A 72089-nucleotide genomic window follows, 5' to 3' on the forward strand; every position below is an offset into this window, starting at 1 on the left:
TAAGTCGTTTTTTTTCTCTCTTAGGATTAATTGAGAGTGGCTAACATTTAAATTGTTTTTTTATTGACCTACTAACTCCACACTGTAACATATATATATGTTTTCACCTTGAACATGAGTTTTTATATATACATAACCATTTTTGTTTAAAATTATGTTGATTGTAGTTTGTATGATAATGATGTAATTGAAATGGATCTAGTTTTAAAAGAAATATTAATAAAAGTGGTGTGTATAGATAGAGCACAATATTTGGCTAGTTGAAAATAGATTGTAATATTATAATTAAGATGTAAAAAGTATATTCAACTTGTTCTTTAAATAATAAAGTGGTTGCTTCGGGGATGATGATGAACAATTATTTAATTAATTTAATAATATAAAAAGGACGACCGTTGTGGACGTGGTGAGCCGTCTAAGTAATTAAGAAAAACTTATTAATAATTATTTATATAATAAAAGAAATATGATTTTTATAACCTAGAATCTTCTTTGTAGTTTAACGATTAATACTCAAAACTACAAAAATATTATATATATTTTTAAAATAGCAGATATGATGTCACATGACGTCTTAAGCATGCAAGCAAGACCACTGCATGTTCACCACGTGGCATACATCTTTCTCTATGAGATTGCCATTGTTTTCATCTTCACTTATTTTAGGATTTTTACAAAATTATGTAAAATTTAATTATTATTTTTTTAATTAAGTAAGTAATTTTATTTATAAAATAAATTTAATCTAATAAAAATATTTTATAAATATAAATAACCTAAAAACCCAAAATCTTTGAACTCAAGCCTTATTTGAGGAAGGGAAATCCTTGTTTAATAAAATGTAGGAAAAAACTGGTTTTTAAAATTTGAAGACACTTTAGAGGATATGGTGTAGGTGAGAAAATTATGGTTTAAAGAGAGGATAAAATTAGAGGGTAATTTTGATATTTAAATGATAAAATTATTTAATTTGATAGTTGATAAGATGTTTGGGTTTTGGGATAAAAACTGGGTTTTATCCCAAAAACCCTTTCATCAAACGAGGCCTAAAGAAAAAAATTATGATATAAAATAAATTAATTTACATTTACATTTACAAAATTCAAAAAAAATATCACTTGTTCTAAATAAACATAGGATTGTGATTAATAAAAAAAACATTGTTTTGGGTTTTCTAATATGTGAGGGTGTGTAGTTTTTTTTAATCATTCAGATTTAGTTTTTGTTCTTTATTGTAATCCAAATAATTTTTTCTTTTTATTTTACTAGTATTGAAATTGATATTTTATTGACAAACATTTTCATTTAGACGAAAACTCATGATTGATTTGTTCTCGTTAAGTTTTTTTATTATAATTTTAATTTTAGAGATATTATTTAAAATTTAAAATTTTATATATAATTTTGATTTAAATTAATAAGAAATAAATATTTATAAAAAAATGTAACAATTTTAGTTGTTGATGTTAGGACTAACTTTCTATTTACTTTAAATTTAAATTATTTTTTTGACACTAATTCCCTTTGATTTTAAATTATTTTTTTAACACCAAATTTCTGTCTCTATCATTAGTCATGTCAATATACCATTTGCAACCCAATTAAGTATTTTTCTCATTATATAATATTCTTACATTAATGCTTATAATACACTATCAACATGATCTTCTATAGACACATATTATTGATGTTTATGAATCTAGTTTAAACACACAATGATGTGAAAAAGTAGTTAATTGTTTAATAATATCATTGAACTTAAATTAAGTTTAAAAATATATATGTTTAGAAGTTGTTTTCTTCAATTTTACATGACATAATGACTTTACTTAAAATTTCAATCTTAGAAGAAATTATTTTATTTGTATCAAAGGGAACTAAATCCAATAATATTTGTATGGAAGAAGGAAATCCAATATACTCAATTGAATCCCCAATAATAAAAAGGGCTAGATATGGATCTAACTTGAAGACTTTTGTTATGTAAATCCAGATGTCATCACATTTGAAAACATGGGTTTCGAAGTTTCTCAGTCAGTTCTGGATTCAAACTTGGAAACAAAATTGTTTCCAAACGGAACCGTTCGAAGAAGAAGGTTTCGACATGTTAGGGAAAAAGCTTTTAAACCTACAATTACCAAAAAAAAAAAACAACAAAGATGCTACAATGGAAAGAATGGATGCTATAAAGGTGTGAAAAACACACCTTATAATGGAAAAAAAAAAATAAAGAGTTTTAAAGCCAAAAACACAATTGATGCAAAGAACTTGAGCAGTAAAGAAATTAACCAGATCAAATCGAAATTCAAATTATCACCTTAAGAAGAGCAGCAACCGGCTTTTTGGTTCATGGGTTGCCCTCGGATCTGTACTGTTGGAGGCCTAGCATTGTTCATAGGTTGGCTTGCCATCCTATAGTAAAATCGATCATAATAAATTAAAGCCTTTAACATTTTAAAATAGATTTACAACGATTCATTATTTAAAATCTTTTTTTCTTTTGAAACGTGTCAAGTAATGGTATAACTAGCGACCTTCTGCTTAGGAAACATACAGCTCCAACCTTTTGGGGGAAACAAAACTTGTTTTTGATGAAAAAGTGGATTATTTGAGTAATTTTTTTAGTAATGATTTGGATGATGGAATAATCAAATAATGATTCATCAAACAAGAAGGCCTCAGTTTGACACAAATTTAGGAATTTATTAACAAATTCGGATCTAGGTTGAGAAACAAAAGTGTTACCTATTCTTAATATCTCCGGTCATAGCCATGAAAGCCTGTTCTACATTGGTAGCGTTTTTGGCGCTAGCTTCCATGAAAGGGATTCCAATTTCATCTGCAAACTCCTTTATATATAAAAATGTAAAACTTAGTTCGACGGTTTTCAGCAAAATATTATTTCTTAGCATACAAATGAAGACTATGAGCATTACCTTTGCGGTTTCTGTGGACACAACCTTCTGAGATGTAAGATCACACTTATTTCCCACGAGAAGCTTGTTGACGTTACCACTTGCATACTTATCTATTTCATTTAGCCATTGTTTCACATTATTGAAGCTCTCTAGGTCTGTTACATCATAAACCACCTGTGGATACAAAAATTATACACAAAATGATGATTGTGATTTGATTCTCACTTGTCACTAGTGTTTTTTCTTCAGAACTCTCACAATGAAAAATAATGAGAATAGCTTATTACTCACAATGATGCCATGAGCTCCCCGATAGTAGCTGCTAGTAATCGTCCTAAAACGCTCTTGTCCAGCAGTGTCCCACTACAAGTTAAGTGGCATAATTATCGTATGAAACAGCTGATATTTAGTAACCACAAAAAGATTAAAACTGAAATATATACAACTTACAATCTGCAATTTAACAGTTTTGCCATCCTGCTCAACTGTGCGAATTTTCTGGAAGGCCAGAAAAAAATAAAACATTAGAGATGCTACAGTCTGAAGCTAATTGCTTGATCAAAGATATTATAATCATTATTGCAAAGACACTTACAAAATCAACTCCGATGGTACTAATGTAGCTCTCCAAATATGAATCATCCTGGTAAAGAAAGATAAGAACGTATAAGTTCATAGTATTTATTGATGGACTTGTGAACATTACGAATACAGGAAGAAAAAAAAGGTCATATGGTGCCTAAATATATGCATTATCAAGCGGATGCAAGCTTTAAGAAATGCTGTTTACAGTTGAATCTAGTGGGATATCTTGAAACTTAAGGGTGTTTTGATCAAACAGAAAATTAAGTGTTAGAATGTTCATGTGGATCTAATGACATCTAAGTAAAACTATTTTACCCTTATAATGACATGAGTTCATTAATTTTGAGGGTTAAAGTTGTAATTTGGACGGTGTTACAAGATTACCAAATCAAATCATTCATAGCCTACTGAATTAAGCCACATTTTATACTTTATATTTTTTAGCTTAATTCGTAATGAATCTAAATAATTAAGTAAAAATAAGTAACAATTATCAAATTAACTTAATTCAATTGTGTTATCAAACACCGCCTTAATCACAAAGTCTATAAATCTCCAGCTGTCTTTGAGTAAGACTGGTCCCTTGATTTGGAATCATGAAGCTGAGTTCTCAAGACATCATTATCAAACAAGCTACTGAACCAAACTTTTAATGCATATGTAAAACCAAAACGAGATTGTAGGAGAAGACTAGCTGGAAGCCAGTAGCTTGAGGCGTAAATATTCCATTCCAAAAATAGAAGAATAAGCAACATTTAAACATCAATAACTGTATGACTATTATAAAACAAAGTACACAAACTACTATGGAAAATATTTTCTACTCCTATTAAAAAGGTAAAAAAAGAGAGAAGAATCCATGTACAGAAATGTAACTTGTAAAATAAAGCAAAAGCTTCACCTTAAAAAGAAAAATTAGGTTGGATAACTTACAGCAAACCTCAGAAGCAGGCAGGATTTTCCAACTCCAGAATCTCCAATTAGCAAAAGCTTAAAAAGATAATCACTACAAGGAAAATAAAATAAACCATTCATGTCAAACGTATGACTTCAAAATAATATATTTTTACTACAGATAGACATAATTCTTTTTGCCTAGGATACCCAATTTAGAATACAGCATAATCAATTATCCACATCTAAAATAACTATGAAGATACTAAGAATTCCATTTCCAATTGAAAAGTCGTTGAGTGTAAAATTTCCAGCACTAACAATTGGGCACCTTCATAAAACTATAAGAACATAAAACTGAAAGGAGCAAAGGTCAGGACCCTTCATATTGATCTCAGGCATTTCGAAAATCTCAATTTGGAAACTCTTGAATTTTCTTAACCTCGCACCTTTTATTTTTTTTAATGTCTCATCCCCTGTTAGGACTCTAGAAGTGACTCATATGGTACATTATTCTCGCAGAATTCAAGAAACGAAATCATTGTGTCGGTTCTAATACCATTTGTTGATCCCCAGAGCCATGAATCCAAATCGCGTGTGAGAATATAGGAATGTAGCTATAGTCCATTAATCTCACAGTAGAGATTTTGACATGAATGTTCTGTATAGTCAGTCTCCTAATCCAATTGAACAGACAAGTATCTTAGTCAGGCCTCTGTTAATCTTAATCCAGATTGACTAAATGATAATCGAGGAATTTCAACTATCAATAATAGAAGTCTACCTCGACTCTTTTATTATGGGAATCCGACCTATTTTGCTAAGTAATAAGACATGATCTTAGTCTTACTTAAAAGCAAGAAATCCATGGCTATACTAACAACAAAGCGAGAATAGTAGGCAATCAATCGCCTTTGAGAAATGAAGATTTACAATTCAAACAATGTAGACGTTTAGACTACAGATTTGATCAATTCATGTAGACTTTCTATATCAACAACAGATCTACGTCAGAATCACATATAGGAACGCTAAAGAAACTACAGGATCTACGTCAGAATATTTTGGATCAAAATTGATGAGACAATAGTTATAATGAATTAAAATTCTCAAACAAGAGGATCAACTGATACCGATGAAGGAGTACTTACTACTCAGGATTCATGATTCAAAATCCAACGATACTGCAGAAACGAAGACTTTCTCGTTAGATTTCGCCGGCGTGTTCGTGCATGCGTGACCTAGAGAGAGAGAGAGGAGAGAGAAAGGCCTTGGAGCTCTTGAAGGAGAAGGACCTAAGACGCAGGGGAGATCAAGGAAAGAATGACGTCGCAAAATTCCTCGGTTTAATGACACGTGTAATTACAGTTGTGGCTTTTTCTTTAAGATAATATATAACCTCAAATTAGTATGTAGTAACTACTCTTAAATTTATTTTTTATTCAAACCATTTTAAATACAACTTAAGTTATAAACTAGTCTTAAATTTAGGAAAATTTGATCAAATAACCTTAAAGATAAGGTTATTTGATCTGATGGTAATTTGTTAATTTTATTGGCTCGGGGTGATTTTATTTTTTTTTAGACGATTTTGCCCTTGTCGCGAAACGCTAAGTGACGATATGTGAAATGTCCAGATTACCCTTACTATTTAATATAACCTCCGTACTTTTTTTTCATTTTTTTTCTTCTCCTTCTCTCTCTTCCCGCTCTTCTTCTCCTTCTCTCTAAACTCCGGCGGCGGCGAACTCGTCAGAGATCTCGGCGGCGACGGTTCGTTCGAAATCCACTATGAGCTCCACGACGAGCACGAGCACTGTTCCAATAGGTACGTGTATTATAAGCATGTTTTATTGATGTTCGGTTTCTGAGATTGATTAGGGTTTTCTTCCCGTTTCGCTAAGTGCCTAGTGATTCGCGAAGGCCTTCCCGTTTCGCTAAGTGCCTAACGATTCGCGAAGGCCTTTCCGTTTCGCGAATGCCTTTCCGTTTCGCTAAGTTCCTAGCGATTCGCGAAGTATTAATTATCCGTCTCTAAATCAAATCATGTTTTTTTATTGCAGCTGAAGTTTCGTTTTCTATAATGGAGAGTGGAAACTTGATGCTGATGGAATACTGTATTTTGATGCATCTTCAATCAAAACATTTGATCTACCCCAAAGTACTCGTTATGCTGAATTACTTGATATACTCTACGATAGATTTAATGTGCAGATATCAACATATGATTTAGTGCTCCAAGTGAAGTATGATATTCCGAATATCCGAAATCCCAAACCGGTTTTTATTAATAATGATGGTGATTTGAACACATATTTATCACGCTTGATTTTGGGTCGAACAGTGTCACCATTGTGTGTATCTGTAGTGGAGAAGTCAACATTTACTAAAGAAAAGATACCACTACTTACATACCCAACTCAAGAAAGTATACTACCACCACAACTTACTCAAAAAATTGTACCACCTGTTGTACCCTCGGAATTCTTTGTTGAAAGTCAAAATGAAGCCGGAGAAATCTCTTTGCCTCACATCCCACTTACTCAGGACTTGCATGTTAATAGTGGTGAAAAGGCATCAATACCTATACAACCAAGTACAAGAAGATCATCATTGGGTACACCAACTAGTGCAAGAAAGGCATCAATGGGTACACCAACTAGTGCAAGAAGATCATCAATGGGTACACCATCTAGTACAAGACGATCTTCAATGGGTACACCATCGACAGACCCGACAGACACATCACCGCCAGATCCCACATTTGCGATGGCATTAACTAGTGAAACCGTATTGGAAGTCGGTTCGTTGTTTGAAAATAAAAAAGAACTTCAACTTGCTCTATATAAATATGCGATGACCAATCATTTTGAATTCAAAGTGGAGAAGTCAAGAAAAAATCTTTGAGAACTCAAATGTTTGGATGAGACATGCAAGTGGAGCTTGCGGGTTGTGAAAGGTAAGTTTTCTAAGATGTTTGAGATCCGGAAATTTGAGCAACAACACTCATGCTCAGTTTTGTCGAGGCCCAAGAAAAAAATGCAAACACCAGAATGGGTTATTGGGCAGTGCGTGAAGAGCAAGTACATGGACCATCATCATAACCACTTGCCTAAGAAAATAATTGAAAACATGCAGACAACTTATGGGATATTTTTGAATTATAATAAGGCATGGAGGGCAAGGGAAAATGCTTTAATAGCTGTGCGAGGAACGATAGAGGATTCCTATGGAATACTGCCATCATACCTTTACATGTTGGAGAAGTGTAATCCTGGTACCATAACCGACATACAGACAGACGAGCTCGGCCACTTCAAGTATATGTTCATGTCCCTAGGCCTCTCAATTAGGGGTTTCAAATCCTTTTGTCGTCCTGTATTATGTGTTGATGCTAGTTTTCTTAAGCACAAGGTGGGTGGTCAATTATTGGTGGCTATTGCATTAGATGCGAATGAGCAACTATATCCTGTCGCATTCGGCGTTGTTGATTCAGAGAATAATAACTCCTGGACTTATTTCATGCAAAAACTGAGAGATGCAATTGGATTAGTTGATGATCTCGTCTTCGTATCCGACAGACACCCAAGCATCGCTAATGCCTTGTGTGCTGTTTTCCCAGAAGCAGACCACGGTGCGTGCACATATCACATAAAAATGAATATTGTGGCCAAATTCAAAAGTGATAAGTGTCATGCGGAGTTTGATTCGGCTTCAAGAGCGTACACTATCCACGAATTTAATCGGTGGTTTGACAAGATCAAGGTTAAAGATCACATGATTACTGCCTATTTGAAAGAAATTGGGTTCCAAAGATGGAGTAGAACATTTTTTCCCGGTAAGCGATACAATCAACTCACAAGCAATTATGCTGAGAGTTTCAATAGTCAGAGCAGGGAAGCCAGAAAGTATCCCATTTCAGAAATGGCTGAGTATTTAAGATTCACAATACAACATTGGTTTAACGATAAAAGAGAAAGAGCGTCAAATCACGAAGAAGTTTTATCTCCAAATTATGAGAAGGTGTTACGTGAGGGATTCGAGAAGGCCAGATTCTATACAGTTTAATCGCTTAACCGATTCGAGTTTTATGTGCATGACAATCAGTCCCATTTCAAAGTCAATTTGAAAGACATAAACTGCACTTGTAGAGTATTTGAAGTTTCGGGTCTTCCTTGTACGCATGCAATGGTTGCTGCCCATAGTCGGAATTTGGTTTCTTATGACTTCTGTTCAAGGTATTAATATTTAGTTCACGTGTTCATTCTATTTAACCAATTAATAATTCGTTATATTTTCCCTGCACACAGGTATTACACAACTGAGTGTTGGATAAATTCATATGCCGAGACATGTTATCCTCCTGGTGATGAAGAAAATTGGGATGTTCCTGAACATATCAAGCAACGTTCGTGTCTTAAACCAAATGTAAATGTTAAGAAAGGCAGACCACAAACAAAGCGTAGGTCATCCCAGGGTGAGGTCCGTAAGGTCCCGAGACGATGCAGCTCATGTGCTGGGCTAGGACATAATAGGGCAACATGCAAAGCAGTGATGCCTGCACCATCTACTGTAAGAGCTTCATCATCTAAGCAGCATGAGTCATCATCTCAACAAAATGAACCTTTAGCTTGATATATACTATGTTGTAATATATGTTGTTAATTGAACTATGGTACTGGTAAGATACTATGCGTAAGATACTATGTTGTTAATTCAGGTGTAAAGTTTATGTTGTATGTTGTAGTAGTAGTATATGAGTAGGTAAACGATGAGTAATAACTTAGCGAAACGATGAGTACTAACTTAGCGAAACGGGAGGTACTTAGCGAATCGCGAGGTACTTAGCGAAACGAAGAGTACTAACATAGCGAAACGATGACCCTAACTTAGCGAAACAAAGAGTCAATTCGATGTTATCTTTTTTGTACGTTGAAGGGTCAATTCAAGGGTTACACTTGTTTTTTACGTTGAAGGTTTTCTGCAATTCAAGTTCAAAATTTAATATACATTAGCGTACTCAAGGTTTACAATACATACATCAAAATAATTTATCATCCAACTGTATAAGCAAGTTTCTTCTTCAAGTTGACTGCTTCTTTAAGAATAGCTTCAGCCTTTCTCTTCCTGGTGGCCGGTTTGGGGGGATTGGGAGTACATTCTTCATGTTCACTTTCTTCATCTTCATCAAAATCATCTTTTATTACCTTCCCATCAGTAAATTCCTCAAAAAAATCATCAGTTGTCTCGTCGATTTGATCAAATTCCTCACCACTGTATAACCTCTTCTCCATGGAGGACTCTTCCATCTCAGTCACATCCGTGGTCTCATGGGCAGTCTTTACCTCGATCGAGGTGTTTTTCCTGCTGGAATGATAGAGTAACAACCTTGGGCGTAGAGGGTCATTAATCTGATTCCTTCTGGCGAATTTAGGGATAAAGTTTTCGATGACCTCATACGTCCACACTTGAAGTGTCAATGCGAACCCATATATGTTATATGCAAAAGGAGCATAAGGATCTTCAGCCTTCTCCTTCTTGTCAAAATATGAGGTACTGAGATGTTTCATGTTCTTGTTTAAACCCTTGAGGGTGGCTCTAAAGGTGACCTTCCCCCATGGATATTGGAGGAAAGTGTCATTGTCTTTCACCATGTTGAGTATTTTTGGAAATATAACTCTTTTTGGGTCAAATGTGAATAGGTACTGGCAAATCAGGCATACCAGCCCCATCTTGAATGGATCTTCCTTGTCTTTGCATTTGAAAAAAGCTTTCTCCAAGTCACACATTTTCACACTCATGCTCCCTTTAAAATATTTCACCGAGAGAGGTGGACAACAACGCAATTTTTCTTGGTTCAACTCAGGAAAAATGCCGAAACCTAGGCCGGTAACCAACGCATACTCCTTCATACCAAATACAAGTTTTTACCCATTCACCATGAAAGTTATCTCCTTGGAGTTTGAGCTTAACCTCCTCATCAACATATGATGTACAATAGTTCCTTAGAACTGCAAGAGGGGGGCTGTGAATAATGATCTGAACTGGGTATTGTACACGCTCTCCAAAAGATCCATTTCCTCGAACTTATTAACAATCTTCTTCAGGGTGAGGGCACTTTTCCACGAAATTCGACCAGGAAACTCAGTAATTGTTGTTTCTGCCATCTACAAAAGGAACAACATCATCAAAAATGTAAGAACAAACACATACACCATAAGTACTTAGCGAATCGGGAGGTACTTAGCGAATCAGGAGGTACTTAGCGATTCGCTAGGTACTTAGCGATTCGCTAGGTACTTAGCGAATCCCTGGGTACTTAGCGAATCAGGAGTTACTTAGCGAATCGAGAGGTACCTAGCGAAACCGTTAACTGAACATAAGACAACATTAACCATACATAACTAATCAGAAACAAACAATAAAACTTAACATGCAAAAACCCTAAACAAAAAAATCTGAAACAAAGACCTAAACTTAACATGCAAAGACCAAAATCCATAAACAAAAAACCAGAAAATGATCGGCCACCACTAGGTATTTAGCAAATGGCTAGGTACTTAGCGAATCGGGAGGTATTTAGCGAATCGGAAGGTACCTAGCGAAACCCTAATGGCGAAAAAATATACTGAACAGAAGAAACAAAAATGGACCACACGTTTCATAAACTAATAAAAATAACGAAAAAAACAAAGAAACACTTAACATGCATTTACACTTAACATGCAAAAACCGAAACTCATGAACAAAAAAGCAGAAAATGATCGGCATGGAGAAGAATGAACAAACCTTAATGACAAACGAGAAGAAAGCAGAAATGATCGGCCTTGACAAGATTCAGTGAAGAGACAATGGGTTAGAGAGAGAGAGTCGGGCGGTTGAAATGAAATGTTCTGAAATTTTTGAATATATAAGGTATAGCGCATGTGCGTACGCGCGTCTCTTCAACTTCCGTAGCGAGTCGGGAGGTACTTAGCGAATCGGGAGGTACTTAGCGAATCGGGAGGCACTTAGCGAATCGGGAGGTACTTAGCGAATCGCGAGATACTTAGCGAATCGCGAGGTACTTAGCGAATCGAGAGGTGCTTAGCGAATCGGGAGGTACTTAGCGAATCGCGAGGTACTTAGCGAATCGCGAGGTCAACGAGCTCCAGCTAAGAGAGGATGGTTTGAATACGTTTTCGCTACTATATTTGTTTAATAACGAAATCGAATTCAAACCATTCTCCTAGTTGGAGCTCGTAGTACTTAGCGAATCGTCAAGTACAAAAAAATTTATTGGTTTCATAGGTAATCTATCTCGTTTGACAAGGTATCAACAACAAAGTCATGGTTTTGAAGAGAACCTGTGTTAGTAAAATAAACCTTATAATTTTACATGGAAACATTTAGATTCTTCAGAAAAAGACTTTGAAGAAGCTATCATTGAACTCCAGATAAGAGAAAATTGTTTGAAATTTATTTCTTTAGCTTAATGACTAACGAAATCAAAGTCAGCCAATCTTTGCTTATCTGGAGGTCAATGATAGATTCTTCAAAGACATTTTCTGAAGAATCTAAATGTTTCCATTAATGTAAAATTATAAGGTTTATTTTACTAACACAGGTTCTCTTCATAACCATGAAGTGATGTAGATACCTTGTCAAATGAAGTTCATGATTAACTATAAATAACAAAAAATCTTGACACTTAGCGAATCGCGAGGTACTACTTAGCGAAACGGTAAGTCCGTAGCGAAATGGTAAGTCCGTAGCGAAACGGTAAGTCCGTAGCGAAACGGTAAGTCCGTAGCGAAATGGTAAGTCCGTAGCGAAACGGTAAGCAGATCTGAAATGGAAACACATACGCTTTTATCAGAGATTTTCTGCAAATATGAACAAATAACAAATAATAACCTAACGAAATGCTCAAACATGAACCAATATGAACCATATAACAAATAAGAATCAACAAATACGACCAAATATGAACCAGAACGAAATATGAAAAGGTTTTTGAAATGAAGAAAATGTAACATGAACATAACTGTTTATCAGATCTGAAATGAACATCTACCTCGACTACCTGCATACCCTAAACCCTAGAATCGGAAACATGCATGCAAAATAGATTTAGGGTTAGATCTTGTAAATCCGCAATAGATAAAAACATAAATGAATTAGTTAGGTTAGAAGATTTTGTAAATCTGCATGCAAAACATAAATGAAACTCCGTCGCCGCCGGTCGCTGTCGTCGTCGCCGGCCGCCGTGAAGTGAAGGAGAGAACTGGAGAAGAGAGAGAAAGAAAAATAAGGAAATGAAAATATTTGAGTATTTATACAAACCCCTAATCCACTTCGCGAAACGCTAAGTGACTTAGCGTTTCGCGACAAGGGCAAAATCGTATAAAAAAATAGAGCACCACGAGCGCAAAAAAATAACAAATTACCATCAGATCAAATAACCTCATCTTTGAGGTTATTTGATCAAATTTCCCTAAATTTAATTCTTATTAAAAATAATTTATTTTTATTTTTTGGGTTAAGTTATGAACTAGTTTTAAATTTGATTTTTACTTCAAAATATTTTAAATTATAGGTAATAGTGAATAGAATTGAATCGATTTTATAAATAAATTTAAATATGGTCCTATTAAACCGGACATACCCATATATCATATATTATATATATATATATATATAAAATGATGCTTAATTTTGAAAGTGACCAGATTGCCGGGTCGAGAGCTGTGGTTAATTTGGATATATATGTGAGAGTAAATAGATATTTGGGTTGGATTCTGGGTTGACCTGCCCATGAACTTAAAACCGTAACCTAACAAAACAAGTATAACTTTTTAACCAACTAGACTAATAACACTTTATATTTTAAATTGAACACCAAATATGATGAACGCGAGACATTTTTAACTAACTAATATATATATAATGATGCTTAATTTTGAAAGTATCCGGATTGTCGGGTCGAGAGTTATGGTTAATTTGGATATATATGTGAGAGTAAATGGATATTTGAGTTGGAGTTTGGGTTGACTCGCCCATAAACTTAAAACGATTAAAAATAAAAATGTTAATAGGTATGTTTCAAACTCGCAACCTAACAAAGCAAGTACAACTCTTTAACCAACTAAGCTAATAACATTTTATATTTTAAATTGAACACGAAATTTGATGAACGCGGGACGTTGTAACAATATATTTTTATCCGTGTGCATCGCACAAGATCTTTCTAGTATATACAATTTTAGTTAATCACAACATATTAAGATAAATTTAAAAAGACTTTATATTCCATCGTTACTTTTTCTATTATACTTTTTCAGACAGATCAAATATTTTTTGTTTTGAATAGAATTGGTATAAATATTAGACTGGTTGAATGCTCACCCCTAACTTACTCTGTATAAAAATATATATATATATATAATATAAAAAAATGGTACAATATAAAAAAGTTCTTAAAACTTACTCACTTACTCAACATTACATGTTTTTACTAGGTTGAGACTTTTAAACCACATTCATCCTAAAATTCAAATAAATATAGTGTCTTATTACCCATTTTTGAGAAAGATGGGGTAGTGTAATCAAATGATAATTTGACATGAATTATCCATTTTTATCACTTGTTAAAAATAAACATTACCTTAAACCTTTGAATCCACAAGATTTGGTAGTAGAGGCTCACATTGATAATTTGTATGCTCCAACATAGGCCCCAACCTTACCAATTTCGGGATAATAATATTATCCCTAACCGAACAAACAATCGAATTATCCCATTGCAAAAGCGACCCCACGAAGTTCGACTTTACAGACAAAGGAAAAATACGTGGCCACCTCTCACTTCCATAGGATTGCAGAGCCTCTTCAATGGCTGAGGGCGAGGATCCATATTTGAGAGCATAAGCAAGTTTTTTCGACAAAACAACCGCATCTTCCAATGCACAACATGCACCTTGCCCGAGATTTGGGGTCATAGGATGCCATGCATCTCCAACCAAGACGGTTCTTCCCAAAGAAGCTGGAGGGCTAACAGTTGGCCACAACCACCGGTCCACTAAGGGCGTTTTGGTCAAGGTTTCATCTGAGGTGAGATCGACGATGTTGAGTATATCCGATGGCCAGTTTTTCAAGAGTTCTCGAGCTTGTTGCTTTAGTATTGAGGGATCGGTGATCTTAGGACCTGTGTAATAATGAGTTTTTGGTAATATGTGAGTAACTATGATCTGTATACCAACTATCTCACCCTTGTTATTTTGATCATCTTCATTTAGCTAGGGGTAAAATCAAGTCTTTCAAAAGTTCGTGAGACGATAAATCGTGCGTGAAGAACAAGATTAAAATTAAACTAAAGTTGGTTTTAGAGGGGGAAAATAGTAATAGGCCTTCAATTTTCATTTCAAATAGAAAAGATGATGAAGTCTAATCATTTGACATATATAATCCTTAGAAGCAACTCTTACCTAGTGTTGGGCTGTTGAAGCAGATAAACCAATAAACCGCGGTTGGAGACACTGGAACGATTCCAACACGCATTCCTTGTCCATAGAAGTTATTTACCTTAGGCTCAAATTCATGTCCTTTGGGGTAGAATCCAAGTCCACGAAAAGCACATTGCCCAACATACCTCGGCTCTGAAAATCCCATCCACTTAGCTACTCGAGAGCGTATCCCATCACAACCTATTACAACCTGTTGAATAATAGTTACCAAAATGAAGATCTCATAAAAAAAAAATACTTCCTTAGCATAAAAAACAATAATAAAAAAGAACCTGTGCTAACAATTTTGTCCCATCCGAGAGTTCCAACAATGTCTCGCCCGAAGATCCATCTCTTTCGATGTTCTTTAGACCCGATGAAAAACGGATTGTATTTGGTGGCAATTGATTTGCAAGAGTTTCTAAGAGTATCCTTCTTTCGACTGCACGAACCTCTTGGCTGCAGAAATTATCTTTTGCAGTTCATGAAACAGATCTAAGAGATTAATTATACATTTTTCACGTCCATCATGAATCGGAAAACTCTACACTCGTTATGTTTGTCAAAATTCACAATGATCTATAAAATAATCTAAAGAGCAAGAATCATCATTGATTTCAGCTCTTATAATTTGTTTGAGACAACTCTTGTTATGACTTGAAATGTATTGGTTTTTTGGATTTTTCCATTGGTAACTATAATCTTCGGAGAATGAATCGTGGAACAATGAAAAAGAGTTTACTTTTTCAAACAAAAAAAATAATAGTAGTCTAATCACCATCAACTAAAAAATCTCTATACCAAATGAAACCAAAACTTATACTATAATTTGGATCATATAATCTAAATATTTAATGTATATGTGTGGTTTTTTAGGACTATTTGGGTTAAAATACTAAAATATTTTTTATTAAAAGTAAATTAAGGGTATTTTGATATTTTCTTTGATAAATTGAGTAATTGAGATTTGAGAGGATATTTAATGTGATAGAAGAGTTTTTTTGGAAAAATCCAATAACCCAAGTTCCAAATAAAGCTACAAAAATCATAGTTTCTGGATCATGATCTAGAAAGTCTCTTAACAAATCAAACAAACAAAAAGTCTACCAATTTTAACTTTTACAATTTTCTAATGGAATCATGATTGTGATGTGACAAAATATCAAATTCTAGATAGGCTGAATGATTAAGTTACCTTGGATCTTCATCTTTGAACTTGAATGACCTGAGCTCCTTTCCATCTTTTGAATTTACCACCATTCTGTAAAACAACTGATATCATTGGAAAGCTCAGATACCATTGATGATGATGATTAATTGTAAGGTGTACATATAAACAAAAACGTTGAATGTGAATCCATTACCAGCTAAAAAAAAGTTCAATCATTAAATTTCCATTGATTTGAGCTAAAAAGGAAAAACATACCCTTGAAGTTCTAAATATTGATTTCTAAGTTCACTCCCAACGCCAATCGCATCCAAAACCCCCCACCCATTCTTGAACAGTGTAAGTGAAGTTCCACTCGTTCGAAGTGAATCAGTCTGTTCTAGCACCACCGTCCGGATTCCAAGCCTTTCAATTAACAACCACCACAAAAAAATAAACAAATCGGTTGATAATTTTGAAATTAACTATGACGGAGTTTTGGATTTTGTTTACAGACCTGTGAAGTGAAACCGCAGTGGCCAGGCCGGCGATTCCGGCACCTACTATGACGATATCTTCCTTTTGAGCATTATTTGATTGATTTACAGCGGCGATTGATGATTTGTTAGCTCCAGTTTTCTTGATTCTGGTTCGGTTTCGGTAGGATGAAAGTGATTGAGATTGAGGAGTGAAAGAAAGAGGCGTATAACTCAGAATTAGGGTTGAGGTAACCGCCATCGCCATGAACGTCTGCAATTGGGAGGGGTTAGAGATTCAGAAGTAGTCTTGCGTCTGCAATTTGGACGATTGAAATCCCTCTTCGCCATCGCCATGGAAACAAGTGGTGGAACTCGAGACAAATGATCCCGCTAAATTACAAGAGAATTATAAATTAAATTATTACAATTAGGGTGTTAAAAAGTTTTAATCTATACATTTTTTATTTTGAATTTATAATGTTAACATTTCAATTTTTATATATATATATATATATATATATATATATATATATTAATTTAAAAAGTTAAATAATTGTTACTTTTGTTTTTGAATTTAAGAATTTAAAATATATTTTTTAATATATTAAGTTAACCCGTTGAATTGTTGAATCGAGAAATTTAACGAAATGACCTTAAAAAATATCTTAAATGCGTTGGTAATTTAATTGCGCAAATGACCACATTAAAATATTTTGATGAAATTACACTATCGCGTGACGATCGTGCTCCTTCGTGTTACGCGACGGGGTAATTTCACAGGTTTTTCCTTCGCGTGACAATCATGTCCTTCGCATTACACGACGGGAGTAATTTCGTCAGAATATTTTGAAGTGGTCATTTCGCAATTAAATTTATGCACCGATAACCTTTCATTTTTTTAATTAAAATCAGAAATTAAAAAATCTTTTGACACTTAACTTAAGTATCTTAATTTCACTTATCTATTTTAATTAGTTGTGAAACAAATATTTTAATAAAATAAATAATATATATTAAAATTATTATTTATATATATATATTTATAAATATATAAATTAGAATTTAATTACAATTCTGTCATCTTTTCAAATATATAAATTCAATGTGAATTCTTATACAATTTGATATTTATTTCAAATATATAAATTCAATGTCAATTCTTATACAATTTGATATTTATAGATTCAATGTCAATTCTTTTATTTATCCAAACATACCCTTATTGAATTGCGTAAACATAAAAAAATATTACAAATTTTATAAATTTATTTATATTAATAATTAATAATTTTAAAATATTAATAAACAAAAATACTATATCAAATATTTTAAATATTTATTAAAAAAATAATTACAAATAAAATAATGATTCTATTATTCCTTATAAATAAATAGTTTAATACAAAGTAATAAAACAAAATTTAAATGATTCAATTTAAAAACTTAAATCAATAGACTTAGAAAGTGAGTTTATGTGCTCTATAATTAATTGTTTTTAAACATTATACTTAGATATAAAAAAAAAAAAGATCAATCAAAGTACTTTTTTTAAAGTATCAATTCATATTTAAATTTAAAAAATATATTTAACTAAAAATGTTTAGTTATAAATGTGAAAATCACATGCTAAATCAAACTCATATAGCTTATGAAACAATGTTCGAATTTATGTAAAATTCAAAGATAAAAAGTATCAATTATCCCATTAGAATATGTCTGAGAATCTAAAATAAAGAGAGATTTAGATACATATTATTGCAATTTCAAAACAATTGATATCACAACAATGAAAGAGTTGGTTCATTTGAAAATAACCATACAATGACACAAATAATTGAAAATTCACTGTTAAAAGATTCAATAGTAACACTTTACAAACCACACACAAAACAATAACATATATTTAAACATGATAACATTACAAAAAATAAACCATTATTTGAAAATTGAGAATTTGTACAACTTAATCACTTACATTAGGAAGCCACCATCCCCTCTTGAAGTGAACTCACTAAGAACAAACTCTTTGAAGATATAAACTAAACCAACATGATCACCTTCCTCCGCTCAGAAGGGGATCCGTCGTGGTGGAGTCTGCAACAAATAAATTTACCATGTAATCTCAAACAAGCAGACTCCTACGCAAACCCCCGACAATAAACCAACTAATAAACGCAATACCAGTTTCCAAAAAGAATCGGAAATAAAAGGAAGCCTATAGTGGTATTTAGCTAATCAAATACCAGTTCAATAAGAACCGCGAGTATCGCAAAATCCCATCAGAAAAACAAAAACAAAAACAAAAAACACTACTTACCCAGATCAATGTTCCCATCAAACTAATGAATTTTGTACTTATTAGCACGTTTTATGAAAGGATTATCATTGGAAAAAATTTACATTAGTTACAATATTACCCATAATCCAGAATTATCTAGAAAATCATTAGGATCATGATCCAATGAATTAAAATTCATACCAAATGAAGTACAAAAATAAATTCCACCAAATAAATTTTACACCAAAATAAATTATATTTGGATCATGATCTAGAAAATTTTAACTTAGGCTAACAGTTTCCAAATAGGCATATCCTACCTAAATAGAAAACAAATAATTATTATTTTGAAAACATGGAAAGAAGTTGATGGAAAACAATAAAAAACGCACAAAATTACCTCCAAGAACATGATGACCATTACACGACGATGCCTCCCGAAACTTCTCACTAAGTTCAACAATCACCAAACGTGATAAAAGGAGGCCAGCAACAAGGGCACACAGCATAAGCATGACAAAAACAGTGTCCCATCCTTTGGTAGAAAGATATCCAGTAAGAAGAGGTCCTAAAGCAGCGCCAACAGAACCAGTGCCATCGATAATTGCAGTAACAGTAGCCAAAGCTCTAGTATTCCCTTTAATTGAGCTATGTGTGCCAAGATCTGCAGAGACTGCTGTTGTAATAAGTGCATAAGGACCATTCACAAATAAGCCAGAAACCATCATGAGAATAATGTTAACAGTTTTAGATACGCTTCCAAATGTGCGATATAAAAGCATTGCTGGGATTGCAGCATACATGAAACTGGCTGCTGTTGTAGCTCGAGCTTTCAGTTTATCAGATATGTATCCAGCTAAAATCCCGCCAACAATACCCCCAACGTCAAACAGAGTTGAAAGATTTCCAGCAGATTTAACTGATATATATTCTCCACCAATATCTGTCGTCATAAAAAAAAGAAGAAAAAAAACCCATAAGTGGTAAGAGTCTTGAACTTAATTCTAGCTGAAAACACTTGTGATGACCTCCCCTGGAAAACACATGGTCTAAAATATAAAAAGTAAAGATATTCTTCTTCTTCTTTTACACTAGGAATGCCCACTATTTGGTTGATTTGATTTTTCTTTTCAATGTTAGAGAAACTTGTATAAACTATTTGGTTACCATCATTAATTTGCTTTCAATTCAAGAAGACCATTCAAGGCTATCTAATATACCATGCTTATGAGTAATGACACCAACAAGTTTCCAAGGCTTAGCCGAAAACTCAACAATACAATTTGTTATAATTGTTAAGTTTCTTCCTATGAAGTCATCTGGAACACATAGGGTTGAGATCAAGGGTTACCCAATGAGAAGATGGAAATGTAATGACATGGACCATCCATATTCATTTTCTAAAAAGATTAGTTGTTGGAAGAAATACTAGATAAGTCCCTAATGTTTACTATGTATCTTCTTTTCCCCCCAAGTTGTTAGGTGGTAACATGATGTAACATCTAGAAAAATCTATATTTGCTAGGTTAGCAAAAATTCACAATGATTTTGATCGAGAAAAGAAATCTCTATACAAAATGAAACAAAATAATTACACTATAATTTGGATGATGATCTAGAAAATAATATGTACATCAAATAAGCAACAAAAATCATATTCTAGTTTGGATGATGATATCATGATTGTGACAAAGATGATGACAAAATACAGCATTTTCTATGATATCATGATTGTGACAAAGATGATGACAAAATACTAGTTTACAAATAGGCTTATCAATCAATCAATGAATATATAAATGGAGTTGAAACTCTTCTAAGCTATGAAGTTCTCTATGGCTTTCTCATCTAAGGTCTTAGGCCACTCTCATGTTGTTTCTCTTCTCCATCTCTTTATTTGAGTGTACCATACAAACCCTACCCCAAACCATCTATCATCCCGAGCTTACTCATTTTCCAATGATTTTTTTGCATAAGCATAATAATAACTTCACATATTGAAAGACATCAAATGAATCACAACATTTACCTGTCTGGCTTAGATAAAACGGCAACCAATACAAGAAAGTGTAAGCCACGAGCTTTGAGAAGAAGAGGCATAATGCAAAAGGTATCACTCCCGGTATGAGACAAGCTTCAACAAGCCCTATGCTTTTCTTATTCCCAGAACCAAGCCCCGTCGGTTCACCATCATGAGTACTAGTGTTTTGTTTCCCCGGCCTAGCTTCTTCATCTATAGGAAATGTTTCTGCACTTGCAGTTGAAGGAAAACCATGTGGGCTAGGAAATCCAACATCCTCTGGATAAGCAGCCAATAATAAGTACACCAATATACCTCCTACAACAATCAAAGCTCCAGGAAGTATAAAAGACCATCCCCATCCATATTCCAAAACACTAGCAGCAAGAAGAGATCCTGTGATATTCCCAACAGAGGTATGTGCATTCCAAATCCCCATTATCAATCCTCGTTTCCTCTTCCCAAACCAATTACCTATAACAGCAACAACAGATGGCCAACCAGTTGCCTGAAATAAACCAGCAAACATCTGCATAACTAAGTAAAACCAGAATTCGTGGATATTCCAGATATAACCCATACCGAAAAGTCCAACAAATATACCACTTCCAATCATTCCAGTAGTCAAGAACAAACGAAGATCCAAAGAATCACCTAGATGACCTGCTACAAACATCCCCATAGAATAGCAAGCAAGGAAAGCAACATCAATCTCTCCTAGTTTATAAGTCCCATCTTTCCCATTAAATGGCTCCCAACCCTGATCTCTCTTTCCTTCTAATTCCTCGTTTACAAAAAATTCCCCCATTGGCCATGGATTTAATCCATGAATCTTCTTATGGTCTGGAGCCAGAACACTCTTAACAATACTGTTAGGCTTTCTCGAAGCATGATAACATGCATATGCAATAAAAGTAACCAACAGAATAACGTACCTATATGTTTTCAAACTCCAATCTTTACCTCTGATTCTTCTTATGAGTACAATTCCGGGTGGAGTTTTTCTAGTCATCGCAATTCGTAACTACTGTTGAATCAATGCATGCATAGATTAAAGTCGTAATCAGTAAGTCAGTTGTAACACGCAGTTTCCATGTCTGTGACTGGAATTGAGTGATCAATTTGTGGGTATCTGTAAATCAATTGACCCGGGTAAGATAGTTCAGGAATCAGATAATGCGCTTATCGAGAAAGAGAAAAGATGGAGTCTTGTGAGGAAGAAGACGACCGACTACGGTAGAGCGAGAGAGCAGACGGGGTTTAAGAGAGAGAGAGAGAGAGAGAGAAGACAGACGTGGCGTAGTGTAAGGGTTTTAAACAACCGTTTACCTTTATTATTCGCCGCCACGAAAGGGAATAAACTCATAATATACCATTTGAACTTTTTCAAATAAAATAGACCCCTTAACTTCAATAAGCTCTTCAACTTAGAATACACTTTTTTTTTTCTTTTTTTTTTACGCTGGGTTTCGCTTCTCTTTTACTGTGCCATTAATCCCCACGAATTAAACACATAGCTGACAAACACACTTAACCATTTAATCAGGCGTAGAACATGTCGCCTGATAGACTCAAACTCAAGATCTCATGGAGACTAGGGATATCAACATCTTGTTGTTGTCGTTAGGTTAGAAGAGGGGATAACTTAGAATATACTTATTTGAAGGTTCGTTTTATTCTTTTTGAATATCCTATTAATGTCACTAGAGAAGGAAGACGATGCATTCAGACATTTTGAACCCTAAATTTTCGGATCAAAATTTATGGCAAATTGTCTGGTCGGATTGGATTTTGATCGTTTCGAAATAATGTATTCAAGTCAGAATCCAGAACCGACCGCATATTTGAAATCATTATAAAATATTATGTTATTAATATGAGAAATATCTAACAAATTTATTATATAGTCATGAGTATTACTATTAACAATTTAAATATTATGGATTGTTTTAGTTGACATGAAAGGTGTGGACATTGATATATAAATGTAAGTTTTGTAATTTTTTTTAAAAGTATATATAAAATAGTGTATTAAATTACAAAATTTAAGAAATTATAAAATAATGTTATGTTTATAAAAAAAAAATAATAATAATAAAACATTTTTTTTAAATTTATTGAAACTCACACGAGCCCCTACATAGATCCACCTGCATTCGCACATCTCAAATTAGAAAATTTCGATCATATTTTTGTTTAAACCGTCTAACCAAATTTTAACTGATTCAAAAGTACCCTATTGAAGTTGAATTCAGAACGACCATATTTTAAAACATTAGAAAATATTATGTTATTAATTTGAGAATTATACAAGTTTATTATATATATTATAATATTTAATAAAATATTACAAGTATTACTATCAACCATTTAAATTTATACACGGAATGTAAATTGTGGTTCAATACTACTGGTCGAAAACTTAATTAAAAAATTATTAATTAATATTTAAAATAAATAAATAGTTGTGATTGAAATTTAAGTCTCAACAATAACTTATTGTTAATTATAAGATGTAGGTTGTATTAAAATAATAATCCTAGATTGACAATTTAAGGATGATTAATATATAATTTATTTATTTATAAAAATTTAAGACAGACCCAATAATCTCGACATATTAAATTAGATAATGAATAAAATACTTATTATTTAGCTTGAATAAATTATTAATTTAATTATGGATGACCCTAAAAAAACATAAAAAAAGTGGAGGAACATCAATTACTCTACTGAAAATAAAAAATAAAACACTAATAATGATATATATTATAAACTTTTGTAGAAAAATTTAATAAAATAATTTCATAAGTTGATTAAAAATTTAATAATAGATAAAAGTTTAAGTTTTAAAATTTAAATTTTATTTCACTACTTAAATAATACATCATTCCTTAAATTAAATAATAATAAAAAATCTTCTAAAATTTTCTGTCATTACTAAAAAAAAATCACCTTATGTCACAACCTATAAAAAAAAATTGTGATAAAAAAAAATACAATTGACTGACTTCATTGGTCCAACTACCATTAAGAAGGTCAACAAATATTTGTGATGATGAAACTTTAATAATCAAAACAATTAATGCTAGTCTAGAAATACTTGTAATTTTACCCATTATAATAATCTAATATATATATATATATATATATATATATATATATATATATATATATATATATATATATAATGATGCTTAATTTTTAAAGTGTTCGGATTGCCGGGTCGAGAGCTGTGGTTAATTTGGATACTTGGGTCGGATTGTGGGTTGACCCGTTTTAAAATTTTAAACGGTTAAAAATAAAATTAAAAATGCTAGAGGTATGTTTCGAATTTGCAACCTAACAAAACAAGTACAACTCTTTAACCAACTAGGCTACAAAGACTTTATATTTTAAATTCAACACCAAATTTGATAAACGCGGGACGTTTTAATATTAATATAAGTTCAACTTTTTAACTAACTAATCTATATATATATAATGATGCTTAATTTTTAAAGTGTCCGGATTGCCGGGTCGAGAACTGTGGTTAATTTGGATACTTGGGTCGGATTGTGGGTTGACCTGTTTTAAAATTTAAAACGGTTAAAAATAAAATTAAAAATGCTAGAGGTATGTTTCGAACTTGCAACCTAACAAAACAAGTACAACTCTTTAACCAACTAAGCTACAAAGACTTTATATTTTAAATTCAACACCAAATTTGATAAACGCGGGACGTTTTAATATTAATATAAGTTCAACTTTTTAACTAACTAATCTATATATATATAATGATGCTTAATTTTTAAAGTGTCCGGATTGCCGGGTCGAGAGCTGTGGTTAATTTGGATACTTGGGTCGGATTGTGGGTTGACCCTTTTTAAAATTTAAAACGGTTAAAAATAAAATTAAAAATGCTAGAGGTATGTTTCGAACTTGCAACCTAACAAAACAAGTACAACTCTTTAACCAACTAAGCTACAAAGACTTTATATTTTAAATTCAACATCAAATTTGATAAACGCAGGACGTTTTAATATTAATATAAGTTCAACTTTTTAACTAACTAAAATATAATGATGTTGAGTAAATGGATACTTGGGTCGGATTGTGGGTAGACCCACCCATAAACTTAAAACGGTTAAAAATAAAATTAAAAATGTTATCCGTAATTTTTTCACGATTTTTTATATTATTACTTGTGCAAATGCACGGGCTAAATGCTAGTTGTTTATAGTATTCCTTGAGTAAAGATCTACTAAGTCACCTAAAAAAGAGTTTGTTTGATTTTGGATTTTATGTTTTTTTTTTAAATCTTGTTTATTAAAAAATAAGTTAATTAAGATTTTTAAAATAACTTATAAAATGTCTATTTGTTTTAAATTGAAATTAAAAAATAAAAATATTTTAATATTTTTAATCAATAAATTAAGTAATTTAATGGTTAAAATAATAATAATATTTATTATTACCACTTGGTTATGAAGAGTCTCTACATATTAATTTAACTAATTAAAAAATTAAATATCTTATTCTTTTCATCAAATAATAATACCAAATAACCCAACATTAAACTATCTCAATCTAACAAAGGAGTTTTATTAAAAACAAACCAAAAAAAAAAAAACTAATCAAGTTTGTTAAAAAAAGAGAGTCAAATTTCCACTAAAAATTGATATTTTTTCATTGTTATAAATAAAAATTAAATTGGTGACATTTAGTCTCATACAAAATAATATGGTCATTTGACTTATTGAATTATATTTTTTTTATATATTAAGGATAAATAACATGACACCTCATAGTCATGTCCCTCCACTCTATTCAAAACATTTTCGATGGAAATCAAAACTGTGGTGCGACATATTTTTGTCTTTTTTAAAACAAGAAAAAACATTATTATGATACTTATGTCTAATATATGGTTGAATAAGATATTTGTGTAAAATATATCAAACAAAAAATCTATTAAAATTTCAAACATAAAGACCTATTTAGAAATAACCTTGAGGTTGAGTTGACGAATAAATATATATATTTTTAAAATGATCAATGCAGTTATATTATGAAATGGATAGTCGTTTAATGCAATATTAAAATGATCAATGCAATTATAAAATGATCAATGCAATATTATATTTGTGAAGAAAATCACACAAATAATACAAAATTAACGTGTGCGGAGATTTTTCAAAAGGGCAAAGAGCTCCCAATTAAATTTGTCAGCTTCCCATATCGAACCTCATATAATGTTACGATGATAGCATTGTGAAAGATCCGTAACTGTTGTTTAAGATTGTTGAAGGTTCTACGATTTCTCTCCAACCAAATTACCCACCAGAAAAATAATGGGATAGAACCCCATTGTTTCATACCCGTAAATCTAGTTGTCTCAATCCACGTTTTCCAACACGCACCAATGGTTTCCGACATAACTCAATAAATACCAGTAATACTTTAAAAATACTCCAAATACCAGCAACACCCTTAAGAGACTCTTTCCACATCCTTAAGACACACGATATCGACTAACTAAGATAAGACTCTTGCGCATTCATCAGTTAGAATACCACCGCGGATCATACTCCACCCGAAAAAAAAAATCTTAATAAGAATTCTAAACTCTTATAATTTATCTTTAACACAACTTAGTTAGTACATGTTGAAGTCCAAAATTGACTACCTTATTTATAATGATGAATTATTATTATATATATATATATTAAAAAAATGTTTAAAAATAATTGTGATGTATTACTTTTGATGAGTTTGGAAAGAAATGAAAAGAAAAGAAAATAAGAGAAAAGGAAGAAGATGACACGTCAATCCACGTTTACAGTCTGGCACTTTTCAGCATTCCCAATTTGAACCAAACGCCACTGAATCATCATGCATCGTTTTCCTTTGCCGATGAACCAGCTGAAGAAGAAGAAGTTGACACCAATACAGAGCAACTTCATCTTTCTCCATCGCCATCTCTTCTCTTCTCTTCATATAAGGTAGCTCACATTCATTCACATATCCATTCCATTCCATTACGCGTATATATGCTATGCTGCTTATTCATCTAACAATCGGATTTCTCAGATCTAACCGCCAGATTCGTCGTCCGTCTCTCCACTTCTGCTCCGCCAAACGCCATCAACACACCACATCAACGTCTTAAGCTTCTCTATTATCTTCTCTCTTCAGTTTTTACCTTTTCTACACCATATATCTCAACAATAAGGGTTTTCTTTCTGTTTCTATTAATACTTATCATGCAGGTTCTGATAGTGGTAGATTTTAATTAATTGATTCATCACCATGACTGTTGCTAACCAGCTCATCTCTGTTCATCCTGAAGACCTCAACTTCCAATGTACGCTTTCTTCTTCTTGTTAAAAACTGAAATGTTAAATGTAATTTGCATTTTCTAGAATATAAGCTACCATGTCATTTTACTTGAGTTTGAATCTGAGCATTCTGTAATGCAAAAAAAAAAAAATGAAACTGTGTTGAATCTTAGAGCCCTAGTAAAGTTAGATGACAAATTTGTTATCACACATTCACAGCATCATAAAGGAATCCGGAGCTTAAATTTACATTCAAATTTGTAAGGAAATAGTGTTTTGCTTTTTATTTTTCACGATATGAGTGCGGAGTCAAACTTGATACAATATCCTTTGAAGGTTCGACTAGTGCCAGAGCACGAAGGCAATCTGCATATGAAAATCCCTAAATCTCAAGCTGATTGTTTGGGGAACATTATAGTGTTGATTTGTAGGTGACTCAATTGTTGAATACCAACTTGTGATATCTTTCAGGATTATCAATTTTGTGGGAAAAATCAACAAATGGTTATTCCCTTTAACTATGGGAGTTCTGGAAAGCTTAACTCCCATTATCTTGTATTAGATAAGATGTCAGTGATGTATTTCCTTTGGTTAACATAAAGACTTTTATTTGTCTTTATAATTTCAAGCTCAATATTGAAATATTTTGTCTCTCCTAAGGCCTTGATTGTAAACAAATTTTCCTGATAGTTCTTTATTTTGAATATCTCATTCAAACTATTTCCAGTGATCACAACATCATCTACATAAATGAGGGTGTAAATGAATTAGCCTAATTGTTAATAAACAAGCTGTTATCATTTCGAGATTGTAGGAAGCCACACTGAATTAGTTTGATGTTGGATTCCTTATTCCATTGTTGTGATGCTTTCCATGTTGGTGCTACATATCCTTTAGGTGGTAACATAAATACCTCTTCATCCAATATACTACTGAGAATGCATCCTTTTTATCGAACTAATGTAAGCGTCATTGCATGGTTGTTGCAATAGTGAAAAATATCCTTACTGCTACAATGTTAGCAACTGTCCAGAAGCTATCATGGAAATCTATGCCATCCTTTTGATGGTACCCCTTTGCTATTAAACAAGCCTTTAACATGTCTATTGTACCACATGAATTCAGTTTTGTCTTGTAAACCCATCAAGACCCAATGGTTTTCTTTCTTAGTAGATATCTGATCATTCAACCATGTAGGTTTAGTCATCATCTTGTCACTCGCTCTATGTTCTGTCTCATCATTTTGAAGTGAAGATATTTGGACTTGGAATTGAGGTTGTTGTATGATCATATATTGGTATATGTAGATGTTGAAGTGTCTGAAGGAGTTTATGATGAATAGGGAAATATTTTCTCATGAAAAATTACGCCTCAACAAGAGAGGTCTTTCGATTTTGAATGTCGAGCAACTTAAAAGCCTTTTGACCATCATGATAACCAATGCAGACACATTTTAAGCTCTGTCTTTAAATTTGAGCCTGAGTGTTTTCTGCATAATAGAGGCATCCAAAAGTTGTGAACATAGAATAATTTGGATTTGGACTTGTATAGAACATATAATGGAGTTTTCCATTGCAGAGTGGGTGAAAGTGGCCAATAAAAAGCAGGGTCCCAAATGAATTGGCTTATTCGGAAAAGGCCTTCTTCTTTGGAAGATCTATCTCGAGAATATGGGTAGAACTGTAAATGCATATTGGGTTGAAACATTAAGGCAATGGCTACTTGTATTCACCATGTTATTCATGGAGAATGGTTTTGGACTAACACAAAAAATAAAGTAAAGGTAATTTAGTATTTTGGTTGATAGTTTGAATGATGATAGTATAAACCCTTCATCAGACAAGGCCTTAGGGAGTAACAAAATTGCACTAGAACTTTTGATTTTCTTCCTGTACGAGAAACTAGTTTGCTTGTACGCCTTAATTAGTAAATGCCTATATATTTTTTTATGTAATTGGATGTGCTAATGTTCCTTTAACCATGGTCACAATAAGGCAATATTTCTCCAGTCAAGAGTTATTCTATTGAGTAATACCAAGTGAGATGGAAATCAATGTTTGTATTAACTGGTTCTAAACTATTATGTCTGCAGTATTTTTTATGTTATTTGTAACCTCATTCTTCTTTTATATTAGTTGAGCTGGAAAAACAGAGCTATTGTGATATTAAGGTGGCAAACAATACCCAACTTTATGTTGCCTTTAAGGTATTTCTTTATTCTAGCATCTGCATCTAATTTGCCTAAATACTTTTTCAGAGCTCTCTGACACTTTGAGTTAACCATGTTTCAATCTGTGGTTTCTTCCTTGCTATTTATACAGGTCAAAACTACTTCACCAAAGAAATATTTTGTACGGCCAAATACTGGCCTTCTACAGCCCTGGGATTCATGCACCATAAGAGGTTATTCTCTCTGCACTTTTGGAATATATATTTCAAAGAATAGTCATTTTATTGGATGAATTGTTGCTGCTACTTGGCATATTATATAAGAAATGAACAAAAAAGTTTTGGGTCATTCCTCATTGATACTCTGAACAATTTATATATATGTATATTATGTTTTTTCTTGCTTTTCTTTATTTGCGACAGTTCATGTCGTCACTTGAATTGAACTAATTTGGAGCTTGTTTGACGTGGGTTATTTGGGATTCCACAATCCAATAAACTAACACTTCTTCGATCAAATCATTAACTAAATACCCCTACTTTATCTTTTATAACACTTTTAAATATTATATTAATGATATTTTGGTCATTTTATCCAAATAATCCACTATTATACCAAACAAGATTTTTCCAAATACCTAAAGTTTATTAAAAAATAAAAAGGTGATGGGTTTGCTGTGTTAAAAATAGTTCAATTTTTTTTATTGTAGTGATCCTTCATGCTCAAAGAGAATACCCTCCAGATATGCAATGCAGAGACAAATTTCTGCTGCAGAGCACTATAGTCCAGCCACACAGTGAAGTTGATGAACTTCCTCCAGATACAGTAAGAATTTGTTTTTGCTAACAAATGCAATCTTTCTGTATTAAACATAAATTGTCTTGTTTAAAAGAATTGCCTTGCTTCTTTCTTTATGTATTACTATGTTCAGTTTAACAAGGAAGGTGGAAAGAAAATAGAAGAACGCAAACTTAGAGTTGTCTATGTATCTCCTCAAGGAGCGCCTGGTGATTCAGAAGATGAAGCGTTGAGGAGAAACTCTGATGGAAACGCTGTAAGTGTTGATTCTGTTTTTCTATTTGTTGGTTATGGAATGTTGTGCATTTGATGGACCTATTTTTTTTTTTTATTTGGATCGATCCAGATGAGAAACAATCATGCATGATTCAAATAAACTTGTTCGGTTTGGGTAATGGAAAAAATGAGTTATTTGGGTAAACAAATTTAAAGGGTATTTGTATTTTGGTTGATGATTTAATGATATGATTGATAATAGAATGAATGAATAGATGGCGAGAGCTTCTGAATCTGAATATGATTGAGAAACAATAACAAACTTTTGATCTCAGTAGTCTTACATAGGGGGGAGATGGCTTCTCGTATTTTTCGTCATCGCATTCTTTTCGAGTTTCGGTTACATTTGAAATATTTTTTATGGCAATGTTTCCCATTAACTAACAATAATTCTCAATTTTCATAGGAGGGTTTCATTCATATCTAAAACCACTAATTCTCAATCGTAGACAGCTTAATTAACTTTTACTTGATCTGTGAAATTGCTGTACATTCTTAACCATTCTTTTTCATAGGTAACTTTTTGATAAACCTTGTTCATTGTTGGTGATGTAGTCTTTGCAGTGTCTCAAGGATGAAAGAGATTCAGTTTTTAGACAAACAAATCAGCTTCAACAGGAACTGGTTAGTGCTTATATTTTTAATGATGTTAGACTCGTTTAATCTTAGTTCATTGTGCGGTGTAGGTGTGAGCCTAACTCAATCAAATCCATAGTTAGTATGGATTCAGTTCTAACCCAATTCAATCTATGGTTTTAGAAGAATTGGTTAAAAATCTAAATTTAAAAGAACATTTTAGAAAGGTGCAAAATCCCTAGTCTTAGAAGGTTCGTCCTCATGGCAATAAGGTTGTTGATTGGAGCCTTCACGACAATTTTCAGAGAAAAACAGTTTAGTAAAACAAAATCTAACATTCAAAATACCTAATAAAAAAGGGAAACACTATTTTAGATTAGTGGAGACTCATAGTTCAGTGGTAGAGCGTAAAACTCGTATATTCTCGAGAAAAACTATCTCCTACTTATCAGGTTTGTTGTGCAGGACATGTTGAAAAAACGAAAAAACCATAGGAAGGATGGTTCTGGTTTCTCTTTTACATTTGCAATTTTAGTGGCATCCATGGGAATCATACTCGGCTTTCTTTTGAGACTCGTTGCATCTTAATCTGGCTTCTTCATAGGCATACTTCAAGTTCCTCTTGTGTCCATCTTTTTTTTTATTTTAGTAATAGTTTTGTAGAAGCAAAAGTAAACGAAAATCGCATCGGTAAGTTTGTTGTTGGGCTTGATATTGTTTTCTTCTTCCCCCTAGCATGATTCTCTTATTGTTGTTCGAAATTTTTTGTCGTCTGAATGTCTTGTTTGATTTCCTTGTAAAATTTTGAAAGTTGTTTATGTGATCAATCAACTTGTTAAAGTGTCCTAAATTAGGTTTTATTACCTATATAATAGCCCAATAAGTTGTGATTATTGATATTATTATTATTGATTATTGATATAGATAGATTATGCCAAGACACTCTTAAGAAGACATTATGTTGTGGATTTTTTTTTTGAATAAAAAAGAATTGGAGAAATACAAAATATAGCATTTTTTTTTAGTTTTATTTGTAATTTTATCGTTTAGCACAAAAAATATTTTCTTTACTTGAAGGCTTTTAATAAGATATCATTTAAAAAATGAACTAGATTATGTTAGTTCGAATAATTGATTCAATTCTTTGAGAAAATCAGATTAAAAGAAAGTTTTTTTGTAAGAAAAAAAAAGAATTTGTGTAAAACAATTTTTTTTTCAAATGTAAAAGAAAAAAGAGTTAAAATAAAATTTCAACTCACGTTAAAATACATTAATTAAAATAAATATTATGATACTAAAAATGTGCTATATTCAAATTTTTATATTACAACACAAAATAATGGGCTGTGGTCATTCTTTTTTATATCTAAACACTATTGGGGTCAATTTTTTTTTTAAATAATAATATTTATTTTGAAATATATTAAATTTTGTATTTGTTATTAAAAAAAATACATATTCAGTTTTTTACTTTTTGCTTAATACATTTCAAATAAGTACAACTGATTAAATTGATTAATTTTGTTTAATCAGTATTTTACTATTTTAGTCATTATAAATGAATTAAAAACATTAAAAATATATATTTTAAACATATTTATAATTCTAAATATAATATATTATTCATACCAAATATAAACACATACAAATTTTATTTTCATTTTTTTTAGACCCAAACTCAACTTAGACTATATAACTAGGGCCTAATTTAATATTAGATTATTTGAAAAAAATATATTATTTCAATAGTTTATTTTAATAAATTTTAAAAGATTTAATTCAAAAAGTAATTTAAATCAGTCTTATACCTTACACAAAATTATTTTACTTATTTTTTTTTGATTATATCTTAATAATTTAAAATGTTTTGATTTTTTTTATTGTATAAAATATAATTTATATATCAATATGTTTTACAAACAACAATATTAGAAGAGATAATAATACCATAATTTTGATAAATATATATTTATTTTAGTCAATTATTTTTATTATCCAATCCATTTTTCATTTAAAAAATTTGGGGGAAATAAAGGCGGGAACTGGCACGTGCGCTAATGAAATTCTAAAAACCATATATGATTCCCTTTTCCCGCCTTTTTTTCTCTTTCTTCTTCCATTGACTGTATTCTCACTCTAGCTTTTTCACCATAGGCGTATGAAGAAGATCTATGAGCGATGATATTCGTCATCTTTCCGATTCGTTTATTTGGTAAGTGAATGTTTCAGATCCATGGAATCTCAGCTCGCCTCATCAAGCAGACAATCATTCGCCAGCCTTGAACTACGTGAAGCTTGGCAACTTCTTGTTATTCTTCTTAAACTCGGTCGTCCTTCTCTTCCTTCAGAAATCGCTCTCAGATGCACTCTATTTCACACTCAGCCTCATCGAGTTGAACGCCTCTGTTTCATTCCTGATTCGCCTTTGTTGTTCAGAGAAGACCGTCTTGTAGCGCCATCTTATACCGCGTTCGTTGCGCTTCAGAGATTCTTCTTGAAATTCAGCTTTAGGAGTCTCGGCGTCCTTGGAAGGAATGGAATTTGGAAAGATGTTGTCCTTACTTATTATTCTAGTAGGAAAAAGAGGAAGAGAGCTGAGCCTGATGTTCTTCCATCGGCGAAAACGAGACTTTTATTACAATCTGTTTGTGGTAAGGAAATTATCAGCTTCTTAATTTCGTAACTGTAACTGTAACTGTATCTGTTGGTTTCTTGTTCGTAATTATGCCGTGTTGATTCCGAATTTCAGATGATGATGATGATGATAATGAAGAAGATAACCAAATATCTTTTCCACTTCAAAATGGAGCTCGATTACTGGAGGTAATCTACTATTTAGCAATTTCATCACTCAATTGATATTATATGGAGAAATGTTGGACTGCATTCAAATACGATCTCATTAAGGTTTGATGGAGTTTCTAACAAGATACTATCAAGCTTTTATTAGACATTTGCATATCTTATAGTATTCATTTCATCATAAAAATTAGTGTTTGCGATCATTTACTTTTGAACACCATATTCTATTTAGGCTAATATATGTGCCCAATTAGTGTGTTAGTCAAAATCTATTCTAACAAGTTGTTTGATATGCAGCCAGCTGGTATGCCAATCATGAAACCCGAACTCAATAATTTACAGAATGAAGTTGTTGAGATTCCAAGGAATGTACATCTCAACAAAGGAGAGTTAATCTGTGGATTTGATGGAAATTCATCTGAATATCTACCTCAGAGTGCAACGTTCTTTCATTTTCAAAATTTTGAGCATAAATTAAATGAAGAGAATGTGACAAAATCAGAGTCATTCATGTCTCACATGGACCTGGTTCAACCTTTAGCATTTCCTTCACTGGAAACCCCATTTCTCAAGGAGAATGTGATTGTAGACGATGCTATAAATGGTGGAGATTCTGCAGTCACCATATTTTCATTATTGAAGAATGAGATTGATGGTCATGCTTGTGAGACTACAAACATTGGGGTACTTGAAGATGATAAAATTGCTGACGTTCCTCAAGGAATTCCATTTAATTTTGCAGACAATGGAGATTTTGCTGATATTATCCAATCTTTTAGTATTTCTCAAATGGAAATCTCACTTAAGACTGACAGTCAAACAGTAAACAAAGAAGGTTCATCGTCAATCAGAAAGAAAGGAATTGTTCTGAGCCAGACTCCTCTTTCTGCAACAGAGCTGCCTTTTGTTCAGCAAAATCAACACAGCTTTCATTCTTCTGAATTGAAAATATTTCCTACTAATAAAGAAAACCCTAAGCATCAAGTGGTCTGTGAGAAGTCGACCAAGGGTCTTGGTCCTCCCAAAAAGAAACAACTGTCTACAAGAGATGAATATTTAGCCCAGTTGAAATCCAATGCAAAGAAGACTGTGCAAATGAGAAATAACAAGGAGAAGTTGGACTGTTTCAATAATAAAAGGAAAAATCCAATTCCTACTACCAAAAAGGTGAGCTTGTTTTTGCTAACCATGTTCATGAGTTATATTTCGTGTAGATCTATACTAGTTTATTTGATTGACTCAAGACTGCCCATATGTCTTATATATAATTAACAGGAGGTGAAACTACTACCAAATTTTGATTCTTTTATTGTAGAAGAGGAGGAAGGTTCAGGTAAATACACATGTTCAAATTGTTCAACTCGTTCTTGCTATGTCTGCATATTTTCAGGAGATAAAACTTTTTAATTTACTCGTCAAATATGCAGGTGGATATGGAACTGTGTACAGGGCACAAATGAAGGAGGATGGAAAAACATTTGCAATCAAGTGTAAGTAGGAATGCAAACTCATCATTGTGATATATGTATTTTATTGTGCTTTGTTGTGAATTTATGCTAGGAGATGACTGTCAAACACTCTTTTTCTTATGGCTTTTAATTGGATGTGAAAAATAGAAATTGTCAAAGAATCTTATTTATCGAATTTACATGCTTGTTGGTACTCTGGTTCCTTGTAATTCCTTATTTATTTACTTAGGAGAAAATGCTTATTGTTTTCAATTAATGCATCTTCTGTTATGATCTTGAATCTACAGGTCCTCATGCAAAAGCCAACAAACACCATGTCCATAATGAGTTGAAAATGCTTGAACGATTTGGGTAAATGATAGTAACTTTGTGGATTTGTCACTAGCTTTGAACACTGTAATCTTAGAGTGGCATTCCTATTGCAGTGGTAAAAACTTTGTGATTAAGTATGAAGGCTCTTTCAAGAATGAAGATTCTGAATGTATTGTCTTAGAGCATGTTGAGCATGATAGACCCGAGGTAATGATAAATGCCACAATCTTTTTAACAATTATGATCCCAATGAAAAATTGCTTAAGTTAAAACTGAAACTGATTTTTTTTTGGTATGATATAAGAGTTTTATGGATGTCGGTCTTGATTATTTTCTAGATCATGATTCAAATTATAGTGCAACTTATTGCTTCATTTGTTATATAGATTATTATTATTATTATTTAGATCATTATGATTTTTGCACTCATAACAAATGCAAGTTTTTTGGATCATCATCAATATGAAGAAAAATGTTAACAAAGCAAATCCAATATAACCAGAACCCTCTCCACTTCACCCTTACAACCAACTGACATGTTTCTTCTCTTATTTCAGGTTTTGAAGAGAGAAATAGATGTTTTTCAACTTCAGTGGTATGGCTATTGCATGTTCAAAGCCCTTGCAGGTTTACATAAACAGGTATACTATTTTTTTAATACATTGCTAGACTAGTTGGGGGTTGGATTTCCTCTGGATTTGTTTGACTTGGGTTATTTGAGATTATTTCCAAATAACTCAATATTTCATCAACAATCTCTACTCAGCTCACATAATTCAATTCATCAATCAAAATATAAAAATATCCTCTATTAAAAATAAATAAGTTATTTTTCATTTTATATTTATACTATCCTAACTTTGTTTTACTCAAATAACCATGAGAACTTGTTTGATGTAGTTTTTTTATAAACCTTTTTTTTTCTTTGTATTTTAGTTGGTAATTTGAATGATGATTGTATTTAGAGATTATTTGTATAAAACACAATAACCCTTCATCAAACAAGGCCCAAATGACCCCAAATTAACCTGCTTTTTGAATACTTGAAAATAACCACATTGTTATTCAAATTATCCCAGCTCAATCAAGGCCTAAAAGTATCTTTCTTACTTGTAACAGGGTATAGTGCATAGAGATATTAAACCTGGCAACTTCTTGTTCTCTCGCAAGTTCAATAAAGGTTTTCTCATTGACTTCAACCTTGCCCTGGTGAGTAGTTTCCATTTCAAGTTTTAAATAGTGTTTGAATTTATTCTTATATTTTCTCAATATACCAACTTACATTTGTATTTTTTTTTATCCAACCCTGTTTTTGCAGGATTTGCATCACAAGTATGGAAAATCTGGTAAGCTTGATTATATTTAGTATTTTACATCAAAAAAATTGTGTCCATTCTCTTTATAATTCTTCAGGAAAATTCCAGTGAAATTTCCAATTTCTTTTTTCAAATTATGTTTTTGGAAAAAGGTAATTATATTATTTACTTCAAACAAAATGAGAGCACAATGAACTACCCTCATGTCTTAGAAATAGAACAACAGATAGGTTTGCTCTCATGCAAAAAAAAACATTAAAAATACATGAAAATGTGCATGTAAAATAACATAAACTAAAATCATCAATAACCAAACCAAACCAAAACAAAACAAAAAGAAGAAGCTGAAACCAACATATAAGACTGGTAATTTCAAGGACCTCCCAAGTCCCAACCATGTATGTACATTGAAGTGAATTAATCCTTTAATTCTATCATGGTTAATAGTTATTTTCCTCCAAAATTATTCTCCAGTCCTGTTTAAGTTCGATTCCTTTCATTCCAACCATAGAATGTAGTGAATATCTTCTTCTTTCGCTATGACTGGCTATTGATCTTATTGTTTACAATTTCACAGATAAGTCTACTTTGACCTCGAATAAAGTTTCACTTCCTCTTGCAAAATCAACCCTTGATGTAAAGCAGAATCTCTCCATTGGCAACTCTCAAAAACCAGTTACACTATCAAAGAATCGGAGGAAGAAATCTGGCGAGTTAAAAGATGGCGGTCCAGATTTGGTGAAAATGGATAGCAAGAATGGATTGAAAAGCCAAGGTGAAAATGGGTCTGGCCTGACAAGCACTAGAACTCCTGGTGAAAAGTTAAAGGAGCCTGTTCCATGCCAAGGTAGAAAAGAATTGCTCAACTTTGTTCAGAAAGCAATGCATACTACTACTACTACAGCAACAACAACAACAACAACTAATGAACCATTCAGTCTTGCATCTTCAAAAAGAAAGAGGGTTTCAGCCCTTCCTGGAAGAACAGACAAAAAAATTGTTTATCTTACTCCAATGTCACTTCATTCTCATGGCATTCCAGTTGCTGGTGCTGGTCCTGCACAGAAGAAAGGTTATTTATTTTTTTAAAAATTTCTTTCACATTTATTTTATTCTTTTGAGACATTAACCTTTCTTCAATTGTTTAGGGTATGGTAAACATAAGCAAGAAGGTCCATGTGTTGGAACAAAGGGCTTTCGAGCTCCCGAGGTGAGGAAATATTATGAAATATTCTCCCTATGTCCCCCAAACAAAATTGAATCATTATTCATTATGCCTTTCAGTTATGAAATATGAAAGATTAGTATGTGTTTCTATTCTCATGACATGACATTCTCTTTATAAACACCCACTTATCCAAAAATATTTTAGTCATTTAATCCAATTAAATAATTTTTCACAAAACATGATTTTTCGAGTTCTTAGTATTGAATGGGTTATGTATGTGCAGGTACTTCTAAGATCGGCACACCAAGGGACTAAGTTGGATATTTGGTCTGCTGGTGTAACACTACTCTACTTTTTGATAGGAAAAGCTCCTTTCACCGGTGAACCTGATCAGTAAGTGTTTTGCTCTTTCTTTTTTTTTATAAGTGTTTTTCTTTGTTGTCCTGATAATGTCTCTTATTTTCTTTACTGGTAACAACTCCTTAGTTACAAAGGCTAGATTTGAAATTATGACTTAAAAACCCAACCCATTAGCTTTGAGAATAGTCTTAGGAGGTTTTATTTCCACTCAAAGTGGAGGATCATGACTACGAGATCATGACTTTGAGTGAGTGCAAACAAATTGAATAATACCAAAAAAAATAATTATATTTGAGTTCAAACTTGAAAAATATGATGTATTCGAATTTGATTCGAAACTCAAAATTCAATAAAATTTGGTTTTAGCTCGATTTGAAGTAAAATTCGAACTCAAAATAATACAAAGAGTTCATTTATCACTGCTTACATGGATATTAGATTTCCTATCAATTCAAAATATTATGTTTAAAAAGAGTGATATTTTAAAAATATATTTGTTTAGGTTTAGAAAAGAAAATGTGATATATATATATATAATATATAAGGTATAATATAATAAAAAGTATATAAATATTAAATAAATGTTCACGACTTTTGGGTTTGATTTCGGCTCGAAATATTATTGAATATTTTCAAATTCGATTATTTCGAGTTAATTTGTATATAGAACAGACTTGAAAAGTTCGGAGCCTGTTCAGATGGTTTGCACCCTAATTATGGACACCAATTTTTTAAGTGAATTTATATGATGCCATGTATAGAGTTGAAGAATAGAAGTAGTAGGGGGTTAGTAGATTAAGTTAGTGGGTTAGAGGTTGAAAGAATAAGCAAGAACATGGCAAAACCACAGAAAATTGTAAGCATATGTCAGAATTTATTATTGAAAAGAATTAAAACTAATTGAAGTATCTTATCATATTTATAAAAGTATATAAATTAAGATAATTTAATAATCTAATCATGGTGAGCTTGTATTGAAAAAGAGCATCTAAATTTAAATCCAAATTTAGATGCAAACATGTTTTCAAATATGATCCATTCATTCATAAGTATCTCCTTTGAGTCATATCTATTTTTCTTATTGCAGGAATATAAAAGAAATTGCTAAACTCCGAGGAAGCGAAGATCTATGGGAACTCGCCAAATTACACGATAGAGAAGCTTCATTTCCATCGGTACAAAAATTCACTTAAATAAACGATAAAATTAACTATACTAATCAACCTTTTATGTTTGTTTGTGAAGGATCTCTTGGATACAGAATTCCTTCAAAGTACTAATGTACAAGAGTGGTGCAAAAAGAATACAAAGAGAATCGAGTTTTTGGAACAAATACCGGAATCACTAATTGATCTCTTAGACAAGTGTTTAACAGTGAATCCGAGAATTAGGTTAAGTGCTGAAGAAGCACTTCGACATCCATTTTTCGAAACATGTCACGAACAACTTAGGAAGTATAGACAACGGAAGGAGAAACAACAACAAAAGTAAGAAAAAATTTGATGTTCTTAGATATCAAAATCTATATAAAGAAATTTCTATTAATTAGTTTGTAATTTTCACAGATTAATGTTGTAAAGAAACTTGAAATTAATTGATTGTTTTTTCTAGATTTAGAAAAGGGTGTTATTTAATTAATTTGATTAAATGTATGATGTTATTCCATATAAAGGTTAGTGGGATATTTGAAAATTTCATGATTAGATAATTTGATTTCTTGATATTAAATATTTATGTTATTATTATATATAAAGGAGTTGGAAACAAGGCCATGTCCTTTTGTGAAAGGAAAGGTGTGTGCTAACAATATTTTCCAATTTGTATTTTAGTCAAAAGAAATAATTTCATTCATGGACTTAGTCAAAATGTTAAGAAACCACTTCTTTATCTTTCTTAGCCTTTTATTTAATTTATTTACTCTAAAATTATTACAATAATAATAACTAATACAATCAGGAAACTTCAATTACTTTAATTAATTCTTAAAATTTTATTATTTGAAAAGATATTCAATAAAATTTTAAATTAAGTAAATTCTTATGAATTTGAAATTTAGAATCTTAACCATAAATAATTCTATAAATAATTTTGATTTTACAATTTATTTATTAATATTTTTAAATTAATTTTATACTTAATTATATATACAAATAATAATAATATATAATATTAAATTCTCGATTCTAAATTTTGTACTATTAACATTTTAACTCTTTGGATAATATATAATATATATAATTCAAATGAGTTTGTTTTTGAAATTATTTTAAGAGGTCGCGTGATTGGTGAATTAATTTTACTAAAATTTTAATATTTGTAAATTAATTTTATGTAACGAATTTATTTTTTAGACAGCTATTTTATTTGTAAATTAATGTTATATATGTAACTCCTTATTTGATTTAATAAAAATTAATTTCTTATAAAAGAATTGAAAGTAATTGTTAAGAAAGAATTTGAGAATTTTGTACTTAGAGAAGTTTTTTGTTTTGATTTTACTCTTAATTATGGGAAACAAACAAAGGATGTCATCGTCACACTAACTACTGTTTTACATTGGCTAATTTGGCATTAGTTAAGAGCTAAAGTGTTAAAAGTCTTCTTAAGAAAATAAAAAGTTTCAGGTTTAATTTTTAATAAAAATGTTTTAAATTAGAGTGAGAGATTGTTATAATTTTTTTATTAAAAATAAATAAATAATAATAATTTGTCACCTTACATCTAAATTAAATAAAGGTAACAATAATATTATAACTAATAAGGTAAATAGACTATTTCATTTGGATCCATCATCCATGTAAGATTTTGTTTAACTGCAAAGTGTATTTGAACTATCTTTTTTATTAAAATAAAAATGTATTTGAGCTTAAAAAAAAAGTTGAGGATAGAATTGTTATTAAAGAACTCGAATCTTCCGCTTTTTTTTTTTTTTTTTAATCAAAATAGTTTGAGTCTCGTGTATTTACTATTTCACCACCAAGGTATCTTGAGAGTGAATCGTATTTCATGAATATGATATCTATTTAGTTCGATATAAGGAGTATATGACAATGATGGAGTATTATTGCTATTGTTTCGGACATGTCATGTAGGCTCTGTTAGATTTATTGGACTAATATATATAAATAATGTGTTTGGGCTATTGTCTATTCAGAACCCAATTGATAAAGTGATCCACTAAAGTATTTTGGTTATTGGGCTAAGTCATGTTTGGTTATTAGTATGGTACGATTTATTATGTGTAGAAACCGTCAATTTATTTATTATTTATGATGGTTAAATAATAAATAAATAAATAAATATAAAAGGGTTGTGGTTTCCCGATTCACAAGTAGCCAGTTTTCATTTTCTCATTAACCTCCATCGTAAGAGAGAAGAAGGGAGAAAACCGCTTGTAGAATTGGAAGAGCAAACCCAAACTCAAAGATCTTCATCATGAATTCAGGTACGCTTCCGCTTGTTTAATCAACTTATGGACATAGAGAAATTTATGTATTAAGATTGTGATTCATCCATGTTAGATATTATTGATCTATAAGATTATAGATTAAAGCCTGAAAGAAAAGAAATCTAATATGTATTTGTTTAGAATCATGAATTTAGGACTAAAGAAAATTCCTACAATTGGTATCAGAGCCAATCTCTATGTTAGTTTGTTAATATTAAGATTTTTTTTATGATATCATATTATGATTAAATCATGAATTAAGATATCTAGTAAAGATGATTTGAAGAAGAATGATTTTTTGGGTTTGCGATTCTGGTTATTATTATTTTCTGTAAATCTTTAATTTATTATTTAAATAATAAATTAAAGATTAAGTTTTGAAAAGTTCAAAAATTTAATTATTTATTTAATAAATAAAGATTTTATCATAAATAAATCATATAACCGATATATATTATTGAGATATATATTATTGAACTCTAATTAAGGATATATATATTATTAAATATATGTATTTACAGAAAACTGTAACCGATATATATTATTGAATATATATAAAATAGTTAATTATTTTATAACCTCTAATTAAGGATATATATATTATTAAATATATGTATTTACAGAAAACTCTGTAACCGATATATATTATTGAACTCTAAATTAAGGATATATATATTATTAAATATATGTATTTACAGAAAACTGTAACCGATCTATATTATTGGATATATATAAAATAGTTAATTATTATGTGATATATATTTTTTATTTGGAACATAAAAAATATAATTAAAGAATTATATATATATATATATTTTTAAAAGAATTATATTTAAAATATATATACGGGTTATATACCTCTTTCATAATATTATTATGACGTAAATAAAATAATATTAAGAAAATAATTAAGAATTTAAGGAATTAAGAATTTAATTAATAAATTCAATTCGGCTTTTGAGATTTAAGGAGTTTATTATTCTAACTAATCAATTGAAACAACATATTACCAAAGTAATCTATCTTGTGAATGTTGATTCGGTATATAGATTTTAAATGATAAATACGTCTGTAATTCATGCGGATATTATATCGGTCCAAAGATAGATTAATATTGTCGGGCCGAATTACAGAAGTACCTGTGATGATGAATATGTGACGATTATTCGGTTCCATGTGAACAATAATTCAATCCAAAGATAGAATCATTGTTTGACAGGATTTATTGTCAGTATTTGATCATTGCACAAAATATCACTTACAAGTTAATATTTCTGTCCAAAGACTAAATATTAATGTTGTGCTAGATATTTTATTTTTGTTGATGGAAAAATCTCAATGTGAATTTATTAATCAAGATGTGAAAAATGTGTTCATAGTATTTTTTTGTTTAATTTCAGTTAATGCTTCCGCATCTACAATATCTGCCAATGTCAATTCTATTCATATACTGAATGAAAATAATTTTAAGGATTGGAAGGATAATGTTTTGATTATCCTCGGGTGTTTGGATCTAGACCTTGCGCTTCGGATTGATCGACCCATTATTACGGATCAAGGTTCCCTTGTTGAAAAACAGGACCTTGAAAAATGGGAAATATCAAATCGCATGTGTCTAATGATCATTAAGCGAGGAATTCCAGAAACGTTTAGGGGTGATATCTCTGAAGTCACTAATGCTAAGGAATTCATTGAGGAAATTGAGAAACGTTTTGCAAAAAAAAAAACGATAAGGCTGAAACAAACACGCTTCTTGCGAGTTTGACCTCAATGAAGTATAAGGGAAAAGGAAACATAAGGGAGTACATAATGGAAATGTCTCACCTTGCTTCAAAACTAAAAGCACTAAAGTTAGAGCTTTCTGATGAATTGCTCGTGCATTTGGTTTTAATCTCTCTTCCTGCACAATTTAATCAGTTTAAGGTCAGTTATAACTGTCAGAAGGAGAAATGGACTCTTAATGAGTTAATTTCATATTGTGTGTAAGAAGAAGAGAGATTGAAGCAAGATCGGACTGAAAGTGCTCATTTGGCTTCAGGAAGTAATTTCAGAGATAAAAAGAATAAAAGGAAGAACCCTAAAGAAGCTGCAGGTGGTCCCGTGCAAAAGAAACAACAAACTAAAGAAAATGAGGAATTTAGTTGTTTCTTTTGTCGGCAATCCACACACTTGAAGAGGGACTGCACTAAATATCACGCATGGCGTGCAAAGAAAGGGTTGCCTGAGCTGCCGAAAGCCAAGTGATGATGAAAGATTCATTTTTGTGGGCAATGGCAAATCAGTTGAAGTTGAGGCTATTGGGAATTTTAGATTATTATTAAGAACTGGTTTTTATTTGGATTTGAAAGACACTTTTGTTGTACCGTCTTTTAGACGAAATTTGGTTTCTATTTCTGTTTTGGACAAATTTGGTTATTATTGTTCATTTGGAAATGGTCAGTTTAGTCTTTCTTTAAATTCAAATATTATTGCAAATGGTTCTTTGTCAGTTTATGATAATCTATATTTACTTGATACAATTGCCTCATATAATGAAACTTTGCATACAAGTAATCGCGGTACTAAAAGAAAATTAACAACTGAAAATTCTACATCAATTTGACACAAGCGTTTAGGTCATATATCTAAACACAGAATTGAAAGGCTTGTAAATGATGGAATTCTTGATTCTCTTGATTTTTCCAATTTTGAGGTTTGTATTGGATGTATTAAGAGAAAGCAAACAAACGTAAGGAAATTGGGTGCCAACAGAACTACAAACGTCTTAGAACTCATTCATACTGATATTTGTGGGCCATTCCCTACGGCTTCTTGGAATGGTCAACGATATTTTATTTTGTTCATAGATGATTATTCAAGATATGGCTACCTTTATCTCATTAGTGAGAAGTCCCAAACACTGGACGTGTTTAAGGCATACAAAGCTGAAGTAGAAAATCAGCTTGGTAAAAGAATTAAAGCTATCAGATCCGACCGTGGTGGTGAATACTATGGTCGATATGATGGATCAGGAGAACAATGTCCAGGACCATTTGCTAAATTCCTAGAGGAATGTGGAATTATACCTCAATACACTATGCCAGGTTCTCCTCGCATGAATGGTGTATCTAAGAGACGAAACAGAACTCTTAAAGATATGGTAAGAAGCATGATTTCTCATTCTACTTTACCGGAATCTCTCTGGGGAGAAGCAATAAAGACTGCAGCATATATTCTCAATAGAGTTCCAACTAAAGCAACAACTAAAACTCCTTATGAGCTTTGGACCGGTAAAAAGCCAGTCCTAAAGCATTTTCATATTTGGGGATGTCCAGCAGAAGCAAGGCCTTATAAGCCTCATGAAAAGAAATTGGACTCCAAAACAGTTAGTTGTTACTTTATTGGATATTCTGAGAAATCAAGGGGTTATAAGTTTTTTGTTCCCACGAACAGAACTATTTTTGAGACGGGAAATGCAGTGTTCTTTGAGGATATTGAGTTTGAGGGGAGAAATACTAAGGAATTTGTATTTGAAGAGGAATTTATTCAAATTCCTATAATTGCTACTGATGATAATCATGAATTTATTTATGATATTAATCAAGAAGTAATTCTAGAACTTCAAGACAATAATACAAATCTTCCCATTGAAAATGAGGTAAACATTCCTGAAGAACAAACTCAACAACCTCAAGAACAAATGCCATTACGGAGATTCACGAGAGAAAGGAGAAATGCTATTTCGGATGACTATATTGTATTTCTCCAAGAACATGAGGATAGCGTTGAAATGATGGAAGATGATCCTATCAACTTACATCAAGCAATGCATAGTTCTAATTCTCATAAATGGATTATTGCCATGAATGAAGAAATTAAGTCTATGGAAGACAATGACGTTTGGGATCTAGTCTCATTACCTGAAGGTGCGAAACCTTTTTGGTTTTAAATGGATATTTAAAACCAAAAAGGATTCAAAGGGTGATGTAGAAAGATATAAGGCACGTCTTGTTGCAAAGGGTTTCACTCAGAGGGAAGGTATTGATTTTACAGAAACCTTTTCCCCTGTTTCGACAAAGGACTCTTTTAGGACGAACATGACATTAGTGGCGCATTTTGATCTTGAGCTACACCAAATAGATATTAAGACTGCGTTTCTAAATGGAAACATTGATGAAACAATTTTTATGAACCAACCAGAAAATTTTGTGGTGGGAGATCCAAACAAAATGGTTTGTAAACTAAAGAAATCCATATATGGTCTCAAGCAAGCTTCTCGTCAATGGTATCACAAATTTCATAAAATTATTATCTCGTTTGGTTTTGAGAGTAATTTAATTGATGATTGTGTATACCACAAATTTAGTGGGAGCAGACATATTTTTCTGATTTTATATGTTGATGATATATTGCTCGCTAGCAATGATACAGGCTTACTGCATGAAACTAAAAGATTTCTTTCAACTAAGTTTGAAATGAAAGATCTTGGTGATGCCTCTTTTGTATTAGGAATTCAGATACATCGAGATCGTTCTCGAGGTATACTTGGATTGTCACAAAAGAGTTACATTGAAAATGTACTAAAGAGATATGGCATGCAGGATTGTAAATCAGGAAACAACCCCGTTGTTAAAGGAGACAAATTTTGTCTTCAACAATGTCCTAAGAATGATCTTGAAGTTAAAGAAATACAGAAAATTCCTTATGCATCTGCAATAGGAAGTTTGATGTATGCACAAGTCTGTACTCGACCAGATTTGGCATACATTGTCGGAATGTTAGGCAGATATCTGAGTAACCCTGGTATGGATCACTGGGTAGCAGTCAAGCGGGTTATGCGTTATTTGAAAAGAACTAAAGACTACATGCTCACATATAAGAAATCGGACCAACTGGAGATCGTTGGATATTCAGATTCGGATTTTGCTGGATGCCAAGACAGTCGGAGATCCACTTCAGGTTATATCTTCATGCTTGCTGGAGGAGCAATCTCATGGAAAAGTGTTAAACAGACACTCATTGCTTCTTCCACTATGGCCGCTGAATTTATAGCATGTCATGAGGCATCCAATCATGGAATGTGGCTGCGGAATTTTGTCACTGGGCTAAAGATTGTGAAAGGAATTGAAAGACCACTAAAGTTATTCTGTGACAATAAATCATCAGTCATGTATTCGAACAACAATAGGAGTTCAACTAAATCAAAGCACATTGACATCAAGTTCCTAGTTGTTAAAGAAAGAGTTCAGAACATATTGGTACAAACTCTATGATTGCGGATCCGCTAACTAAGGGATTACCACCCAAGGTCTTTTTGGAGCATACTGCTCAAATGGGTGTTATGTTATTTGAAGATATTCAGATTTAGTGGGAGTTTGTTTCTATATATATGTATGTTATAAAGACTTATTGATTACTGCAGTTTATGGATAATAAAGAATTTTGTTACACTCTGTTTATAGAAAATTTTGATCTCATTAGGGACCAGTTAGAAGTTGACATGATGGATCACATTGGATGTCATTTCTATGCTACACATCCGTACTATGATCTATGTCATTTAATTATATTGATATTCGTGATCATTGATGGGTTGAATTACGAACTAATGTAATTAAACCGCTTTGGTTCAATGTTGATATGATTAATGGACGAGATTGATTTGGAGTGACTTTAAATTATGATAGCCACATTATTTGCGCATAAAGATGAACACATGTAATTATATATATTGTCCAAGTGGGAGATTGTTAGATTTATTGGACTAATATATATAAATAATGTGTTTGGGCTATTGTCTATTCAGAACTCAATTGATAAAGTGATCCACTAAAGTATTTTGGTTATTGGGCTAAGTCATGTTTGGTTATTAGTATGGTACGATTTATTATGTGTAGAAACCGTCAATTTATTTATTATTTATGATGGTTAAATAATAAATAAATAAATAAATATAAAAGGGTTGTGGTTCCCCGATTCACAAGTAGCCAGTTTTCATTTTCTCATTAACCTCCATCGTAAGAGAGAAGAAGGGAGAAAACCGCTTGTAGAATTGGAAGAGCAAACCCAAACTCAAAGATCTTCATCATGAATTCAGGTACGCTTCCGCTTGTTTAATCAACTTATGGACATAGAGAAATTTATGTATTAGGATTGTGATTCATCCATGTTAGATATTATCGATCTATAAGATTATAGATTAAAGCCTGAAAGAAAAGAAATCTAATATGTATTTGTTTAGAATCATGAATTTAGGACTAAAGAAAATTCCTACCGGCTCGAGTTAGACATCCAAGTTGCTTTGATTGCGATCAATTCTTTATTTTTCAAGGTACCTTTGTTCTCTCTTTTATTTTTAGCTTTTCCGGAAATTCTAAATGAATAATTTCAACGAAATCTTTTCGATTGACTTGTCTATTCATGATCAAAAGGCTGGATGAATGCTTAAAAGAAATCTGTCTTGAAAACATACACAAATTTCATGATAATTTAATGGTTAAATTGTTGATAAGAGATCTCATATTTGAGCTCTTTAGATACATTGTTTTATGAGTTGAAAATGTATAAAATTAAATATTTAAATTTGTTGTGACATTTTAATTAGATCACCCCCAACAATGAACCAAAGACCTTATACAAAATAAAAATAATTTGCTTTCACATGTATATATTTCAATTAATCATAGTCACAGTTACAAATGTACTAAAAATATAATTTTAAATGACTTTTACATATAGAAATTATAGTTGTCTACTTTAGAAGAAAAGGGGCAAACCCTTTCCCCATGCTTCTGGGCAAGAGCTGGCTCATAATAATACCCGATATCTTTTCATGGTCCCAACCCATCATTCATGTGCTTACTAAGGTTTAGTTTGGTTCCAATTTTTTTAAATTACATAATCAAATTTATCTAAAAAATTAATGTAACAAAGTTGTAATTTCGACCCATAAGACTAATTAAAGATAATTATATATTTATTTATTATAAGAGGTCAATAGCATCATTACATCTGTTAAGTTAAAGAACTAAGTGTTGTTCCAAACAAACCCTAAAAGTTGATTTGGTTCATGCATTTCCATATTCATTGTGTTCTTTGTGGCCCATATAATTTATATTGCATATTATTGTACAAGTTATATGATATTTATTTCATTCTCATTCTTTAAATTGGATTTGAAGATTTCAATTATAATAAATACTTTGGCCAAAATCAATATGCATGAGCTATAGTATCAACAATAAGTGACAACCTGGTCATTATATATATATATATATATTAAATATCAGAGTTTATTTATTGTTGTAATAATTTTTTAAAGAATAAGTTATGTTGTAGAAATTAATACCTTAAGTTTGTTTGATATTAGGGTTATTTGAGTTTTTTTATTAGATTTTTTGAAAAAAAAATCTTATTTGATGAAAAGTTAAGTTATTTAGGTTTTTAATTTGTTGGATTTGTATAATGTCTTTTTTAATTTAAATTTTATAAAAAATAAATAATTATATTTTAATATTTTTATCTACGAATTGAGATTGAAAAAAGTAAATAAAATTTAAAGTTATTTAATATAATAAGTGACTTGAATTTGTCAAATTAAAATATGATAACTTAATTAATTTAGTCTCAACAGAACTTATTTGGTGTGATTACTTGAGATATATAATTGTAGTAAAAAATGAGTATTAGTAAGGAAGAAAGTCGTTATTGAAAGTTCCTATAATCTTTACTGATGACATTCTGTAACAACATTTATCGTCGTTATCATTCGTTACAGAAACGGGCGCTACTGATAATAGTATCCGTAACGACTTCTAAAACCGTTACTGATAAAATATTAGTAACGATTTTCTTATCCTTAAAATCGTTATTAATACTTTATCAGTAACGATTTTCTTATGCTTAATACTATTACTAATATTTTATCAGTAACTGTTACTAATACTTTATCTGTAACAATTTTCTTATTCTTAATACAGTTACTAATATAGTATTAGTAACAGTTTCTTTGTGCTTAAAATTGTTACTAAAAAACATAATCATTTTTTTATATATATATTTTTTGAATATTTCATATTTGTACCTATATAAATAATAATAATTATCCATTTGATCAAAACCATTAATATAATCTAAAAACTACAATCATCAATCCAAAAACCACAATCATCTATCTAAAAATCACAATCATCATTTCACAATCATCAATCCATCAATCCACATAAACCATAAACTATAAACCAGAATCCAAAAAGCACATAATCCAAAATCACACAATCTAAATATCACTCAATCATCTCAAGTGGGAGGGGTAGGGGGACGTGGAGGGCGAGAGTTACCGGGATACATGGATAATATGAAGTCCATCTGCTCCCTCATCTCGATCATATTATTCCGCATTTGATCACGCTCTTGTATTGATCATTGTCTATCCCTTTGTGCTTCCTCATGCTCTCTCCGTGACTGGAGTCTCTCAGCCTCACGCTCCTCTCACATTTTCTGCATATCCTCTTGTAAAGTTCGGTTTTCCTCACAGATCTATTGCGTGTCACTGCGCGGAGTGCTAGAAAAACCCCCACGAGCACCTGCTCTAAAAGATGTAGGTGTGACACCTGAGCCCATACCCACGACTCGCCCATGTCCTTGAGACCCGAACGCATACTTAGTCAACTACAACTCATTCCTACTCGGGTCTTCTTTTATAGTAGTTCGCAACACAGTCTACAAACACAAATTACATTTTGATTACAGACATAAAATAAATGAAACTAATAAACACGACTTACCACTTTTTCTTGAATAATAGGGGGGACCTCCGAAGTTGGATCTTGTAGAGCTGGTTTCTTTGTATGAGTGAGGAGAAATAAGTTAGTAAAATTTGGCAAAGTTCTAGTATTCTTCTCCTGTACAAATTTAATAAGTGACATTATAATAAAAACGTAATAACATTAGAAACTTCATAATCAATGATAAAACGCACCATTTGCCTCTCGACTTGAGAAAATGAGATGATTCCCGCATGATTCTTGTACACAACATGCGACCTATTACTCGAATTCACATTACTTATTTTCTGCAAATAAGAAAATATTTTTGTTTAATAAATTATTAATGTAAGGGCTCTTTAAAAAAATATAAACTTACCCTGAACTTCAGAGTGAAAAAACGACGATCAAGAAGATAATGCCAATCATTGAGGGCGATCTCCGGAGGGGGATTGACCCTAATCGTTGCCTCGTCACCTTCACAAGCTCTAACATACATGGTGTTCCATTGACATCTCCATCTATCCCATAATTGTTTTGCGTGATGTAGCCTTTGGCGGAGATAGGTGTTGATGTCATCCCCCCACAACCTCGAAAGGATCTTGAAAAGTCAACAACTTAAATATTAAAATACAATTATAGATTGTGATTAATACATGAAAACTAATAACTTACCGTGATAGACATTCATATGTGATCTAGCTGTGTGGAGCTCAGGTCCGTCCAACGCAAGGTCCTGTGAGGTAGTGCATTGGAGTCTCGAATGACACTCCCAATATGCTTTGACCACGTTGTCCTATTCTCGCACATTGGCTTACCATCTATTGGGTTAAAATGAAGAGAATCTTCTGCCCCGCCTGCAACCTACCAACTGCTATATTTTTATTCTTACCTCGTCTCCTCTTTAAAGAATATCCCAAAATTAAACAAAAAATCATAACAAAATACTTAATCAAACATCGGTACCTCCATCTTGCTCCTCAAACGAGGGCTGTCTCATCATCATTATCATCGAGGTTAGTGTTTGGTACACTATCAACGTTCATGTCATCATCACTACCTATTATACCGCCAAAATCAAGGTCCCTGATAGAGTTAAGTAATGCTAAAGGGTCCTTAGAATGCTCATCGGTCCTCTACATGAGGTCCATTAGCTGCCTGATAAAACTCTTACCTACTACTCTCCCTTTAGGTGCCATGAATGTGCAAATATAGAATGTAATGTTTATAAGAAAAATATACAAGTAAACCCTTAATACAAACAATTCAACCTTAATTAGAGTAACGAAGATTTATTGGTACGATAGACTCATGCCTGTCATGAATTTCTTGCACTCATAATATGAATTTAGTAGCTGATTATGAACTGGTAGTATTTCCTCCTTTAATAAACTCAACAACAAATCAAATGACGTGTTTGTCCACTGACCTACATTCTTTATGTGAAAAAGTTTAAGAAGAGATGAGGCTTTGGAAATGCGAGAACCTTCATACAAAGGTAGTTTCGAATCGTCCAACAATTTGTAAAACGTCTTAGAATCATCAACGGGATGCTCATTTTCACTCGGATGTTCATTATCATTGTTGACATTAGGTACAAATCAGCAATAATATCGTTCATTATGTGATCCTCATAAACGTCAATATGTTCGTCTTCCATGATATTACTCTCGTTATTTGGTGGTACATCTTCCTCTACATTCTCACTAACAATATTTATATTTTGACATTCAATTCTCTTTTCACCGTGAAAATACCAAAAACAATAATTTTGTCTTATATCGAATACAATCAGATGAGATCTAACGACGATCTTATTCTCATATACTCGATTTGCACACCTTACACAAGGACATGCAATCGATGATTTACCCGTAAATCTTTTAACAAATTCTATGAATTTGTTAACCCTCTCAATATATTTTCGATCAGTACGAAGTATAGTCATTCATGTTTTGTCAGGGACTTCCATTAGAACTAGACAAAATATTACTATGTCAAATAAATTATATTATTTCTAAATTATTAATAAACCTAACTAGTCCAATAATTTAACATATAATTCAATAAACTATCATAACTTAATCAACATATACAATCCAACAATTCAATAATTCAATAATCTAACTAACATATAATCCAATATTGCAATAATTTAACATACAAATAATTCATTAATCTAACATTCAAATAATCTAACTTAATCTAACATCAAATAAAGCAACAATCCAATAATATAACCTAACATCAAATAATCTAACAATGAAATAATCTAACTAATCTAACCTAACATTCAATAATTCAATAATCTAATATAACATACAAATAATCTATTAACCTAACATCAATAATCTAACATACAAATAATCTATTAATCTAACAATGCTATAATCTAACACACTAACATTAATTTTAAATAAGAACTAACATAGATTTTAAAGGGCATCGACTTCAATCAACGACAACAGGGAGGGACAGGGGCAATATCAAATGGAGAAGACTTGAAATTTCTGTAGAAAGAGAATAAAAGAAGAGTATTGAAAAGAGATTAAAAAAGAAATAAGAGTATTTGAAAGATTGAAAGAGATTGAACTAACCTGATTATAGAGGAATCGATGACAGAGGAGAAAGAAGAAGACTTCTTCAACCGGCGTCGGCTTGAACAGGCGACGAAGAGCGAAGATGATTGACTTCTTCAACCGACGACGGAGAAGAGAAGAAGAGAAAGGGAGCAGGGAGCGGGAAGAAGAGAAGAGAAGAAAGAAAGAAGGAAAAAAGAAAGAAAACGCCGCTCTTGGGTTTTATTAGGGTATTAGTATTGGTTTTAGAAAAATCGTTACAGATATTAAATCACTATCAGTAACGGTTATTCTTGAAACCGTTACTGATACATCTTTTGAAAAATAAATGACAAATTACATATTAGTAACGGTTTTGAGAATAACTGTTATCAATACTAGTATTAGTAACGGTTTGAAAGAAAACCATTACTGATACGCCTTGAATAAAATTTAAAGTGAAGGCATATCAATAACGGTTTTAATAATAACCGTTACTAATACTTCTTGTGAAGACGAAATGTCTGATGACATATCAATAACGGTTTTGAGAATAATCTTTACAAATAACAGTATCAATAATGGTTTGAAGGGAAACCGTTACTGATACGCCTTGAATAAAATTTAAAGTGAAGGCATATCAGTAACGGTTTTAATAATAATCGTTACTGATACCTTTTGTGAAGACGAAACGTTTGATGACATATTAGTAACGGTTTGAAGGGAAACCGTTACTGGTACGCCTTGAATAAAAATTAAAATGAAGGCATATCAGTAACAATTTTAATAATAATTGTTACTGATACCTCTTGTGAAGACGAAACGTCTAATGACATATTAGTAACGGTTTTTAGAATAACCATTACCAATACCAATATCAGTAACGGTTTGAAGGGAAACCGTTACTGATACGCCTTAAATAAAATTTAAAGTGAAGACATATCAGTAACGGTTTTAATAATACCCGTTATTGATACCTCTTGTGAAGACGAAACGTCTTATGGCATATTAGTAATAATTTTGAGAATAATCGTTATCAATACAAGTATCAGTAACGGTTTGAAGGGAAACCGTAAAATTTAAAGTGATGGCATATTAGTAACAGTTATTATTAAAACTGTTACGGATACATTTACTTAAAAAAAAAATTAAAAACTGTAGTATCTGTAACGGTTCTTTCTTATACCTGTTACTAAAGATTTATATAAGTAACGATTTTATATAACCGTTACTCATATCTTGATAACAGTAACGGTTTAATATAACCGTTACTGAATTTTTTTATCATTCGTTACTAAACTTCGTTACCGAAGCCTCTTTTTCTACTAGTGACTGTTTCTATACAATTTTTATTTTATTATCTATTCAAATTATCCAAACATATACTAACCATCTAACATAATATATATTATTTCTTTTATTTATATGAAGTTAGCACAATTCTCAAACTATTTTTTTTAGTGATGAAACATAATCATTTTGGTCTTTTATAAGAGAGTTTTTAAATTAAACTCTTACAAATATGTTTTTTTATAGCCTGTATTGATCATATAAATAATTTAATTTGCTTCTAAAACATGAGTTCATGAAATATATATTCACCAATTTCCATTTTATTATTTGACATCATAAGGTACTTAATTATTAGGGAGTAATTTTGATTTAATAGAATGATTTTGTTGTATCCAGACCAATACCAATCCAATTCATTTCATAAATAAAATGGAATTAATTAAACAACCAACAAAACTACTTGTTACAAATAGTATCTTGTTGTTGGATCTAAACATATAAATATTGTGATTGTAATCGTTAGATGCATATCATTTATAATGTTATTATTATGATGTTTTTTGAGTTTTGTTCCAAAAAATTTGTGAAGTCAGTCAGAGAGTTAATAGTTTTTCTCAAGTATTCACGAGTTCTCGCGCGATAACCTATTGGATAACGTGCCTGTATTATATTCTTTATTTTTCTCATATCATTTTTTGTCAGTATGATTAAACATTTTTTTTTTATTATTTGACATAAATTATACTATTTTCAAGTCATCACATCACAGTACCAAACAAATATTATAACCTTCATAGATTTTCCCTTAATTTAGAAAATTAATTATCACACCATCTCAAATCTACTTTTTAACTAATATTTTTTTAAATTTAGAAGTTATTTATAAATATAATTTTTAATTTTAATTTAAAACGTTCTAAATAAAAATTAAATTAGAGATATTTAGTATCTTACAAAACAAAAACTCACTAAAATTTTCACAAAAATATGATTAAGATAGTATCATCATATATTTTGATATGCAATTTGAATAAAGTAATAATTTTTTTTCCAAATTTGAATAAAGTAATAAGAATTGATGTTCAAATAGATTTAATTATTTTCTTGTAATTTTGTGACCTACAATTCTCCAATCAATATCCTCCACGTGTCAATGCCTTGTTTGGGAGGCAAACCCACAAGTTTTGTTTGGGTGTTGCCTTAGGTTAAGGAACCATATAAACATAGTGACCATGGTGTGAGAATGACATCTACTATTTTTATCCTTAGCTCATGATAACATAGTGATTCATTAACTATTTAAACCCTAATTAATGTTACAAAGAAGCAAAATTTATGTCAAATGGTATGCATGTGAGTGGTTGCGAGTTAGCTTGTTTGTTATAGATTGTGATGGTTCAAAATAGAGGATATAATAAGAGGTTGAGTTCTCATAGAAAAATTGAAACTCAAACTAAGCCTAAGAGTTGTGACTTATTGGTGGGTGGGTGGGTGAGAGAGATTGACTTTAAAGCTAAGAACAAGGTAAATTTTTTAATGTTCCCTAGTGGTAGAGCCATATGGTACAATTAAATTCAAGCAAATCAATCTTGATATTGAAAAGAGGGATGAAGATGATGTGGCTGCATAAGCATTGTCAAACACTATAAACACAATCTTGATTCTTCCAAAATCATGTTTTCTCACCTATCAAGATCATGCATCCTCCCATCTAAGAAAATTCACTCATTATTTACTTTTATATGTTTATTGATCATATTTACTGTCTAGGTCGTAATAAAAAGTTAATTTAATTGAGTAGTAAAAGGAGGTGGACCTCCATTAAGTCTTGAGTTTGAGACCGTTCCGTTCATATGATTAAATTGGTTGAGTGTGTTTACATGCTATAAAATCGTTATTAAAATAAAATCACAATATATATAAGCGATTTCTCATCTAAATTCCAAATTTACATACACAATATTTATTGGAAGTTAGTTACAAGAAAAAAAAACTCCTTAAAGACTAAAGCTCTAAATTATCAAATGAGCTTAAATAAACATGACGATGAACTCATCTTGGTTGCTCATGATCAGGATTTGCTCAACCCTTATAAAGTGAAACCTGTACTTATTTTTTAATCTTGATTTTGCATTTTCCGTTATAACTTTCTTGTCGTTCCTAACAATAATTTCGATAACGGCTTCTTGATAGGTGATAACATCGTCAAAAAAACAATTTGACCGTTGATCTATTCGTTACAAGTTCTACCTCATGAAACATGCATTTCACCCATTCATGTTTCATATGCATATCTTTATTTATCTCATATCGTTTAACTCATGTGCTGAGGGAATAATAGAATCTTCATTATTGATAGTTGATGATGGTGCATTATGACTCATTCAACTTGATACAGTTGTGACAATATCATTTTTTTTAGCACTTTAAAATAATTTATTTTGAAAGGTACTTAATTATAATACCTTTTATTATTATTTAATGGATTTTTTTTGAATAAAAATTCTTAAAGTTAATTTTTAATATATTTATAAAAATACCATTTGTTCACATTCATCACACCCCTTCTTCATTATATTTACAAAAACTAATCTTATTTGTACACTTATTTATAAACAATCTTGAAAATCACTCTTTTAATTAAAGAATTTGAACTAACTGTCAAATAAATTCTATTCACAAAACAAAAATCACATTGATAATCTCTATATTCACTAAGTAATTTGGTTATGGTGCATGTTTTGGTATTAGAATTGAAATTTGAGGTTCATTAAATTTATTTTTTAATTGAGAGGTCGATTAACATTGGAGTACACTTTTAAGTCCATTTTTAGCAAAAATAATAATAAAATTTATCGATGTTATCAAATAAACTCAGCGATTGTTTTATACTTCTTTTAGAAATTTGGTAGGGATAAAACATAAAATTATTTTTGTAATTAGAGTTTAATCGTGAGAGATTAACAAAACATTTCATTGTAACACGACTCAACTTCAATTATTTAAAACTTGGATTTAACCTTTGTTCTTACAAAAATGGTTGGCTTGTTGGAAGTATGCATTTCTTAGTTTTTCTAAACTTCCTTTGAGAGGGATGTTTCCTTTATCATGCAATGAATAAGCATCCACCGAAACCTCACATAAGATCTCAAAAGAAGACAACATGCATATCAAACAAAATCAAATAGTCTTCCAAATCAATCAAACATATCTAAATTAACACAAATACTTATATGGAAACAAAATTCATGTCTTTGTACTCATTTCCAAATCATTTAATCTTTTAAAATTATTATTATATTACATTTAATTATCTTACAATTATCATAATTCTCTTTTATCTACTTTTTTTTTATTTGAGTTTAATATAATGTTAGCTATATTACCTCTTTAAATTAGAGCGTTTTTAATTAGAATCGAAATATATATAAATATATAAATATATATATATATTTATATATATTTATATATATTTCAACTACCATGGTGAATTTATAATATATTTAAAAATGGATCACAAAAAATCAATAACAGTTAAAATATGATTTTAACTAGGTTAAGCACATTGATTTACTTAAAAAGATGTTTGTATAATAGATATCCGGCTTCCTTGGTATTTTTTTTGGTAAGAATTATTTACAATATCTAAACCATATTAACAATTAAGGATGCTAGAAAAAAATCATTAATTAAGTCATGCCCATTTTTAATCTAACATATGAAAGCTTAAGTATTTATTTGAATATCTCTTTAAAGATAATTTATTGTGCAATACAAACTTTTATCATGTTTTTTTATAAGGAATTATCATATTTTACAAGTTCTATTTTTACATGTTGAGTTTTTTTTTAATTAATATTTATCCATTTACACTTTATTTCTTTTTAACTACTCAATTATTTAATTTATCAATTAAAATATATTTATAATATTTTATAAATTTTATATTTTAAATAAAAAATATATATTATAATAACTTAACCAACTAAAAACTCAAATAACTCGGTAACCCTGAAAAATTCTTTAATTCCGGAAGTTCGAGTTTCGAGAATTTCAACATAGTTTGCTTGTCAGAAATCATTTTTTAAAATAAAATATTATTTTAAAAGATTTTAAATAATTTTTAACCGCTTTTGAAATTAATTAAAAATAATTATTTTATGTTCAAATTTAAATAATATAGAGATTTGCGGTAATCAAATTACAATTTGACTATTTAAAAATTCTTTAAATTAATTAAGAATAATTAATTTAAAAGATTATTTATTTAAAAATATAGTCGTCAATTGATTCTTTTAAATAATAAACTAACATATGTGTACAAACAATTTTTAACTAGAGTTTCTTTAATTTCGTAGTTTGGTGATACTCAAGAAAAGGCTTTCACGTATCATCTTTCGTCCAATTTAAAAACGACCTCTACTTATAAATTTGGCTTTTAAAAATCGGTTGTATAACGTTTTACTTTAATTGATTATTCTTCCGGTCCTAGACATGCATATGTTTTGTATATGTAAAGAATTGTAACAACAATTATTTAAATGTTGGTACATGTTGTTAATGATGACTAGAGAAGAAAATATTTGAAGAACATCAATTTATAAGACAATATGGTTTAAAAATAAATTCTAAAAAAAGTCTTTGTCCAAATAATTTGTTGTGGAAATATTCCAAAAATATTTTGAAATCATTTTTTAATTTTTCGGTATTTTTAGAAAATGGCTTGGTGTTCCAAAATTACAAAAATAATTTTAAAGTTTGAAAATCGGAACCAAACAGGCCTTAGGACCAGTGTCCTAGGTCCTGGGTTTGTTTAATCAGTCAGGCTAAAAAATCCCTCGGTCTTGGTCGAGAATCCATCGATTTAGGTTTAGGATCGTCAATCGGGGTGCGGAAGTCCCTCGGTCGGGGTGTTAGGGCCTCTCAGTCCTAGGCTATAATTCTCGATCGGGTGTGAGACTCCTCGGTCATAGGTCTGACTTCTCGGTCGAATGTCTCGGGAGTGGAAGTCATCGGTCCTAGGTTCGAGAGTTTTCGGTCGGGTGCGAGACTCCTCGGTCCTAGGTCTGATTTCTCGATCGGATGTAAAAATCTTCGGTCGAACCTCTCGGTCCTAACTAAAAATCCTAGATCGGACCTCCCGGTCCTAGCTATGATTTATCGGTCAGACCTCTCGGTCCTCAAGAACATCAAAATTGTAGGTTTTTGCAATTTTGATGGAGGATTTGATCCAAGATCTTGGGAACTTTCACAAAGTTCTTAGGATCACTAAAATTATCATCCTAATGTATCATTCGACATGGGTAATGATCAATTTGTTCAAAACAGTTTATGACCAAAATTTGGATTTTGGGTTTTAAAACTGTTTTGAAGTGTAATGAGAATGTCAATAGCTTTCTTATACTTTATATAATTGATTGATACCAAAATATAAACACTGAGTCTTCATTTGGACTAATTCAAGAACTCAAATTTTTTAATTTTTTTTTGATTTTTTTTGAATTTGATCAAACGTGATCTAAATAGTTTTCTAACATCATTAGAAACATTATGGGAAGCCTTTTAAACTGATGTTCTTGAGGATTAGCTCAAGAATAAAAAAACATGTTTTTTTAACTTTTTAAAATTCAAATTTTGGTTTTTTGTTTGAGATCGATTGATCGATTTTGGTTTTCATAGAAAACTCATAAATGATCCAATGATTGATTTTCAATAATCAAATTCAAAGACTAAACAACATACAAACTTATGGAAACTAAAATATACAAATTTCAATTTGATACTAGAAGTGTGAATTAAATGATGATTGGAAGTTTACAAGTGCTTGGGAACATTCCTTAGACCTAAGTAAGCTTTCTAGATGCCTGAAACCAAGTTTTAAAGCCTTATGTAAAGATTTCAAAAAAATCTGAAAATTTTGAGCTTTAATGGCGTATTTTTTTTGTAAATATAGATTGGAAGTTGAAGATGGTTTCTATTGGCTTTGGAATTATTAATGGGTGCTATGTATAGCCTCCCAAAGACGGTTGAGAAACCAAGTGGCTTAAATTAGTCAAACACAATTTATGGTGTTTTGACTGTTCTTTCAGCTAGTTGCCGGAATAGGCATCATTGATGCATATAGATGTAAGGAAATGACCACTGATGTAGGGTGATCATTTCAGCTTGAATGGAGTCAAACCATCCAGAAACGATTGAGATCCATCTTTGAAAAATCCAAGATGGCTACGGATGGTTATCCATTCGGCGTCGCGATGAAGACGATGATCGGGGGACAAAACAACGTCGTTTTGGGCGAGAACGTGGACACAAAGCGATCCATTGGCATTCTATCAGTGCGCCATTGCATTTTGGTCGTTCCATCACGTTTTGGTTGACAGAGCTAACGCGCGCGTTAGTTGATCGTATGTTTTGCGGAAGCACGATTCCTTTGTTACAATGGGCGACACGGGTAACGCTGAGGAGTTGTATAAAAATCTAGTGTCTATCTGATGGTTGTAATTCTTACTAGAACGAATCTTTTGGGTTTTGGCTAAACTGAATTACTTATTTTATTTTTATTTTAAAACCTTAAGAGTTTATTTGAAATTATTTTTTCTTTCACCTTTTAGTTTACTTTTAATTTTTTAAAATATACAAAATATAACAAATAAATATGATAAATATTTTGCCAATTTTTTTTTTATTTTTGGATTAAATAAATAATTTTTGGGATAAAATGGGTACCGCATTTATACTAAATTATTTATTTTAATTCCTTTGATTTTTGTAAAATTATTTTGAAATAAAATAGTATAACATTTATCCCAAATAATTTTATTTATTTTATTTGGTCATTATTCTTAATTAATTAAGTTTTAATTATCACATTAATTAAGTTTTAATTATCAAAATAATTAATCTAATTAATTATTTAATTAGGTTTTTGATATTGGGGTTAATTATTTTGATTTATTTATTAAAAAATAATTAAAATAATTATTTTAAAATTTATAAATTGGGTACATAGATTTTGAGTGATTATAAACTTTTTTTTTTTTTATCAAATTTTATTTTTTCAAATAACCCAACATAAAACAAGCTTTCATGTGGAAATAAGACTTTTAGTATTAGTTTATATTTAAAACCTTGATTGATCGGTAATTAGTCTAATCATTTTTAAAACATATCTAGAAAATAAATGAATGTGCACACATAAGTTTAAACATGGAGAAATTTACACCATTCACAATTTTTCCATTATTTGCTAAGTGAAAAATAAAGGGTAAAAGATAAGGTAACATCATAGAACAATTAGTTACTTCCATTACTAAGAATTTGGCCATTTTAGCTAGAAAATGATATGAGTATATAAAGAAGAAAATATTATATAATATTAATGGGTATATTTGAAAACACTTTCTTGAGACTAATTTTATTCTGAATTTAAAATAAAAACAATAAATTTATAAACATATTAGAAATTAAATTATATTATGAAACATTATTACATCTATCTAAATTAACATCACATAAAAGAAAATGTTTATAAATGTACCACTTAAATTGAAGAAGTCTGATTTCTTGGCAATGTATCTTAATGCTTAAGTTTAAGAAATTCACATAAAGTCAACCAAAAATAATAAAAAATAATAACTTGACAAAGTAATTTTATGCTTGTTTGTTGTTTTTCTATTAATCGTATCGTTTAATTTATTAATTAAAATATTAAAACGGTTATTTTTTATAAAAAAATATTTTATTATTATAAATTAATATTATAAAAAAAATATTTATTCTCAAAATTATCACCAATTAATATTTTATAAGTAAATCAGAGTTTATTTGAATAAATCCCAACCAAACAAGCTCTTAACTTTCAGGGGAAATTTCTTTAATCTCCAACCGTGGTTAGGAAAACGATTGATACCTAGCTTATTAGTTTTAGTGGGTAAAAAGTAATATATAATAGACTCCATTAATTTATTTATTTTTATTTGTTTATCTAGATTGAAAAACCTCTGAAAAATAAATTTAATCAGACAAATTTTAAATTTTATCTCCCACATTTATTAATATAAATTATCAAATGATAACTGATGTAATAATGAACAATAAAAAATATATTAAAACGATCTAATAACTTACTAAATATGTTTATTTTATTTTAATTAATATAAATTTGAAATTTTATCATATTATAACTCACATAACAATTAATAATAAAATATTAGGTATATAACTAGACATTAAATTAACACTATAAATAATAAAATTTTAAAATAAATCATTTTTATGTATTATTTTTATATATATATTTTGTTAGATCGACTTCAATAATAGAAGGAGTCGAATATTGTTGAACTAATTTTCACTTTTAATGCGATTTTAATCATGTTAGAGATTAAGATTTGTTTATATTCTTCGGTAAATCGTCGCAAACTCTTGAACGGTTTCAAGTGTGGAAATGTTTGTTAGATTTGAAGCGGCAGATACAAGACTATATGATGCAGTAAGGAAATAATACAAGAGTTTTATGGATATTCGGAGATAAAACTTTTACGTCACCATTTCTTATGTTTTCAGAAGGATTTCACTAGAAGGTTTTGGTTTGTATAGCGTCTACACAAACTCAATCAGAACTCAGTCAGAACATAAGACTTAATAGCGGCATGTTTTGAACTTCTAGTTATTACTCTGTTGAATAGACAACTTTCTGTTCAACTTACAACACTGATGATACTCTCAAATAATACAGTAAATTTTTTCTCTACTCATATAATGTATGATTAACAGATAAAGAGAGAGTAAGAGAATGAAGAATTGCATAAGCTTGTTCAAACTGTTGACTTGTTGATTCACTAACTTGTTCACCGTTGTACTCTGCTGCTCTTTTATATTGAAATGTAGCAACGATTGAATCTAATTCTTAGATACATGAATTGACCAGAAGGATTCGTCGTACCGAGAATCCAGGTATTTAGGGATTGTGAATTGACCGAAATGATTCGTCGTACCGAGAATCTGTTGGGTTGAAGAGAAAAATAACGAAGGAATGTTACAAAAGGAAATGAAAATATTATTATTTTGTTGTGATTCTCCAATCATCCCATTACAAGGTAAATATATAATAAAAATCAAAATCTTTTCGCTATCTTAGAATTAAATATGATAACTTATAACCTCCCAATATTATCCTAATCAATACCATAATTAATTAAAAATATTAATTTTAATTAAAAACATTAATTTCAACACTCCCCCTTAATGTTTTCGTTGGTCATGCCTAACAAATCTCGTAAGTAGACGAATTTGTTTAAAGGAAGTGCTTTAGTGAAGATGTCTGCAAGTTGATCTCCAGTCTTTACGTGCTTGATCATCACTTTTTCATCATCCACTGCTTGACGAATGTAGTGATGTTTAAGGTTGATGTGTTTTGTTCGACTATGAAATACCGCATTTTTCGACATAGCAATTGCCGATTTGCTATCGCAAAAGAGAACTGTAGCCATATCTTGTTTCTCCCCCATGTCTTCTAAAATCTTCCTTAGCCAAACCACTGTTTGGTTGTTTCGTTTGCCGATACGTATTCGGCTTCGGCGGAGGAATGTGCAACTCTCTCTTGCTTTTTCGACGCCCATGAAAAAATACCTGAACCTAGTGAATAACAATACCCGGATGTACTCTTCATGTCATCCATGCTTCCAGCCCAATCGCTATCACAGAACCCAAACAACTCAATATCTTCACTATCATTTTTTTTCAAACATGAGACCATACTCCATAGTCCCTTTAATGTATCGCAACACTCTCTTTGCAACTCCAAGATGAATTTTGCTTGGTCGGTGCATAAACCGAGATAATAAACCCGTAGCATACATGATATCGGGTCTTGTAATCGTAAGGTACAACAAACTCCCAAACAGACTTCTATATTGTACCGCATCAGCATCACCACTACCATCATCTTTCACCAACTTCTCATTTACTACCAATGGAGTCATCACGGGATTACAATTCTCCATTTTAAATTTTGAATGAATGTTTTGGGCATACTTATTTTGACAAATAAATACACCTCCATCATTTTGATCAATCTCAATACCCAAGAAATAATGTAACAAACCTAAATCATTCATCTCATATTTCTTCATCATATCAGTTTTGAACTCATTAATCATGTTTTCATCATTTCCAGTAAAAATCAAGTCATCAACATAAATAGAGACTATGAGCATACCAGATTCACCATGCTTGATGTAGAGTGTCGGCTCGCTAGGACTCCTAAAAAATCCTCTCTTAGAGAAATACTCATCGATATTTCCATACCAAGCACGAGGTGCTTGCTTCAATCCGTACAACGCTTTCTTCAACTTGTATACTTTTTCTTCTTCTCCTTCAACATTGAAGCCTTGTGGTTGTACCACATACACCTCTTCTTTCAATACTCCATTCAAGAATGAAGATTTCACATCAAGTTGGTAAGGCTTCCATCCTTTGTGAGCGGCTAATGCAATCAACATCCTTATCGTTTCGTGTCTCGCAACCGGTGCAAATGTCTCATGATAGTCGACTCCAGGTTGTTGAGAATACCCTTTTGCCACCAATCTTGCCTTGCATTTTTTAACCGAACCATCAGGACTCATTTTCGTCTTGTAAATCCACTTCAACCCAATCACATCTTTTTCTTTCGGCATCTCTACTAACTCCCAAGTTTCATTTTTTTCGATCATGTTGATTTCTTCTTCCATTGCTTTCACCCAAATCTCCTCTTGAATAGCTTGTTCAAAGCTTTCGGGTTCTACAACACAGAAATTACATCGAGCATATATGTCATTCAAATTTCTCATTTTTACCGGAGTAAGGATCGGAATGGATGAACTCGCCCCGGGTTGTGTTGTCGGAGATTGTTGATGCTCACTTTCTTCATAACCACTTTCACTGACTTGTCTAGATGACTCCCTCCGATCTTCTTCAAAAACCGGCATCTGTACATCCTCAACACCTTTCTCTTTCCAATCCCATAGTTCTTTTTCATTAAAGATCACATCCCGACTTTCAATCACCTTATTTTTCTTCAAGCTAAAAAGTCGATATCCCTTCGACTTGGTGCTATAGCCAACGAATATACATTTTTCACCTTTTTCTTCAAGTTTATTTCTCATTTGTTTCGGAATATGAGCATAGCAAATGGATCCGAACACTTTCAAGTGATTGACTGACGACTTTCTACCCCCGGACCATGCCTCGAATGGTGTCTTGTTTTCAACCGCCTTTGTCGGACAACGATTCAACAAATAAACTGCTGTATAGGTTGCTTCGGCCCAAAAAGTCAATGGTAACCCCTTTGCATTCATCATGGTTCTCGCCATCTCGACAATTGTTCGATTCTTCCTCTCAGCAACGCCATTTTGTTCTGGCGTATAACTCGTCGTCAATTGTCTTTCAAGACCAATATCTTCACAATATTTCTCGAACTCCTTCGAGTTGTATTCTCCTCCTCTATCACTTTTTAATCTTTTAATCACCTTACCACTTTGTCTCTCAGCCATTCTTTGAAACTTCTTGAAAACAGAAAGTGCTTCTGATTTTGCCTCAAAAAATAGACCCAACACATTCTTGTAAAATCGTCGATAAAAGTGATAAAATATTTGTTACCTCTGTGAGAGTTTTTGGACATCGGACCACAGATATCAGTGTGAACGAGCTCCAACAATGATTTTGCTCTCCATGCTTTCTCTTTCGGAAACATCTCTCGATGGATTTTACCAAGAGCACATGCCTCGCAAACATCATGTTTGTCATCAATATTTGGCAACCCATACACCATAGTTTTTCTGCTTAGCAATTTCAAGCTCTCAAAGTTCACATGTCCAAGTCGTTTATGCCACAACCATGACATATCTTCAACATTGGTCTTCATCGATGCACAACTTGCAGGTTTAAGATTAAGAGAAAATTTTCGATTCCTCTCCATCTTAACAACCGCAATCAACTCTCTATTATTTTTCTTGTCAAAAATTTTACAATAATCATTATCGAAATACAATGCATGATTATTTTGCATAAGTTGCCCAACACTCAGCAAATTCTGAGCAAAATCTGGAAAAAACAACACATCATGGATTAGCAATTTACCTTTCTTTGAATCTACGGCAATCGTACCTCTTCCATTTGATTTCACCACAGCACCATTACCCATTGTGATCTGAGTTGTGTCACTCTTGTCAATTTTGCAAAAAATTGACTCATCTCCGGTCATGTGATTGCTGCACCCACTATCAACATACCACTCGTTATCATTTTTTTCCAATAGCCGCTTGACATTCAAAAGATGTGCTTCCATCACTTTCACAATTCCTTTTCTCCTCGGTATAATTGGCCTGCTCTCTTCTTTGATCTCGACAATCCTTTTGCATATGACCAAACCTCTTGCAATTAAAACATTGAGGTTTACCTTTATGATAACAGTCTTCTTCAACGTGACCCGATCTTTTACAATGATTGCAAAATTTGTTATTATGGAAGTTTCTACCTCCCCCTCGGCCACGCCCTCGACCTCTTCCATAACTTCCACCGCCACGCGAATATTGACGTTTACTCGAGCTTTCAGTAGAATCTTCTTTTACACTCACTTTCGATTGAAAGGCACTTTCGAGGGAAGCTTCGGTATGTCGCTTCATCCGTTGTTCATGCATCTCAAGAGAACCCATCAAATCGTGAACACTGAGTGACGAGAGGTCTTTCATTTCTTCAATAATGGCCACCATATTGTCATACTTTGGAGAAAGACTTATCAAGATCTTCTCGCAAACCGTTTTGTCGGTCAAGTCATCGCCAAGACACTTAATTTGATTTACAACTTCGATCACCCTTGAGAAGTACTCTTGTAGAGTTTCTTTCTCCTTCATCCTTAAATTTTGAAACTCTCGTTTGAGAGTCAGGAGCTTCACTGTCTTCATTTTGTCGCTCCCTTCAAATTCCTTTTGCAATATATCACACGCTTCCTTCGATGTATTAACCCCTATTATTCTTGGAAAAAGCTTACGAGAAATACTTTGTTGAATAATAAATAAGGCCTTCGCATCTTTCTTTTTGTTCTCCTTTAACTTTTTATCGGATGAACGATTTGATGATCCTGCGGCATCTTGATCTTCAATGTGTCCGTTCTCCACCAAATCCCACAGATCTTGTGAGACTAGGAGTGTCTTCATCATAACACTCCAATAATCATAATCTTTTCCGTCGAAAATGAGTTGCGCTCCTCGTATCGGACAAGAATCTCCTAGCATCGCCATGGATCGATCTTGAAGCTCTGATACCACTTTGTTGGGTTGAAGAGAAAAATAACGAAGGAATGTTACAAAAGGAAATAAAAATATTATTATTTTGTTGTGATTCTCCAATCATCCCATTACAAGGTAAATATATAATAAAAATCAAAATCTTTTCGCTATCTTAGAATTAAATATGATAACTTATAACCTTCCAATATTATCCTAATCAATACCATAATTAATTAAAAATATTAATTTTAATTAAAAACATTAATTTCAACAGAATCCAAGTATTCAGAGATTGTGAATTGACATGGGGGATTCGTCGTTGTACTCTGCTGCTTTTTATATTCGAAATATAATAACGGTCGAATTTGATACGTAGATACGTATCGACTTTCTAATGGTTATATACCAGGTGACAGTTTACTGTTAGCACAGAACAACTGTTGACGCAAAACTGTTGTTGGCTTCTTCAGGCACTTCAGCGGCTGCTATTAGCGCTGCTGCTGAAACAAAGTTGTTGTTAGCGCTTCTTCAGACGGCTGCTGAAGCAAGTCTGCTGTTAACGCTTCTTCAACTCTGTTGTTAGCACTTCTTTAACTTTGCTTTTGACGTAAACTTGTTGTCAGCGCTTCTTGAGCTTTACCTGCAAATAAAACATTTGCAAAACTTAATTTTATTTATTCAATTATCAACCCATCATCAAAAACGATGTTAATCAATTAAATCGTTTTTCTTAATTAACTTAATTAATAAATTCCTATTAATCTTAATTAAATAGTTTCCTTTTTTTCTTTATTTATAGTGCACTGCATAATTTAGTGTTTATTCAATTTTTTAATGATACAAATATAATCACATTAACTTATCATTTATCATTCTTAAACATCTCTATTATGTGTGTTATATAAAGGTCAATTGTTTAATGTATGAAACAATCCTAATTTTTTTAATATTATATACATTAAAATATTTATTATTTTTTTGTTCTCTTTCTAAAAATAATCTTTGGAATAAAATAAATTTTAAGAAAAAAATAGGATAATGTCGAGCACCTATAAACTTATGGTTAGGGTTAATATCCACCTCTTATTATCGTTAGCTAAAAGAGAAGATAAAATAAAATCAAATTATATAATTGTTTTAAGTACTTTTATTTATTTTAAATATAAATTTCTTTTCAATAGATATGAAAGATATAATTTAAAAAAAAAAAAAAAAAAAAATATGAGACATCTAATTAAAAGATAAAAATAAAAAATGAAAAATGAGTATGTAAGAGGGAAAAAACTAATAAATTAAAATAAATATTAATAAAGACATGTATAAAAGTTAACCTGTAATACTCTAATTTTAAATAGTATATAAGTTAATATAAATTTTTATAATTGATACGTTTAAATGAGTCAAATAATATACTTTTAAATAACAAAATTTATTCCTATTTTTAAAATTCTTTTAGCAATATTTTAGTTTCAATAATAATGAAGACAAATTAATTATCATTCAATATATATTTATATATATATATATTTTTTAAAAATAACTGAGATTCATCTAACTTATTTAAAAATAATATTTAGAATTAATTGTCACACTAAAGAAATTATTTTGTTTGAAACATGTTTGATCTTGAGTTTTAAAAAAATTTGTAGATTTAAGAAAATACAATTGTTTGCTAAAATGAACAATTATTTTTGTATGATGAATTATCAAAATGTTTTTTATATTTAAATTTAATAAAAATAAAATCAGAGTATTAATTTAATAATTAAAATATATAATGATGTGTTTTAAAAATAATCAAACATGCTCATTTGTAAGGGTTCTTTTGACAAGTAAAGTAGTTCTTACAAAAATCAAAATAAAATGGAAATATTAATAAAAAAAAAAAAATCAAACAATAATTTCTATAATCAATAAAATAACTAAAGTTGTCAATAAATTAAAATGGAAATATTAATAAAAATAAAAATAAGTGCGATGTCATGTAATTATTACTCATAATTTCTATAATCAATTAAAAGAGCAGCCTTCATTTATTTTTTTCCTTAGCAGCCCATGCATTAATTTTCTTTAGTCTGAAAAATCCAACTATATAATTGATTTAAAAAATTGAATAGATTGTCTGACTTTTTTTTCATTTATTCAAAAGTAAAGATATACATGAAAAAGAAGTTGTATATACAAATTTTAAAATAACATTACAAAATTTAATAACCAAACAAAGATTCACAAATTAAATAGTAGAATACTTTATAAAAATAAAAATAAAACAATGAAAATATGAGAAATTCCAAAACAATAGATTAGAGCAAATAGAGTGTCATTTATAAGTCCCCAATTTGATGTGAATTATTTGGATTAATAATTGATAATTTCTTTGCTTTATATCATTACATTTTAAATATTAAAATATATTTACTTTATTTTATCATTATAATTTATTTTTATAATTATTTTTGAAATTCATGTTATATCAAGAGTTTATTTAAATAAATTTATTTATTAAAATATTTAAAAAAATTGTTTGGAATAAAAATATTAAAGTATTAATATATAATAATAATTTATTTATTTTTAAATAAAGAATTTTGAATTGAAAAACGAAATAAATCTTTAATATTTTAGAGAAATATCAACTCAGATAGTTCAAACAACAAGTATGATATCTAAGAGATCAAATGTTTCATTTCTCATTTAAAACGTTTTAAATTAAAATAAAAGTTAAGACATAAAAAATATTTTAACTAACAAAGTTAAAATTGATTTTTTTTTTCTTACTATATTTATTAAATAGTGATGGTGCAATGAGAAATTCTCTCATTTTTCAAGACTTGGTTAGCAATAAATAGGGGTTAAAAGTTTAAACTTTGTAATCATAAAAATGATTTAATTTATTTAGAAGAAAAAATATTAAAAAATAAAGAAGGGAAAAGTATCTTTAATCAAACTTGACCAACTATCACCCAATTGCTCCATTTGGACGTGTTCTTTTTAATGAGAATTAATTAGCTAGAGAGGACTTATTTGTAATATTATATTATATATATATATAATTTTTAAAAATTAGCACCACCAATTAAAATATAGTGAGAATTCAATTTCATTGTTCTCCTATACATTTTTTTTTATAATTTATGTTATAATTTTTCTTATATAGTAAATAAATATTTAAAGTGAAGTGATACACATAAATAATTGCTTATGAATCAAAATATCATTACAAAATCTAAACAGTTAAACAAAATATAATTATTAAATAATAAAAACAATATTTAAAATACAAAAATTTATTGAGAAAGATTTAACAATCTTGCTAATAATTATTAATATAGAGAAAGTCAAATAAATAAATTAAATTATATAGTAATAATATTTAATGAACATAACATTTAGGGAAACAAACAAATAATCATTTCTGGTTGATTGGTAAGAAATGTTGAGAAAGTTAGCATAACTTTCCAGTTTTTAAAGAGAATTTGCTAATAAAGAAAGAAAATAGTTAAAATTTGAGTATTATATTACATCAAATCTCAAATTAATTGTTTTATAAATGATAAACACCTCTATTTTTATTTATTATTTAAAAAATCCATTAAGTCTTTTTATATACAGAAATGATTGTATGTCTTGTGAGGACCATGTTTTACCTAAGTATTAATTTTGATTGGAATCTTATGAATTTGTTTGTTATATATAATGACTGTTTTAAATTGACATTTTTCTAGTATACTTCTTAAGTGTGATTTGATTGAATTTCACTTTGTAACTGTTAATTTTACTTATAAAAAATGTATCTTATTGAAAAAAGAAAAAAAAATCTAATTAACCCGATTAACTTTAAGTAATAACATTCCCTATTCACATATGCCCATTTTCTATATTTTTTTTTAATTTGTACCTAAGAATTTTCTATGATTGTAATCTCATATCTTTTTTGTTTTTGAGTTATTTACCTCATAACTCTTTAAAATTTAATGGCATTTTGAAAAAGAAATCTCAAGTTCCAACCTTAATTAAAAAATAATATAAAATGGTACAATCTTAATTTATTAATTTTATTTTCAAAACCTATAGTTGGTGAAGTCACAGACTAATCTAAGTGATTCTTCCACGTGGACTAATCCCAAAGCTCAATTGGGTGTCATGCGAATCACGATCCTCTACCCATAAACAAAAACATAATTTTATTTTTATAAAATAAAATTATTATTATTTTAATAAAAGGAATTTGTTTATTGAAAATTAATAATAGTTATTACTCTTAATGACTGTTTCGATATATATATATATTGTTTTTAATTAACATCTCATAATTATCCTGGTTTTATCTGGGGTGACCAGTGTTGTTAATTATATCACTGTCACTTTAGCATAACTCCATGAAGAAAGTTCCACTAAATAATTTAATT

The 72089-nt window shown here is 30.8% G+C and overlaps 5 protein-coding genes across 6 annotated transcripts; 2 read left to right on the forward strand and 3 right to left on the reverse strand.

Moving 5' to 3' along the window:
• Positions 1-2309: 2309 nt before the first annotated feature.
• LOC124931128 (ras-related protein RABD2c) lies at positions 2310-5690 on the reverse strand. Its single transcript, XM_047471522.1, has 8 exons — positions 5549-5690; positions 4437-4509; positions 3514-3561; positions 3369-3416; positions 3210-3281; positions 2937-3092; positions 2746-2849; positions 2310-2412 (listed from the first exon to the last, which is right to left on the reverse strand). Exons 1-8 carry the CDS (start codon positions 5560-5562, stop codon positions 2319-2321), a joined length of 609 nt encoding a protein of 202 aa, XP_047327478.1. The 5' UTR covers positions 5563-5690; the 3' UTR covers positions 2310-2318.
• Positions 5691-13980: 8290 nt separating this feature from the next.
• LOC124931863 (monooxygenase 2-like) lies at positions 13981-16851 on the reverse strand. 2 transcript variants are annotated; one of them, XM_047472438.1, is made up of 6 exons: positions 16546-16851; positions 16308-16454; positions 16077-16142; positions 15175-15340; positions 14864-15092; positions 13981-14583 (listed from the first exon to the last, which is right to left on the reverse strand). In XM_047472438.1, the coding sequence occupies exons 1-6, from the start codon at positions 16770-16772 to the stop codon at positions 14045-14047; spliced, it is 1374 nt and encodes a 457-aa protein (XP_047328394.1). In that variant the 5' UTR covers positions 16773-16851; the 3' UTR covers positions 13981-14044. The 2 variants fall into 2 exon arrangements, with proteins under 2 accessions (XP_047328394.1, XP_047328395.1); XM_047472439.1 differs by lacking the exon at positions 16546-16851 and having other exon boundaries at positions 16077-16153; positions 16308-16449.
• Positions 16852-18324: 1473 nt separating this feature from the next.
• Positions 18325-21950, reverse strand: LOC124930753 (putative glycerol-3-phosphate transporter 4). The gene is made up of 3 exons (XM_047471103.1): positions 20815-21950; positions 19186-19728; positions 18325-18601 (listed from the first exon to the last, which is right to left on the reverse strand). Exons 1-3 carry the CDS (start codon positions 21815-21817, stop codon positions 18561-18563), a joined length of 1587 nt encoding a protein of 528 aa, XP_047327059.1. The 5' UTR covers positions 21818-21950; the 3' UTR covers positions 18325-18560.
• Positions 21951-26624: 4674 nt separating this feature from the next.
• LOC124932264 (vesicle-associated protein 2-1-like) lies at positions 26625-31814 on the forward strand. The gene is made up of 9 exons (XM_047472880.1): positions 26625-26789; positions 26878-26949; positions 27057-27151; positions 29261-29331; positions 29447-29528; positions 30005-30120; positions 30227-30349; positions 30925-30993; positions 31411-31814. The coding sequence occupies exons 3-9, from the start codon at positions 27097-27099 to the stop codon at positions 31531-31533; spliced, it is 639 nt and encodes a 212-aa protein (XP_047328836.1). The 5' UTR covers positions 26625-26789; positions 26878-26949; positions 27057-27096; the 3' UTR covers positions 31534-31814.
• Positions 31815-34046: 2232 nt separating this feature from the next.
• On the forward strand, positions 34047-39990 carry LOC124928704 (cell division cycle 7-related protein kinase-like). The gene is made up of 13 exons (XM_047468957.1): positions 34047-34914; positions 35023-35080; positions 35175-35237; positions 35504-35567; positions 35642-35735; positions 36086-36169; positions 36648-36737; positions 36847-36874; positions 37422-37916; positions 37993-38054; positions 38296-38405; positions 39460-39547; positions 39618-39990. Exons 1-13 carry the CDS (start codon positions 34054-34056, stop codon positions 39861-39863), a joined length of 2343 nt encoding a protein of 780 aa, XP_047324913.1. The 5' UTR covers positions 34047-34053; the 3' UTR covers positions 39864-39990.
• The last annotated feature ends 32099 nt before the right edge of the window (positions 39991-72089 follow it).

This window comes from Impatiens glandulifera, chromosome 3 (assembly GCF_907164915.1).
Source record: "Impatiens glandulifera chromosome 3, dImpGla2.1, whole genome shotgun sequence".
Taxonomy (NCBI): Eukaryota; Viridiplantae; Streptophyta; class Magnoliopsida; order Ericales; family Balsaminaceae; genus Impatiens; species Impatiens glandulifera.

Coding starts and splice junctions, on each gene's coding strand:
- LOC124931128 (XM_047471522.1), bottom strand. Junction 3,093..3,209: donor GGGGAGCTCATGGCATCATT/GTGAGTAATAAG, acceptor TTGTATCCACAG/GTGGTTTATGATGTAACAGA. Junction 2,413..2,745: donor ACCGGAGATATTAAGAATAG/GTAACACTTTTG, acceptor ATTTTACTATAG/GATGGCAAGCCAACCTATGA.
- LOC124931863 (XM_047472438.1), bottom strand. CDS start 16,772: ATGGCGATGGCGGTTACCTCAACCCTAATTCTGAGTTATACGCCTCTT. Junction 16,455..16,545: donor ACTGCGGTTTCACTTCACAG/GTCTGTAAACAA, acceptor GTTAATTGAAAG/GCTTGGAATCCGGACGGTGG. Junction 15,341..16,076: donor TTCAAAGATGAAGATCCAAG/GTAACTTAATCA, acceptor TAATTTCTGCAG/CCAAGAGGTTCGTGCAGTCG.
- LOC124930753 (XM_047471103.1), bottom strand. CDS start 21,817: ATGACTAGAAAAACTCCACCCGGAATTGTACTCATAAGAAGAATCAGA. Junction 19,729..20,814: donor GTTTTATCTAAGCCAGACAG/GTAAATGTTGTG, acceptor TTATGACGACAG/ATATTGGTGGAGAATATATA. Junction 18,602..19,185: donor TGGTCATCATGTTCTTGGAG/GTAATTTTGTGC, acceptor TATTTGTTGCAG/ACTCCACCACGACGGATCCC.
- LOC124932264 (XM_047472880.1), top strand. CDS start 27,097: ATGACTGTTGCTAACCAGCTCATCTCTGTTCATCCTGAAGACCTCAAC. Junction 29,332..29,446: donor AACTTTATGTTGCCTTTAAG/GTATTTCTTTAT, acceptor CTATTTATACAG/GTCAAAACTACTTCACCAAA. Junction 30,121..30,226: donor ATGAACTTCCTCCAGATACA/GTAAGAATTTGT, acceptor TACTATGTTCAG/TTTAACAAGGAAGGTGGAAA.
- LOC124928704 (XM_047468957.1), top strand. CDS start 34,054: ATGCCAATCATGAAACCCGAACTCAATAATTTACAGAATGAAGTTGTT. Junction 36,738..36,846: donor TTGACTTCAACCTTGCCCTG/GTGAGTAGTTTC, acceptor CTGTTTTTGCAG/GATTTGCATCACAAGTATGG. Junction 39,548..39,617: donor GAGAAGCTTCATTTCCATCG/GTACAAAAATTC, acceptor TTGTTTGTGAAG/GATCTCTTGGATACAGAATT.